Genomic DNA, 72,089 nt, shown 5'->3' with positions numbered 1-72,089 from the left:
CGAACGCTTGCGGATGTTTGAGGGTCCGCTTTGAAGATGCCCTTACTCCCTTATCATATACAATCTCTCTCCTGATTTATAGTGCTCAATTTAAAAATCTCACCAATCGAGATAAATGATGAGTGGTGGAATAACTTCTGTAGTTTGTAAAAATTACTCAATTAATGCAGTCCCTTTTCAAAAAATAAGTTTATCAGTGCATTAATTGCAATGCATGCACGTGTCATCAATAGATGACCAAAAACTTTCACATTCATTGATAATTTTTTCTTAATCTTGCATGCAACGATTTAATGCTTCTTAAAATCTGGAGTACACAGTACATGATATAAATGACCACATGCTCCTCACCAAAATATACATAAAAATAAAAATAAAAATAAAAATAAAAGCAGTATCATGGAAAACCGCGCCGGCCACTTGACTCTCCTTGGACGGTCTGCTGCATTGCATGTGACCTCTGGCCAACTTGCAGTTAAAGCAAAGCCTAGTCTGTTCACACGGAACGAGGAGGCAGACACGCACAACCACTTGCTAGGAAGCTGCTTAGACCTCCACTAATGCAAAGGTGCTTAGATAAGGTACTAAGTATATTAAATGCTTTAGCAACTCAAGTTCCCAATGCAAAGGTGTTAATCTTTTGGGTGCTAAACTTCATCCATTTAATTAGTTGTAGACTCAGAATTATGCTTTCACCTAGGTACACGCGCTTAGCATCGTTTCTTCCTGGGTTCACCATACTACCCTCTCTCTCTTCTTAATTAGCATTGCCACATCAGATTTTTTGCTTAGTTGGCATCCTTAGCACCTGTACAAGGTGGAGCATTGGGAGGGGCCTTACCGCCCAAAGACCGCCTCCAAATCTCCAGAGCTAAGAAAATATACTCCCTATACTTCGAGGAATAAGACGTGCATGTATGCGAAATTTAGCTTTAATCATAAATTAAACCAATAAAAAGTGTGTTATATGTGAAGAAATTACACAGTTGAATTTGCACTAAAAAATAATTCAGTATAATTTTTAAGTTCCAAAAACATGTATTATCAATCTAGTATATGCTTAAAGTTGCATTTAGAGATGCCCGCATACCTTATTCGTTGAAATGGACGAGAATAATCATTTTTGTAAAACCTATCAACAAGCATACTCTAGACAAGGGCAAGTGTTATGAGAAATCGTGCAGGCCACTTGACTCTCCAATTGGGCCGACAAGGACAAGTGGCCAACTTGCACTCAAAGCAGCCTAGCTAACGTTCAATATAGAGTACGTACTGAGTAGGGCGTTTCGGTGCCCAGGCTCATTTGCATCCGGTTAGAAAAAAATCATAAAAAATTCAAAAAATTTCAATTTTTTTTCATGATAGACAATTTGATGTGTGAGACCCGCTCCAAATTTCATGTCATTTGGACATCTGAGCAGCTCTCAGCAAAAGAGATAAATCGGGTCAAAACAGTACATGAACAGTAAACATTTTTACAGACCCTCAATTTGTCTTTTTTGCTGAGAGGTGCTCACACGTCCAAATACCTTGAAATTTGGAGCGGGTCTCACGCATCAAGTTGTCTACCACACAAAAAAAATGGAATTTTTAATTTTTTCTAGTATTTGTTTTGATTTTTTTCGTCAGCACGGGTGCAGATGAGCTCGGGTATAGAGATGGATTTTCGGTACGTACTCCCTTTGTTTTCATTTACTTCATATATTAGCTTTGTTTTGAATGAAACTATCTAAACTTTGATCAACTTTCTAAAAAAATTAACATTCACAACACAAATCAATATTATTAGAATTATCATTCAATATATTTACATTTTTCATTTACTTCGTATATTAGCTTTGTTTTGGATAAAACATCTAAACTTTGATCAAGTTTCTAAAAAAATTAACATTCACAACACAAATCAATATTATTAGAATTATCATTCAATATATTTACATACCGTTCTTTTATTTTGAGAGTTTAGATTGTTTTTGATAAAATTGGTCAAACTTCATAAAAATTGACAGAGGTCAAAACTAATATGCAGAGTGAATGAAAACGGAGGTACATACGTACATGTATGTCATTTAACCTCCGAGTGGGGAGCAAAGTTATGTTGTTGAATTGATATTTGATTTTTTTCAACAATATATCTTTTATGATATTTTTCGTGTGTATTATTAGTGAGATTTATGAAACTAGAAAGCCGTGTAATTGTGAAAGAAGTACTACCTCCATCCTGGTTTATTAGTCTTCTTCTTATTTTGTGTCAAACGTTGACCATAAATTTAACTAATAAAATTTCAATGCATGTCACCAACAATTATATCATCGAAAACTATATTCAAAAACGAATCCAACACGTTACATTTTTTACACATTTATTAGTTAAATCTATGGTCAAAATTCGACACAAAATATGTAGAGGACTAATAAACTAGGACGGAGGTAGTATCGCACAACCTACTAAGAATAATAATCAACTGCTGCTAATGCACGGGGTGCTTAAATGAGATGCTAAGCACATTAAAGACTTGAGCAACTAAAGCCCCCAATGCATAGATGCTTAGCTTGTTGTAGCCAAGCTCCCTTCATTGAATGATTTAGCAACTAATGTCCTCCATGCAGTGGTGGGCTTCTTTCATTTAATTGTTTTTCCTAGGTTCACTCGCTTGGCATTATTTCTTTCTGGGGTCGCCACACTCATATCCCCCCTCTTACTTACTTTGTCACATCAGCTTTTTCGCCTACATGGCTACCTTAGCACCTATGCAAAGTGGAGCATTGAGAAGGGTCTAAGGTCTAATTATTGAGCACTTTCAGACTTTGTCTCACAGTTGGTGTAATAAGCTACTACTTTTTGATCTTCAATGCCTTTGGTTGGCGCTTTTAGCGAAGAGTCCGGATTCCCGAAGGACCCCATCGCTACATTAAGAGCAACTCTAGCATATCCGTGTGCACCCGCCCTTCTGTCTCCTCTCCAGCCACAGTTCTCCGGCGATTTTGCTCCCTCAAGCCAGCTTGCGATGCTGAGAGCTTCGGCCGTTATCGCCCGCATCTTCTCCACCAAGATTGGACCTCAGGGGTGCCCATTTCTTGCCGCACGTGGGCAGTAGCCGCCATCGCCACGCCACAAGGCAGAAAACAAACTATTTTTGCCAAGCACAAGAAGCATGCCCAAAAGATATTGAGAGGGCATTTGGTGTTTTGCCAGCTTGGTTTTGCCATTGTTCGAGGTCCTGCTCGCTTCTGGGATAACAAATCCCTCTCAAATACCATGACTGTATGTTTAATTCTACTCAACATGTGTTGGAAATATGCCCTAGAGGCAATAATATTTGTATTATTATATTTATGTGTTCATACTCAACATAGACAGCCCCAAGCCCGACAAAGGAGGAGGGTTGTGATAGGCTTGGCGAGCCAACGTAAAAACTCAGCTACTCTTATGGAGATGAAACCCAGAAGATTTTTGTTGGGGCGTAACCCTCTTAGCGATGTGCCACATCGGAACACGGGTGTGGTGTCAAACGGGCAAGGGTTGGGCCGTCACCCCCAGGTGGCGCGCTGTATCTTGATCTGGATACGGTGGCAATTGAGCGAGGATCGGGTCGTCCCATCCTTAGTGGCGCGCTACATCGCTGCCCGGATGTAGTGGAAAATGAGAAAGGGTCTTCGCATTTGACTCGACAAGTGTGAAGGGTAAGGAAGCTAGCTGAGCCTAGGAGGATTCGCTTAGATATCTGGAACATAGGGTCTCTAATAGGGAAACTTCGAGGGCTAGTTGATGCAGCGGTGAGGAGAGGTGTTGATATCCTTTGCATCCAAGAAGCCAAATGGAGGGGACAGAAGGCAAAGGAGGTGGAGGGTACCGACTTCAAGCTATGGTACACGGGGATGGTTGCAAACAGAAATGGCGTAGGCATCTTGACCAACAAGAGCCTCAAGTATGGAGTGTTAGACGTGAAGAGATGTGGGGACCGAATTATCCTGGTCAAGCTGGTAGTTGGGGACTTAGTTTTCAATGTTATCGGTGTGTATGCCCCGCAAGTAGGCCATAATGAGAATACCAAGAGGGAGTTCTGTTGGGGAACGTAGTAATTTCAAAAAAATTCCTACGCACACATAGGATCATGGTGATGCATAGCAACGAGAGGGGAGAGTGTTGTCCACGTACCCTCGTAGACCGAAAGCGGAAGCATTAGCAGAACGCGGTTGATGTAGTCGTACGTCTTCACGATCCGACCGATCCAAGTACCGAACGTACGGCACCTCCGAGTTCAGCACACGTTCAGCTCGATGACGTCCCGCGAACTCCGATCCAGCAGAGCTTCACGGGAGAGTTCCGTCAGCACGATGACGTGGTGACGGTGATGATGATGCTACCGACGCAGAGCTTCACCTAAGCACCGCAACGATATGATCGAGGTGGAATATGGTGGAGCGGGGCACCGCACATGGCTAAGAGATCAAGAGATCAATTGTTGTGTCTATGGGGTGCCCCTCTCCCCCGTATATAAAGGAGTGGAGGAGGGGGAGGGCCGGCCCTCTCTATGGCGCGACCTAGGGGAGTCCTACTCCCACCGGGAGTAGGATTCCCCCTTTCCTAGTAGAACTAGGAGCCCTTCCAAGTAGTAGGAGTAGGAGAGAAGGACAGGGAAAAGAGAAGAGAAGGAAGGAGGGGGCGCCGCCCCTCCCCCTAGTCCAATTCGGACCAAGCCTTGGGGGGGGGGGGAGGGGGGGCGCAGCCTCCCCTCTCTCTTTCCCCTAAAGCCCAATAAGGCCCATATACTCCCCGGCGAATTCCCGTAACTCTCCGGTACTCCAAAAATACTCGAATCACTCGGAACCTTTCCGATGTCCGAATATAGTCATCCAATATATCGATCTTTATGTCTCAACCATTTCGAGACTCCTCGTCATGTCCCCGATCTCATCCGGGACTCTGAACTACCTTCGGTACATCAAAACACATAAACTCATAATACCGATCGTCACCGAACTTTAAGCGTGCGGACCCTACGGGTTTGAGAACTATGTAGACATGACCGAGACACGTCTCCGGTCAATAACCAATAGCGGAACCTGGATGCTCATATTGGCTCCCACATATTCTATGAAGATCTTTATCGGTCAAACCGCATAACAACATATGTTGTTCCCTTTGTCATCGGTATGTTACTAGCCCGAGATTCGATCGTCGGTATCTCAATACCTAGTTCAATCTCATTACCGGCAAGTCTCTTTACTCGTTCCGTAATACATCATCTCGCAACTAACTCATTAGTTACAATGCTTGCAAGGCTTATAGTGATGTGCATTACCGAGTGGGCCCAGAGATACCTCTCCGACAATCGGAGTGACAAATCCTAATCTTGAAATACGCCAACCCAACAAGTACCTTCGGAGACACCTGTAGAGCATCTTTATAATCACCCAGTTACGTTGTGACGTTTGGTAGCACACAAAGTGTTCCTCCGGTAAACAGGAGTTGCATAATCTCATAGTCATAGGAACATGTATAAGTCATGAAGAAAGCAATAGCAACATACTAAACGATCAAGTGCTAAGCTAACGGAATGGGTCAAGTCAATCACATCATTCTCCTAATGATGTGATCCCGTTAATCAAATGACAACTCATGTCCATGGCTAGGAAACTCAACCATCTTTGATCAACGAGCTAGTCAAGTAGAGGCATACTAGTGACACTGTGTTTGTCTATGTATTCACACATGTATTATGTTCCCCGTTAATAAAATTATAGCATGAATAATAAACATTTATCATGATATAAGGAAATAAATAATAACTTTATTATTGCCTCTAGGGCATATTTCCTTCAGTCTCCCACTTGCACTAGAGTCAATAATCTAGATCACATCGCCATGTGATTTAACATCAATAGTTCACATCACCATGTGATTAACACCCATAGTTCACATCGTCATGTGACCAACACCCAAAGGGTTTACTAGAGTCAGCAATCTAGTTCACATTGCCATGTGATTAACACCCAAAGAGTACAAAGGTGTGATCATGTTTTGCTTGTGAGAGAAGTTTAGTCAACGGGTCTGCCAAATTCAGATCCGTATGTATTTTGCAAATTTCTATGTCAACAATGCTCTGCACGGAGCTACTCTAGCTAATTGCTCCCACTTTCAATATGTATCTAGACTGAGATTTAGAGTCATCCGGATCAGTGCCAAAACTTGCATCGACGTAACCCTTTACGATGAACTTTTTGTCACCTCCATAACTGAGAAACATATCCTTATTCCACTAAGGATAATTTTGACCAATGTCCAGTGATCTACTCCTAGATCACTATTGTACTCCCTTGCCAAACTCAGGGCAGGGTATACAATAGGTCTGGTACATAGCATGACATACTTTATAGAACCTATAGCTGAGGCATAGGGAATGACTTTCATTCTCTCTCTATCTTCTGTCGTGGTCGGGTTTTGAGTCTTACTCAACTTCACACCTTGCAACACAGGCAAGAACTCTTTCTTTGACTATTCCATTTTGAACTACTTCAAAAACTTGTCAAGGTATGTACTCATTGAAAAAATTTATCAAGCGTCTATCTCTATAGATCTTGATGCTCAATATGTAAGCAGCTTCACCGAGGTCTTTCTTTGAAAAACTCCTTCCAAACACTCCTTTATGCTTTACATAAATTCTACATCATTTCCGATCGACAATATGTCATTCACATATATTTATCAGAAAGGCTGTAGTGCTCCCACTCACTTTCTTGTAAATACAGGCTTCACCACAAGTCTGTATAAAAGTATATGCTTTGATCAACTCATCAAAGCGTATATTCCAACTCCGAGGTGCTTGCACCAGTCCATAGATGGATCGCTGGAGCTTGCACATTTTGTTAGCACCTTTAGGATCGGCAAAACCTTCTGGTTGCATCCTATACAACTCTTCTTTAAGAAATCCATTAAGGAATGTAGTTTTGACATCCATTTGCCAGATTTCATAAAATGTGGCAATTTGCTAACATGATCCGGACAGACTTAAGCATCGCTACGAGTGAGAAAATCTCATCGTAGTCAACACCTTGAACTTTGTCAAAAACCTTTTTCGACAATTCTAGCTTTGTAGATAGTAACACTACTATCAGCGTCCGTCTTCCTCTTGAAGATCCATTTATTTTCTATGGCTTGCTGATCATCGGGCAAGTCAACCAAAGTCCACACTTTGTTCTCATACATGGATCCCATCTCAGATTTCATGGCCTCAAGCCATTTCGCGGAATCTGGGCTCATCATCGCTTCCTCATAGTTCGTAGCTTCGTCATGGTCTATACCTCCAGAACAGGATTACCGTAAAACTCTGGTGCGGATCTCACTCTGGTTGACCTACGAGGTTCGGTAGTAACTTGATCTGAAGTTACATGATCATCATCATTAGCTTCCTCACTAATTGGTGTAGGAGTCACATGAGCAGATTTCTGTGATGAACTACTTTCCAATAAGGGAGCAGGTATAGTTACCTCATCAAGTTCTACTTTCCTTCCACTCACTTCTTTTGAGAGAAACTCCTTCTATAGAAAGGATCCATTCTTAGCAATGAATGTCTTGCCTTCGGACCTGTGATAGAAGGTGTACCCAACATTTTCTTTTGGGTATCCTATGAAGACACACTTCTCCGATTTGGGTTCGAGCTTATCAGGTTGAAACTTTTTCACATAATCATCGTATCCCCAAACTTTAAGAAACGACAGCTTAGGTTTCTTGCTAAACCATAGCTCATACGGTGTCGTCTCAACGGATTAGACGGTGCCCTATTTAATGTGAATGCAGCTGTCTCTAATGCATAACCCCAGAACGATAGTGGTAAATCGGTAAGAGACATCATAGATTGCACTATATCCAATAAAGTACGGTTATGACGTTCGGACACACCATTATGCTGTGGTGTTCCAAGTGGCATGAGTTTGTGAAACTATTCCACATTGTTTTAATTGAAGGCCAAACTTGTAACTCAAATATTCGTCTCCGCGATCAAATCGCAGAAAAACTTTTATTTTCTTGTTACAATGATTCTCCACTTCACTCTGAAATTCTTTGAACTTTTCAACTGTTTCAGTTTCATTAAGTAGATATACCCATATCTGCTCAAATCATCTGTGAAGGTAAGGAAATAACGATACCCGCCGCGAGCCTCAACACTCATCGGACCGCATACATTGGTATGTATTATTTCCAATAAGTTAGTAGCTCGCTCCATTGTTCCGGAGAACGGAGTCTTAGTCATCTTGCCCATGAGGCATGGTTCGCAAGCATCAACTGATTCATAATCAAGTGATTCCAAAAGCCCATCAGCATGGATTTTCTTCATGCGCTTTACACCAATATGACCTAAACGGCAGTGCCACAAATAAGTTGCACTATCATTATTATCTTTGCATCTTTTGGCTTCAATATTATGAATATGTGTATCACTACGATCGAGATCCAACAAACCATTTTCATTGGGTGTATGACCATAGAAGGTTTTATTCATGTAAACAGAACAACAATTATTCTCTAACTTAAATGAATAACCGTATTGCAATAAACATGATCAAATCATATTCATGCTCAACGCAAACACCAAATAACACTTATTTAGGTTCAACACTAATCCCGAAAGTATAGGGAGTGTGCCATGATGATCATATCAATCTTTGAACTACTTCCAACACACATCGTCACTTCACCCTTAACTAGTCTCTGTTCATTTTGCAACTCCCGTTTCGAGTAACTAATCTTAGCAACTGAACTAGTATCAAATACTAAGGGGTTGCTATAAACACTAGTAAAGTACACATCAATAACATGTATATCAAATATACCTTTTTTCACTATGCCATCCTTCTTATCCGCCAAGTATCTAGGGTAGTTCCACTTCTAGTGACCAGTCCCTTTGCAGTAGAAGCACTTAGTCTCAGGCTTAGGTCCAGACTTGGGCTTCTTCACTTGAGCAGCAACTCGCTTGCCGTTCTTCTTGAAGTTCCCCCTCTTCCCTTTGCCCTTTTCTTGAAACTAGTGGTCCGGTCAACCATCAACACTTGATGTTTTTCTTGATTTCTACCTTCGTCGATTTCAGCATCACGAAGAGCTTGGGAATCATTTCCATTATCCCTTGCATATTATAGTTCATCACGAAGTTCTAGTAACTTGGTGATAGTGACTAGAGAACTCTGCCAATCACTATCTTATCTGGAAGATTAACTCCCACTTGATTCAAGTGATTGTAGTACTCAGACATTCTGAGTACATGCTCACTAGCTGAGCAATTCTCCTCCATCTTGTAGGCAAAGTACTGTCAGAGGTCTCATACCTCTTGACACGGGCATGAGTATGAAATACTAATTTCAACTCTTGGAACATCTCATATGCTCCGTAGCGTTTCAAAAAAACGTCTTTGAAGCCCCGATTCTAAGCCGTAAAGCATGGTGCACTAAACTATCAAGTAGTCATCATATCGAGCTTGCCAAACGTTCATAACGTCTGAAGTTGCTCCTGCAATCGGTCTGTCACCTAGTGGTGCATCAAGGACATAATTCTTCTGTGCAGCAATGAGGATAATCCTCAGATCACGGATCCAATCCGTATCATTGCTACTAACATCTTTCAACTTAGTTTTCTCTAGGAACATATCAAAAATAAAACAGGGGAGCTAAACGCGAGCAATTGATCTACAACATAGATATGCTAATACTACCAGGACTAAGTTCATGATAACTTGAAGTTCAATTAATCATATTACTTAAAAACTCCCACTTAGATAGACATCCCTCTAATCATCTAAGTGATCACGTGATCCAAATGAACTAAACCATGTCCGATCATCACGTGAGATGGAGTAGTTTTCAATGGTGAACATCACTATGTTGATCATATCTTCTATACGATTCACGCTCGACCTTTCGGTCTCCAGTGTTCCGAGGCCATATCTGCATAAGCTAGGCTCGTCAAGTTTAACCCGAGTATTCTGCGTGTGCAAAACTGGCTTGCACCCGTTGTAGATGAACGTAGAGCTTATCACACCCGATCATCACGTGGTGTCTCGGCACGACGAACTTTGGCAACGGTGCATACTCAGGGAGAACACTTTTATCTTGAAATTTAGTGAGAGATCATCTTATAATGCTACTGTCAATCAAAGCAAAATAAGATGCATAAAAGATAAACATCGCATGCAATCAATATAAGTGATATGATATGGCCATCATCATCTTGTGCTTGTGATCTCCATCTCCGAAGCACCGTCATGATCACCATCGTCACCGGCGCGACACCTTGATCTCCATCGTAGCACCGTTGTCGTCTCACCAACTATTGCTTCTACGAGTACCGCTACCGCTTAGTGATAAAGTAAAGCAATTACAGAGCGATTGCATTGCATACAATAAAGCGACAACCATATGGCTCCTGCCAGTTGCCGATAACTCGGTTACAAAACATGATCATCTCATACAATAAAATATAGCATCATGCCTTGACCATATCACATCACAACATGCCCTGCAAAAACAAGTTAGACGTCCTCTACTTTGTTGTTGCAAGTTTTACGTGGCTGCTACGGGCTGAGCAAGAACCGTTCTTACCTACACATCAAAACCACAACGATAGTTCGTCAAGTTAGTGCTGTTTTAACCTTCACAAGGACCGGGCGTAGCCACACTCCGTTCAACTAAAGTTGGAGAAACAGACACCCGCCAGCCACCTGTGTGCAAAGCACGTTGGTAGAACCAGTCTCGCGGAAGCGTACGCGTAATGTCGGTCCGGGCCGCTTCATCCAAAAATACCGCCGGACCAAAGTATGACATGCTGGTAAGCAGTATGACTTGTATCGCCCACAACTCACTTGTGTTCTACTCGTGCATATAACATCTACGCATAAACCCGGCTCGGATGCCACTGTTGGGGAACGTAGTAATTTCAAAAAAATTCCTATGCACACACAGGATCATGGTGATGCATAGCAACGAGAGGGGAGAGTGTTGTCCACGTACCCTCGTAGACCGAAAGCGGAAGCATTAGCAGAACACGGTTGATGTAGTCGTACGTCTTCACGATCCGACCGATCCAAGTACCGAACGTACGGCACCTCCGAGTTCAGCACACGTTCAGCTCGATGACGTCCCGCGAACTCCGATCCAGCAGAGCTTCACGGGAGAGTTCCGTCAGCACGACGGCGTGGTGATGGTGATGATGATGCTACCGACACAGAGCTTCGCCTAAGCGCCGCTATGATATGATCGAGGTGGAATATGGTGGAGGGGGCACCGCACACGGCTAAGAGATCAAGAGATCAATTGTTGTGTCTATGGGGTGCCCCTCTCCCATGTATATAAAGGAGAGGAGGAGGGGGAGGGCCGGCCCTCTCTATGGTGCGCCCTAGGGGCCGGGAGTAGGATTCCCCCTTTCCTAGTAGAACTAGGAGCCCTTCCAAGTAGTAGGAGTAGGAGAGAAGGAAAGGGAAAAGAGAAGAGAAGGAAGGAGGGGGCGCCGCCCCTCCCCCTAGTCCAATTGGGACCAAGCCTTGGGGGGGGGGGGGGCGCAGCCTCCCCTCTCTCTTTCCCCTAAAGCCCAATAAGGCCCATATACTCCCCGGCGAATTCCCGTAACTCTCCGGTACTCCGAAAAATACTCGAATCACTCGAAACCTTTCCGATGTTCGAATATAGTCGTCCAATATATCGATCTTTACGTCTCGACCATTTCGAGACTCCTCGTCATGTCCCCGATGTCGGTGTCAAAACCGGCGGATCTCGGGTAGGGGGTCCCGAACTGTGCGTCTAAGGTGGATGGTAACAGGAGGCGGGGGACACGATGTTTACCCAGGTTCGGGCCCTCTCGATGCAGGTAATACCCTACTTCCTGCTTGATTGATCTTGATGATATGAGTGTTACAAGAGTTGATCTACCACGAGATCGTAGAGGCTAAACCCTAGAAGCTAGCCTATGGTACGATTGTTGTTGTCCTACGGACTAAAACCCTCCGGTTTATATAGACACCAGAGGGGGCTAGGGTTACACAGAGTCGGTTACAAGGGAGGAGATCTACATATCCGTATTGCTAAGCTTGCCTTCCACACCAAGGAGAGTCCCATCCGGACACGGGACGAAGTCTTCAATCTTGTATCTTCATAGTCCAACAGTCCGGTCAAAGGATATAGTCCGGCTGTCCGAGGACCCCCTAGTCCAGGACTCCCTCAGTAGCCCCTGAACCAGGCTTCAATGATGATGAGTCCGGCGCGTAGATTGCCTTCGGCATTGCAAGGCGGGTTCCTCCTCCGAATACTCCACAGAAGTTTTTGAACACAAGGATAGTGTCCGGCTCTGCAAAAAAAATTTCACATACCACCGTAGAGAGAATAATATTTCCACAAATCTAATCTGCTGACAGCGTGACGTCCTGCCATGGTCTGGTCATGACGAACCATTTTTCCGAGCCTGCCACTGCACGTGTTACGAGGCAGTTTTTATTGGCACGTCCTGTCGAAGCAGAGATCGTGTCCCCTTTTTCACGGGATTCTCATCAATACGGGTATGGGTAACCCAATCGTGCCTGTTGGTAGGACTCCTCGATTTTAGGCAAGTCCCAAACGTCCACGCGGAGGACGCTTGATATTCATCCTCTTTATAAAGGGGCCTAGGCCTGTCCCCTTCTTCTCGCGCTCAATCGAATCCTTCCCCCACCTCGAGTTCCAACACCCAAGGCTCGGGCTAGGCGCTTCGGACCTACAATCATGTCCGGATCCAACCTTCAAGGTCGGTGGATGCCCTCCTCTGTCACAGAGGAGGACATCAAGAAGCTAAGAGAAGCTAGGTATTTGACCGGCGAAATCTTGCACAGGCTGCCTGCTCGAGGGCAGGTCATTCCCTCTCCCGAACCTGGCGAGAGTGTCGTATTCGTCTCCCACTTCCTCCGGGGGCTAGGTTTTAGTCTGGATCCCTTTGTTAGAGGGCTCATGTTCTACTACGGGCTCAATTTCCATGATCTGGCTCCGGATTCCATCCTTCACATCTCGTCGTTCATCATCATGTGTGAAGCCTTCCTCCGCATTACCCCACACTTCGGCTTATTGCTCAAGACCTTCAATGTGGAGCCGAAGATGATTGAGGGGCGACACGCAGAGTGCGGAGGTGCCGTAATAAGAAAAGGCGCCGATGTTCCATGGCCAAAGGGTTCCTTCCCGGAGGTGTCCAGTTTATGTCAACGGGAGTGGTTTTATATCATAGCTCCCCGGGGTACTAAGTGGGTAGCCGCCCCTGCCTTCCGCTCGGGCCCCCTGCCACAACTGGCGTCATGGGTCAACAAGGGGCTGGACTAGGGGCCAGTAAATGATGTGCCAACATTGCAGAGTCGCATCCGAGATCTCCTAGAGAGAGATGCCAGCCTTGTTAAGGTAATGCAAGTCATGCTAGTTCGTCGAGCCCTGCCTTGCAAACGTCGACCTCTCCGTATGTGGGAGTTCAACCCGGAAGGACCGCGAATTATTCAACACTTCTTCGGCGTGACGCTCGGAGAGATGTACAGATCGTTCTTCGGATCACAAATAGAGTGTCCGGACACCTCCGAGGATGTGGGTCTGAACTGCAATCGTCCAGACACTCAAGTAAGTAATTCCGCGGCCGAACACGTTGTCTTTTAATTTATCACAACATCATTCTGAAAAGTCGCCTTTTGACCAGGACTGGATAAAAAGGCGAAGATGATCAGGTGTCCGGCCCCCCTTCCCGAGGGCTCACCGGATCCTATACTAGCCAGGATGCTTGAGCTTGTGCCTTATCAAGCGCCTTCAGGGGAAGATAAAGGGAGGAACAAAGAAGCCGAAAGTGAGCCTCAATCACTATTCATCCAAACCGGGGGAATTAGTGCCTCCGCGAAGGAGGATAACCAGGGGGAAGAATCTAAAATTCCCTCGCCCCAGGGAAGGAAGAGGACCGCCTTTGAAGACTTGGAAGTAACGGTCTCCAAGCGAGGGAAAAAACCTTTGTCAGAGGGTCCTACCCCGGAGGGCATCCTTACCGCACAGTACCCGCGAGGGGACCAGCCCTCTACCGAGCTGTAAGTAAACGAAAGTACTTTATAGTAAATATATCCTGCTTCATCTCTGAGAATGATAATCGAGACATATGTCTTGCAGTCCGGATCGTAGCCCTTCTCGACAAAGTTCGTCTTTGGGGGATCTTCTTCCGGAGATGATGGAGAGCGAAACGCCTCCCCATGCCTCCCCGCCTCATGAAGCGGATGACCCTGAGGTGTCGTCACGGAGGGTTTCTCCTGATCCGTCAAGGCCAGAAGGTAACCCTTTGGCCACCCGAAGTCCGGAGTATCCGGTTCCTAAAGAGAGCAACAGAAAGAGTCCGGGACCGTCCGGTGCACGACCAGACGCACAGATGAATCTTCTGGAGCGAGCGGCTATCTCAGAAGCGCATCGTACGCTAATGGGTACGGTGGTTGAGAGGATTTCATCCGCCGAAAGCGGGTTGCATGAAGCTTTTATGAGCCTGCTGAGAGGCTTTGAGGTACGCAAAGTAATATATATTTCGACGGTACCACACACGCTAGGTGTGCCCTATGCAGATAGTAGCCCCTGAGACTCTGGTTGCTGTCGAACAAGACGGCAACTAGAGGATCATAGTCCCAGGTAATAACCGCACTGCCTTTACGTGCAGGCGGCCGAGGGTCCGGTGGCTAGCCGGACAGGTGAATTTGCCGAACTGAAGCGACAACTTGATGCGGCAGATGCCGACATCGTGCTTGTAAACAAGTGGCTTGACGAGGCATAGGGTATGTATTCTCCTATGATCAACACATATTAAGAGGAGCATTATGCTAGTATCTATAATATGCTGCGAATGCAGATGGAGCTGTCGCAGTGGAGACCCTTTGGGCGGAACTTGCCCGGGCCAAGGAACAAGCCAGGAAGAGTGATGCGGCCGCCCTAAAGGCGGTCGAAGAGCTAAGGGCCGAACAGGCTGCGCATTGCCAGAGCAAAGAGAAAACAACCAAGATGGCTGTTGAGCTGAAAGATGCCGTCGGCGATATGAGCTTCTTGAAAAGGAGAGCCAAGCGAAGGCGGCGGACCTGAAGGAGGTCATGGAAGCGGCCAAAGAAACCCGCTCGCAAGTCAGAGCGGCGAAGGAGGAACTCCGTCAAGCCAGAGATATCATGGCTGGGAAGCCCTTTTTGTTGCGGACGAGGTTTGGAGACCCGAAGTATGCCCCTCTGGATAAATTATGGAGTTCTGCAGACGCGTACCTGGATTTAGCAGCGAGTGCCGCTGATGCGACCAAGTTTTTCAAAGATCAGGAAGATCATGTAGTGGAAAGGTTGTTCTGGTCACAGTCCAGCACTCCAACGCGTCCGCTGCTGTTAAATGAACAAATGGCTGAGTGGGCCGAGCTCCATAGGTTGTCCGGACTTGCTATGAGGTCAGTCGTGGATCACCTTTGGCCGGAGGGACCGAGGCCGAATAGTTATTTTGGTCTAGTGCAACAATTCCTTGGCGCTGTGCCGCAAATTGACGCTATAAAGAGGTCGGCGTGCATAGAGGGTGCGCGGATGGCTCTTGCCCATGTTAAGACATACTAGGCGGAGATGGAGGCCACCGCTATTGCAACCCAAGGCCCGGCCGCAGGCTAGGTCCTGGCCGAGCATTATTTTGAAGAAGTCCTAGAAGGCGCTTGTGTAATAGAGGCTCAGTGCTCGAAGAGTATCATGTTCAAGTGACATGTATCCCGATTGTAAAAACAATGCTATTAAATTATAAAGGCTGTGTTTATACTTTTGCCTGAAAGTATTATGATGCCTCCTATGCGGCCGTCTATGTATATATGTATATAACCTGAAAGTTTGCAGTCGTCGGCTTCAGCCCCCATGCATATAGTGCGGGGGTGTTCGCAAAAACGCGTAGTCACACTTGATCCAACGTCTTGGTCCGTTAAGGAGGTGATAGCGCAGCGAACGAGGCAATCAGACTATATTGCTTTAACACTTTCACTTAGCCATAGGAGTTTGACGGTGGGACTACTATATAGCCCCTGGTACCTCCGCACTCATCCGAATACGGGGCGCGTACATACCTGACCGGGAAACGGCCCTTCGTTAATGCGGAGGAATCCCGAAGATTCCGTTAAGTCATCGAGTGGTTGACCAGTCTTGCGCTTTATCATGACAGTCAGTTTTCGGCTTTCTCTACTGAGGTGCTCGTCCGGATGAACCAGGGCACAATCATAGTAGTTCTCCAGGGGCCACCTTAGCCGATAGAGCGGAACGTAAGGTAGCAAAACGCGGGAGCCGGGCAAACCCAACATTTGACCAAAGACATGATTCGGAGCTGATGCATATAAGGCCAAACTCGCGATGCCGAACACTCCCTAAGGTATTCGGTCTTTACAACATATACTGGGCTGAATAACGCCCTTGATAATGATCCGTGAGTGTCCAGGTACGTGCATCATTCTGACGTGGCGAAATGCCAATAACGTCAGCATCGCTCTCGGTTATGCTGAGTATCCAGAGGATGTGAAGCAACAAGAGATAGTAAAAAAGGTTTACGCAGGGTCTTAATCTAAAAAGAAACCTTTGAGCGGGGCCCTGCTGCACGTCTGCGCCTGTGTCTCCATTGTGCCATATCCTGGAAGGGTGTAGCACGATTACCATCTGTAAAAGAGAAGAACTTAGGTGAAAGTTGTCATGCAAAAATTTGGTTATTCTCAATAAACCAATAAAAATCAAGATAAGTAAGGTCGAGCCGAACTGTAGTCCTTTTACATGCGGGAAGCCCCTGGTACCGCCTATGAGGGTAAATCCATCGAACCAATCCTAGGTATATCTAAGCTGTTACAGCTAATGATGCGCCGGACTCGTCTAGCCGTGTCCGCGGTCTTGACGACCGATCATTTATTCTGGTTGGAGAGGCCGTTTAGTGTTCGGCTGCTAAAGCCGCCACACGTTCTTCCGCGCGTAAGGCACACTCGATATTTCCGCTAATTGTGATGATGCCACGTGGACCGGGCATCTTAAGCTTAAGAGAAGCGCAATGCGGTACTTCATTAAAACGAGCAAAAGCTGCTCTTCCGAGCAGTGCTTGATAGCCACTTCGGAATGGAGCGATGTCGAAGGTTAATTTTTCTCTTCGGAAGTTGTCGGGAGAACCGAATACAACCTCTAGTACTAGAGAGCCCGTACAGCGGGCCTCTGGGCCTGGTATTACTCCCTTAAAGGTGGTATTACTATGGCTGATTCTTGTCGGGTCTATCCCCATTTTGCGGACTGTGTCCTGATATATCAGATTAAGACTACTGCCGCCGTCCATAAGGACTTGTGTGAGATGGTATCCGTTGATTATTGGGTCTAACACCAAGGCAGCCAATCCTCCGTGTCGGATACTTATCAGGTGATCCCTACGATCGAAAGTGATCCGGCAGGCCGACCAGGGGTTGAACTTAGGGGTGACGGGCTCTACGGCGCGTGTGTCTCGGAGTGCCTATTTGCTTCTCCTCTTCGTCACGTGAATCATGTTCACTATTTTGACCTCTGGTGGGAATTTTTTCTGTCCCCCAGTGCTTTGCTGGCGAGGCTCATCCTCGTCTTCACTTGGTGTCTCCCTCCCCTTATGTTCGGCGTTTAGCTTACCGGCCTGCTTGAAGACCCAGCATTCTCTGTGGGTGTGATTTGCAGGTTTATCGGGGGTGCCATGAATCTGTCAGAATTTGTCTAGAATCTTGTTTAGGCTGGACGGTCCATCTCTGCTGCCTTTGAAAGGATTTTTCCGCTGACCGGGTCGAGAGCCCCTGAATCCGGCGTTTACCGCCGTGTTGTCTGGGCTGTCTTCGTTATTTCGGCGCTTGCTTTTACTGCGTCGTGGTTTTCCATTGCCATCCCTGACTTCGGATGTGCCTGGGTCGCTGGTGCTACTACGGGCTAGCCAGCTATCTTCGCCTGCGCAAAAGTGGGTCATGCGGCTTGTTAGGGCTGCCATTGTTCTCGGTTTTTCTTGGTCGAGGTGTCTGGCGAGCCATTCGTCTCGGACGCTGTGTTTGAAAGCTGCTAAGGCTTCGGCGTCCGGGCAGTCGACGATTTGGTTCTTCTTAGTGAGAAATCTGTTCCAAAGCTTTCGGGCTGACTCTCCGGGCTGTTGAATTATATGACTTAAATCGTCTGCATCCGGAGGTCGGACATAGGTCCCTTGAAAATTAGCCCTAAAAGCATCCTCAAGCTCCTCCCAACTTCCAATTGAATTTTTGAGGAGGCTCTTCAGCCAGTGCCGAGCTGGTCCTTTCAACTTGAGGGGCAAATACTTGATGGCGTGGAGATTGTCTCCGCGAGCCATATGGATATGGAGGATAAAGTCCTCAATCCAGACCCCAGGGTCTGTCGTTCCGTCGTACGCCTCTATGTTCACGGGTTTGAATCCTTCTGGAAATTCGTGATCCAGCACCTCATCGGTGAAACATAGGGGGTGTGCGGCACCCCTTTATTTGGATGTGTCATGGCGTTCTGACGGTTGTAGTTTTCGGTTTTGGTTGTGCTCTGGAGCGCGCTTCCTAGATCCGTAGATGGATCTGGTCATGCCGGCCTTCTGATGCAAGTCCTCACGTGAATCGTGTGCTGACTTATGTGCGGCCTTGTTAGCCGCTCTATCACGGCCACGAGGTGGTCGATCCGACCGGTCGGCCGTTTTGTTTTCCGGCTGTGTGGGCTCTAAGGCCTCATCATCGAATTCAGGCAACAGCTTGCGCTTTGGATAGCTCTTTGTGTGGTAACTACCACCATACTTTTCTTCAGTGTCGAGCACTTTGTTCCATCTACTGTTCAGCATATTCTGCACGGCCTTAAGCCTTTGCTTCTGCTTCTCCAGACTCCTCGCGGTGGCAATAAGCCTTCTGCGGAGGTTCTCTTGTTCCAAGTGCCCTTCCGGGATGATGTGTGCATCGTCGTCCGGACTATTTTCCTCTCCGGAGAGGGGTGGATTAGCTTTATCCTCGTCGTCGCCCTGATCGGACAGCGGTTCCGTACTATGTTCGCCGTTCGCTGGTTCGTCCTGCTCTGTCGCTGGGTCCGTGTGGTCGTCGTTTCCTCTGGAGTCGACCGAGGTGTTATTTTCTCTTGCGCGCCGAGGCGGGATTTGGAACGGCGCCTACACCGTCGCTTTGGTTGCTTCTCGAGGGAGCTATCCTTCGCTGCATCCTTCCGTTCCTCGTCATTGTTTTCTTTGGGTGTATCCACCATGTAAATGTCATATGATGAGGTGGCAGTCCAGCGCCCTGTGGGCGGTGGTTCCTGTTCGTCTCCTGCATCGTCGTCCATAGCGTCGATGTCTTCGGAGTCGAAATCGAGCATGTTGGTTAAATCGTCGACAGTGGCTACTAAGTGGGTGGTGGGTGGGTTGTGAATTTCTTTGTCGTCCGCATCCCATTCTAGCCGGACATAGTTCGGCCAAGGGTCTCCTGACAAGGAGAGAGACTTCAACGAGTTTAGTACGTCGCCAAAAGGCGAGTGCTGAAAGATATCCGCGGAGGTAAACTCCATGATCGGTGCCCAATCGGATTTGATGGGCACGGACGCAGGCGGCTCGGAGTCTGTGGCCGGGGACGAATCCAACGGTTCGGCAACACGGGTCTCGTAGGAGGTGAAGTCGGTATTCGGCTTTATCGCCACCGAGTGTACGGCCTCCGTGGCGGGGTCCATCCACCCGTCCTCGAATGGCGCAGTTTGTTCCGGATAGAGGGCCTGAGTAGTTGCAGGTGTGATCTCCCGAACACTGTCCGATGGCAGAACTAAGTCATGCCCGTCGTGATTGTGCGGCGCACCTGACATGGGCTCGAATCCGTCGAAGATCAAGTCTCCGCGGATGTCGGTAGTATAGTTCAAGTTTCCAAACCTGACCTGATGGCCAGGGGCGTAGCTATCGATCTGCTCCAGATGGCCAAGCGAGTTGGCCCGCAGTACGAAGCCGCCGAGTTCGAAGATCTGTCCTGGGAGGAAAACCTCACCCTGGATCGCATCGTTGCCGATGATCGAAGGAGCCATCTAGCCTTACGGTGACGGCACAGTGGAACTCTCAATGAAAGCACCAATGTCGGTGTCAAAACCAGCGGATCTCGGGTAGGGGGTCCCGAACTGTGCGTCTAAGGCGGATGGTAACAGGAGGCAGGGGACATGATGTTTACCCAGGTTCGGGCCCTCTCGATGGAGGTAATACAAAAGTAGGGTATCTCGCAACTAACTCATTAGTTACAGTGCTTGCAAGGCTTATAGTGATGTGCATTACCGAGTGGGCCTAGAGATACCTCTTCGACAATCGGAGTGACAAATCCTAATCTCGAAATACGCCAACCCAACAAGTACCTTCGGAGACACCTGTAGAGCACATTTATAATCACCCAGTGACGTTGTGACGTTTGGTAGCACACAAAGTGTTCCTCCGGTAAACGGGAGTTGCATAATCTCATAGTCATAGGAACATGTATAAGTTATGAAGAAAGCAATAGCAACATACTAAACGTTCAAGTGATAAGCTAACGGAATGGGTCAAGTCAATCACATCATTCTCCTAATGATGTGATCCCATTAATCAAATGACAACTCATGTCCATGGATAGGAAACTCAACCATCTTTGATCAACGAGCTAGTCAAGTAGAGGCATACTAGTGACACTATGTTTGTCTATGTATTCACACATGTATTATGTTTCCCGTTAATACAATTTTAGTATGAATAATAAACATTTATCATGATATAAGGAAATAAATAATAACTTTATTATTGCCTCTAGGGCATATTTCCTTCAAGTTCTGGCAAGGCCTGGAAGACATGGTTAGGAGTGTACCGATTGACGAGAAGCTCTTCATAAGAGGAGACCTCAATGGCCACGTGGATACATCTAACACAGGTTTTGAAGGGCTGCATGGAGGCTTTGGCTATGGCATCAGGAACCAAGAAGGAGAAGATGTCTTAAGATTTGCTCTAGCCAATAACATGATTGTAGCTAACACCCTTTTTAGAAAGAGAGAATCACATCTGATGACTTTTAGTAGTGGCCAACACTCTAATCAGATTGATTTTATCCTCTTGAGAAGAGAAGATAGGCATGTGTGCCTAGATTGTAAGGTGATACCTAGAGAGAGTGTTGTACCTCCGCATAAGCTAGTGGTTGCTGACTTCCACTTTTGGATTCTTGTCCAGTGATAACGCACAAGTATAGGGGATCGCAACAGTTTTCGAGGGTAGAGTATTCAACCCAAATTTACTTATTCGACACAAGGGGAGCCAAAGAATATTTGTAAGTATTAGCAGCTGAGTTGTCAATTCAACCACACCTGGTGATTAATTATCTGCAGCAAAGTGATCAGTAGCAAAGTAGTATGATAGTTTTGATAGTAGTAGCAACAACAATAGTAATGGTAACAGTGATAGCAATGATTTTGTAGCAAGTGCAACAGTAACAATAGCAGTAGTAACTTAGCAGAACAATATGAGAGAAATTCATAGGCATTGGATCGGTGAATTCGTTGGATGATATTCATCATATAAAAATCATAACCTAGGGCGATACGGCACTTGCTCCAGTTCATAAATATAATGTAGGCATGTATTCCGTAAATAGTCATACGTGCTTATGGAAAAGAACTTGCATGACATCTTTTGTCCTACCCTCCTGTGGCAGCGGGGTTCTATTGGAAACTAAGGGATATTAAGGCCTCCTTTTAATAAAGAACCGGAACAAAGCATTAACACAAGGTGAATACATGAACTCCTCAAACTACGGTCATCACCGGGAAGTATCCCGACTATTGTCACTCCGGGGTTGCCGGATCATAACACGTAGTAGGTGACTATAACTTGCAAGATTGGATCTAGAACATAGATATAATGGTGATAACATAAACGGTTCAGATCTGAAATCATGGCACCCGAGCCCAAAGTGATAAGCATTAAGCATGGCAAAGTCATAGCAACATCAATCTCAGAACTTAATGGATACTAGGGATTAAGCCCTAACAAAACTAACTCGATTACATGATGAATCTCATCCAACTTCTCACCGACCAGCAATCCTACGAAGGAATTACTCACTCCCGGTGGGGAGCATCATGGAATTGGCGATGGAGAAGGGTTGGTGATGACGAAGATCGAAGATCCCCCCTCCGAAGCCCCAAATGGACTCTAGATCTGGCCTCCCGATGAAGAACAGGAGGTGGCGGCGGCTTCGTCTCGTGAAACGCGATAATAATTGCTCCCTGATTTTTTATGGAAATATATGATTTTATAGCGTCGGTTTCAGGGTTTGCAGGGCCACCAGGTGGGGACAACCCACCTGGGCGCGCCAGGAGGGGGGGGGGGGGCGGCGCCCTAGTGGGTTGTGCCCACCCAGGTGCCCCCTTCGGTGGTTCTTGGCTCCATAAATTCTCTATATTTGTATAAAAATTCCTCGCAAAGTTTCGTTCCAATCCGAGAACTATTATTTCTGCACAAAAACAACACCATGGTAGTTCTGCTGAAAACAGCGTCAGTCCGGGTTAGTTTCATTCAAATCATGCAAATTAGAGTCCAAAACTGTAGCGACCCGACCTCAGATGGTCAAGTCTCTGTGTTTCAGTGTCATCCCTGGATCGGTAATGCTGACACACACAGTACCCGAAGGATTTATAACAGAGTAGCAATCACACACTTATTACATCCAATGTCTCAAAAAAGAACTTATTACAATAAATATGGCTTAAGGCCATCTACTACGATAACAGCGGAAGGCTTGGAAGATAAAGTGAGTCCATCTAATACGTTGCAGCCCGAAAACGGGTCAGCACATGGAATATGCTGGCAATGTAACTTAGTAGAGCAATGAACAGATAAAAGCTATCACTACATGCATATATGGCTGGTGGAGGCTCTATGGTTATATGTTTTTGCGAAAAGCCAATTTTTCCCTACAACAAAGGAATAGATTTTATTTAACTATCATGGTAGTTGAAACATCATTGAGAAGGTACCTCCAACTCAATCCCAATTAAAAGTAATTATCAACCCAACATATTAAAATAGAGTGATGAGATACATTTGATAATCCAAGTACTAGATACTCAAGATTGTCCATAACCGGGGACACGGCTAACCATGATTAGATTGTACACTCTGTAGAGGTTTGCGCACTTTTCCCCACAAGACTCGATCTCCTCCGTTGGATTTCTCGCACTACATGGTGTTTGAGAAACGGATGACCAAGACACAGTCTTTCAGAAGCATTAACTCTAACCCCGGGTAGACAGTACCAACCTACATCCCTCTACATCTGCTAGCCTACCACTGGAAGAGGTCATGCAACATACTCAACTACGCTAGAGCCCATAATAGCTTGTGGCTGCACACGGAAGTTTCTAGCATGAAAAATCTCACGATCCCTTTGAGCCTGGGTGGCGGACCGTAGGATGATCACACGGATACCCCGGGATCTCCTAGGACAACACTGGATTCCCCAGGTGCCCAAACAAGCAATCCACCCAGATGTGTATTAAAGTAGCCACCTTAAGTCGAACCATTAATTAACAATCTCACATCTGTCATGGATTCACTCAACCCAATCCACGTCTATGACCATAGCGTGGCAGTATAAGCATAACGTAGAAGTAACTCCCAATGGTTTGATTATAAAATAGGTAATAGGTTCTACCCCATCAACTACTTCCCAATACCCACAAGTTAATCACATCCTAATCATGCAGTGTTTGAGGATTGGAACTAATGCATAAAAACTGGGTATGAAAGGAGTATGATCAATATCTTACTTGCCTTGCTGACGAGCTGCAAAACCTAGTGACTCGTAGTAGCACGCTTCACACTCCGGGAATTCTATCGCAAACAAACAATAACATACATACGCAATCAAGCAAAGATGCACGGGCAAAACTCAAATAACAAGATCTAACCAGAAAGTTCAACTTAGGATCTCCGGTTTGCAAAAAGAATCAAATCAAACGGAGCAACGAAACACAAACTGCGAAAGAAACAAGATCTGTTTACTAATCTGGACTAAAGTCAAATTTTACAGTACCAAAATCTTGTTCAAGTTGGTTAAACAGAAAGAGGGCTTCGATACGAAGATCTAGGCACTTCAATCGCCTGATTCCGATAAACGAGCGAAAAGATATGCTAAAACGAAAATCGGATCAGAAATCGCGATCGGAAATAATCGCGGAAAATCCGAGAAAAAGAAAAACTGACGAACAGACTAACGAACGAACGTTCGCTGTCTGTGACTAAGGAGTGAACGGCGTTTGTTTAAACGAACAAACGGACGAACTTCCGCAAAATAAAAAAACCGTCGGAAAAACCGATCTATCGAAAATAAACCGAAGAAAAATAAAAAAACCTGGGTTATCCGTAGAAAACCGACCGGTCAACGGCGAGGTCCGGCGAGATCCGGCGTGGCGGGCGGGCGGCGGCGCGCGACAGCGGCAGGCGACGGCGGCGGCTAGGGCTGACACGGCGGGGCGGCTGGGTGGGCTGCGGGGGTGCGGAGCGGCGGCTTATAAAGGGGCCGGCCCGAGGTCTCCTGGCCGGGTACGGCCCGAAGTCGGTTTCTTTTTTTTTTAAAATAATTTCGGCGTGCATAAAAAGAAAGAAAAAGAGTACTAAACGGACTCCAAAAATTCCGAAATAAATTTTCCCTGTCCTCTAAAAATAAGCCAGACAAGGTGAACATTTATTTGAGCCTATAGTGCAATTTTGGAAAACGCGTACTTTTCCTATGCAAATAAATTACAATAAAATCTGAATAAAATCAAATACTTGATTTTAATATTTCCCTCCAATATTTCATTTATTTTGGAGAAGTCATATTATCTCCTCTCATATATTTTAATATGAAATATTTTCGGAGAGAAAAATAATTAAAACAAAGGATCCTCGTTTCGATATTTGATGAAAATTCAAATATGAAAACGGTGAAATCCCCAACTCTCTCCGTGGGTCCTTGAGTTGCTTAGAATTTCGAGGATCGCAAATCGAAATGCAATAAAGTATGATATGCATGAATGATCTATGTATAACATTCCAAATTGGAAATTTGGGATGTTACAAACCTACCCCCTTAAGATGAATCTCGCCCTCGAGATTCGGATTGGCTAGAAAATAGGTGTGGGTGGTCTTTGAGAAGATCATCCTCTCGTTCCCAGGTGGCTTCATCCTCGGTATGGTGGCTCCATTGAACTTTACAAAACTTGATAACCTTGCTGCGAGTAACTCGGCTGGCAAACTCAAGAATCTTGACAGGTTTCTCCTCATATGTCAAATCACTGTCCAACTGAATCGCTTCCAGGGGCACTGTATCTCTCAGAGGTATATCGGCCATCTCTGCATGGCACTTCTTCAACTGGGAAACGTGAAACACATCATGTACTCATGACAGTCCTTCAGGTAACTCCAACTTGTAGGCAACTTCTCCCATGCGTTCCAAGACACGGTAAGGTCCTACAAACCTCGGGGCTAACTTTCCCTTAACCCCAAAATGCTTAACTCCTCGAAGAGGTGATACTCGTAGATACACTCTATCTCCGATTTCATAGACTACCTCCTTGCGTTTTGAATCTGCATAACTCTTCTGTTGGGACTGGGCTACCCTCAGTCTCTCTCGAATTAGCTTAACCTTCTCTTCAGATTCCTTAATCAAATCCGGTCCAAACAGCTGGCAGTCTCCAACTTCATCCCACATCAGCGGTGTTCGACATCTCCTTCCATACAGGGCTTCGAACGGTGCTATCTTCAAACTAGCCTGGTAGCTATTGTTGTATGAGAACTCCGTGTATAGTAAATTGTCATCCCAACTAGATCCATAATCCAACGCACAAGCTCTCAACATGTCCTCCAGAATTTGATTGACTCTCTCGGTCTGTCCATCTGTCTGCGGGTGAAAAGCTGTACTGAACTCTAGCCTGGTTCCCAAAGTCTGGTGTAACTGATGCCAAAACTTTGAAGCAAACTGTGCTCCTATATCCGATACGATGGTCCTCTGTGACGCCCCCGATTCGACCGTACACTAATCATACACGCAAATGTGTACGATCAAGATCAGGGACTCACGGGAAGATATCACAACACAACTCTAGACACAAAATGAAATAATACAAGCTTCATATTACAAGCCAGGGGCCTCGAGGGCTCGAATACAAGCTCGATACACAAGAGTCAGCGGAAGCAACAATATCTGAGTACAGACATAAGTTAGACAAGGATTCCTTAAGAAGGCTAGCACAAAAGCAACACGATCGAAGAGGCAAGGCCTCCTGCCTGGGACCTCCTAACTACTCCTGGTCTTCGGTGGCCTCCATTTAGTAGTATCCGTCGGCGGTGGCATCTGGCTCCAGGGATCCACCATCTGGTTGCAACAACCAGAAAGAAGAAAGAAGGGGAGAAAAGGGGGGGGGGCAAAGCAACCGTGAGTACTCATCCAAAGTACTCGCAAGCATCAGATCTAAACTAAGTATGCATTGGTATCAAATGAAAGGGTTGTATCTGTTGACTGAACTGCAGAATGCGAGAATAGGCGGGGGGGGGGGGGAGTCCTAGCCTATCAAAGACTAGCATCTTCAATCAGCTCCAAGCATCTTGTAGCATGTAGAAGAGTAAAGAATAGCAGTTTAATTATCAAGCATGTTGTAGCAATAAAGCCCAGAGATCCTTCCTCGACTCCCTGCGAGAAAGCAATCCCGGACCCACATATCTTAAGTATCCATTTCTAGTTGTATTAGATCAAGATATAAGTCTGAACGTCCATTACCGTGGACACGGTATTCGAATAAAGATCTTCCCTGCAAGGGTGCACCACGTTTTCCAACACGCTCGATCACTTTGGCCGGACACACCTTTCTAGGATCAATGCCCGGCCTCGGAAGATCAACACGTCGTAGCCCTACCTAGGCTCAGCAGAGAGGCCCCCGCCGGTCTACATCCTAAGCACTCCGGGGTCTGGGCCCATCGCCCGTAGCACTCCGGGTCGTTACATGCAGGGCGGACCTAGGCACCACCTCTAGGGTGCCGACCTAGCCGTGCCGCAATGCTGAACTGGACGTCTGACAAAGCTTCGGCTGATACTGCGACGTCGAGGCCCATAACTATTCTCGCGTGGTGGTTAGTGCATAAAGGCCAAAGGCCAACTCAGAACAAATACCCAAACCATAGTGTATTATTAGCTTGCGGAGACGAGCAGAGACTCACGATAATGTGACCCCGTCGCCCCGGGCAAGCCCAGCCCACTCGAGGGCTGCCTGACTTCCCGGCCGTGCCTCGTAACCATCTTGCGGGTGCTCTCCAGGCCCGCCCGACTTTCCCAAAGGTCTCAAGTAATGTCAAGGAAACCGTGTGTCCAAACATCAAGGGGAAAACCCGAGGAATCACCCCCGGAGGATTCCACTCAATGTAATCATCAAGGTGAACGTAAGAGGGACCACCCTCGAGGTGTTGAACGACAGAGCCGCATCGGGAATGGTGAAAGAGGAAATCACCCTCGATGACCACGACCAAATAGCTACACTACAGAATTATCATCAGGAGTGCGTTATGAGGGATCACCCTCGGCACTCGATAGTAGCTCTACAGAGTCGAGAAACAAAAGGGGCGTGATGTGCGGTGTCGGGCTCTGGTCGTCGATCATGTAGCTCGAGTCGTCGATGATGAAGCAGGGGCAATAAGGACAAGGTGGAGGTCACTGATGGATCACTATCCAACCTATACTAAGCAGTTTAGGAGAAGCAGGTAGGTAACAATAGCAGGTACAAAAGCAGGCTATGCATCAGAATAGGAGCAATCAAATACAGTAGCAAAATCTAATGCAAGCATGAGAGAATGGAATGGGCGATATCGGGATGATCAAAGGGGGGGGGGCTTGCCTGGTTGCTCAGACAAGAAGAAGGGGTCGTCGTCGACGTAGTCGATCACAGCGGCATCAGCGGCAGTCTCGGGGTCTACCGTAGAAAAGAGGGGGAAGAAACAGTAAATACAGAGCAAACAGATGCATGACAAGACAATAAGCAGTGCTAGAGGTGTTCTATCGCGGTGCTACGCGGTACCGTGGAAGGGGGGAAACATCCGGGAAAGTTTTCCCAAAGTTTGCATTTTTCGGACAGATGAAATGGAGGGGGAAAGTTGCATGTTCGCTATGCTAGGGATGTGTGGCGGATAAATGGATCACGTATTCGGATTCGTCTCATCGATCTGAGCAACTTTGATGTAGAAAGTTTTTCGACCCGAGCTACGGTTTAATTCCTATGATTTTCCGAATTTTAAAGACATTCTGCAATTTAAATTTAAAACGAAAATAAGTTTACTGCATCAGCATGACGTCATCATGACGTCAGCAGGGTCAACAGTCAACTCTGACCGGGTTGACTCGTTAAAGGGGCAGTGGGGCCCAATTGTCATTGTCTAGTTTAATTAAGCAGGTTTAATTGTCATGATTAATAAGTTAAATAACTCGTTAATTAATTAATTAATTAATTAATATTTAATTATTTTAACTAATTTTAATTTCGTTTTCTTGTTTTTTTGTTAACTACTGGGGCGTGGGCCCCATCTGTCATAGGCCCAGTGGCTTAGCGGGTGCACGGGTGCGGGCGTGCGTGCACCCGAAGAGGGGCGAACCCGGGCACGGGGGAGGCCATGGCCTTGACGAGGCAGCAGAGGCACTGGCGCGGCGCGGCCTAGGGCCTGGCGCGCGGCCAGGGGGCGCGGCCGGCCGCGGGAGCTGCGGCAGGTGAGCGGGGCGTGTGGCCGGCGAGGGCGTTCGCCGGTGGCGGGCGCGGCTTGCGGTCACAGCGGGCGGCGCCAGCAACGGTAGACGCGAGTGGGGGGGAGGCGCTTGCGGGCGCGCGCGGGGAAGGCCGGAGCAGACGGTGGGGAGCTGTGCGCGCGACGAGGCGGGCTCGGTCGGAGCGTGGGGCGGCAGCAGGCCGGGGCACGCGGGACGCGCGGGCGAGGTGCGGGCGTGGCCACCGGGCAGTGAGCGTGAACGGCGGCGACGGTGATGCGTAGGGGGCAGAGAGAGGAGGGCGGATGGGGCTCACCCCCGTTGTAGTCGAACGGGTCGGCGAGGCTCGACGGAGCCGACGAGGGAGAGGTGAGGAGGCGAGGCGACGCGGAGCGGGGCGGCGCTCGGCGAGGTGGCGCCGGGGAAGGGCAGCGGCCTCAGGGGCGCGGAGCGGCGCGGGATCTAGCTCCTCTTCCCCGATCCAGATGGGGGAAGGGGAAAGAGGCGTGGGAGAGATCAAGGGGAGTGGGGGAGATCGTGCGGGGGAGTGGGGGTTGTGGGGTGGACGAGGGGATAGGGCTAGGGTTCGGTGTGGATCGGGAGAGGGTTAAGAGGAGGCGGCTGGGCCGGCCAGCTGGGTTGGGCCGGTTGGCCGAGGCCCCGGTGGGCAGGGGGCTTGCGGCCCCTTCTTTGTTTGATTTCTCCTTTTCTTTATTTACTTTTGCCGTTTGATTTAATTTTGAAAATTGAAACCGAAAGTGATTGAATCAACGCAAGGTTAACAACAGTAAATGCGGTGACATGGCATCATAGCTTGGGATTACTGTAGCATAACTATCCGGGCGTTACAATTCTCCTCCACTACAAGAAATCTCGTCCCGAGATTTAGGAGGTAGAAGGAAACAAAGCGGGGTATTCATCATGCAAGCGATCCTCGCGTTCCCAAGTGGCTTCGTCTTCAGAGTGATGCGACCACTGGACCTTGAGGAACTTGATCGCCTTCTGACGTGTGCGGCGTTCAGCTTGGTCGAGAATGCGGACCGGATGCTCTTTATTGGAGAGGTCCTGTTGCAACTCGAGCACTTCATGATCCACTGCTCGGATTGGATCCTTGAAGCAGCGGCGGAGTTGTGACACGTGGAACACATCGTGAACCTGCAAAAGGTTCGACGATAGTTCCAACTGGTATGCCACTTTTCCACGCCTTTCGAGAATAGTGAAAGGATCAATATAGCGAGGAGCTAGCTTGCCCTTGACCCCGAAGCGGTGTGCACCCTTCATTGGTGTGACTCGAAGATAAGCCTTTTCGCCAGGTTGATAGACCATGTCTTTATGATGACGGTCATAATTACTCTTTTGACGTGACTGAGCAGTCTTGAGATTCTCGCGAATGACGCGGACTTGTTCTTCGGCGTGTTGGATAATATCCGGACCGAAGAGTGGACGTTCCCCAATTTCTGACCAGTTCAGAGGGGTTCGGCACTTTCGTCCATATAACACTTTGAAGGGAGCCATCTTCAGACTAGCTTGAAAGCTATTGTTGTAGGAGAACTCAGCATACGGGAGAGATTCCTCCCATTTCTTGCCAAAGGAAATGACACAAGCTCGAAGCATGTCTTCGAGAACTTGATTGACGCGTTCAACTTGTCCCTGAGACTGAGGGTGAAAAGCAGTGCTGAAAGACAGATGAGTTCCCATAGCTTCTTGGAAACTTGCCCAGAATCTTGAAGTGAATAAGCTGCCACGGTCTGAGCTGATAACCAAGGGAATACCATGGAGTGAAACAATTCTGGACATATACAGAGTTGCCAGCTGACTAGCAGTGATCGTTTCTTTGACGGCCAGAAAGTGTGCAACTTTGGAAAGCCGGTCAATGACGACAAGAATGGCATCATTACCTTTCTGCGATTTGGGAAATCCAGTGACGAAGTCCATTTCAACATGGTCCCATTTCCATTCCGGAATAGAGATAGGTTGCAGAGTTCTAGCAGGCCTTTGATGTTCTGCCTTGATACGACGGCAAACGTCACATTCAGCAACATAACAAGCAATGTCTTGCTTCATATTTGACCACCAGAATCTCTGACGAATGTCTTGGTACATCTTGGTACTACCGGGATGTATAGACAATGGAGTGTCATGAGCTTCTTCCATAACCTTCCTTAGTCATATCCAGGTTTTTCTCCTTACACGACACCACTAGGCGGCCTTTGAAGTTCAAAGTGCCAGCATCAGCAACAGTGAAGAATGAGGGCTTTCCTTCTGCGAGGTAGCGTTTAATCTTCTCAACTTGAGAGTCATATCCCTGCATTCTCTTGATGGAGTCCAAGAGATCTGGTTCGACAGCTAGGGTATTGATAGAACCCTGGGAAACAACTCGGAGGTTCATCTTGCGAAACTCCTTAGGAGGGGGAGCGAGTGCACCCGGAGGAACAATATGGAGGTTCAGCTTTCTGAATTCTTCAACAAGCGAAGGCTGAACTTTTCGAACCTCGAGGTGATTGCAATATGACTTGCGGCTCAAAGCATCAGCCATTACATTAGCCTTGCCTGGTGTATAAGAAATGCCCATGTCAAAGTCTGCTACGATCTCCATCCATCTCTGCTGACGGAGGTTCAAATCTGGCTGAGTAAACATGTACTTCAGACTTTGGTGGTCGGTGAAGATCTCGCAACGATTACCAAGAAGGTAATGTCGCCACTGTTTCAGTGCATGTATGACAGCAGCAAGCTCGAGGTCATGAACTGGGTAGTTCTCTTCGTGAGGGCGCAACTGACGAGAGGCATAAGCAATCACTCTGCGCTCTTGCATTAGGACACAGCCTAATCCTTGTCGTGAAGCGTCGCAGTAAATGACGAAATCCTTCTTAGTATCGGGAGGAGCAAGCACTGGGGCAGAAGTCAGCTTGTCTTTGAGTGCTTGGAAACTTTCCTGACACTTTTCTGTCCAATCGAACTTGACGCCCTTGTGAAGCAAACCAGTCACGGGCTTAACAATCTTTGAGAAGTTCTCGACAAATCGACGGCAATAGCTGGCGAGTCCGAGAAAACTTCTGACTTGTTTGACATTCTTCGGAGGAGTCCAATCGAGAATAGCCTGAACTCGTTCGGGGTTGACGGCAATACCATCCTTGGAGATGACAGGCCCAAGATAGGTCACTTCAGGAAGCCAGAATTCACACTTGGAATACTTAGCATATAGTTGATGTTCTCGAAGCTTTTCCAGAACAAGTCGAAGGTGTTCAACATGTTCTTCTTTATTCTTGGAATATACAAGGATATCATCCAGATAGACCACGACAAACTTGTCGAGGTATTCCATGAATATATAGTTCATCAATCGGGAGAACGTTGCTGGAGCATTGGTTAAGCCGAAAGACATGACGGTGTACTCGTATGAACCATAGCGAGTTACGAAGGCGGTTTTGGGAATATCTTCTTCACGAACACGTATCTGGTGGTAACCCAACCTCAAATCAATTAATACTGAGGAACCAGCAAGTTGATCATACAGATCGTTGATTTTGGGAAGTAGATACTTGTTCTGAATTGTTGGCTGGTTGATAGGTCGGTAATCTTGGACCAAGCGATTCGTACCATCTTTCTTCTTGACAAAGAGAGAAGGTGCTCCCCAAGCAGAGGAACTAGGACGAATGAATCCCTTGTGAAGAGATTTGTCGATTTCCTCCTTAAGCTCAATGAGTTCATGCGGCGGCATCTTGTATGGCCGCTTGGCAATAGGAGTAGTGCCCGGCTTCAAGTCTATGATGAATTCGACAGCTCTAGTAGGGGGTATTCCTGGAAGTTCTTCTAGAAAGACATCTTCAAAATCATGAACGACTGGAATGTTCTCTATTCCCTCAAGAGGTGAAGCATTCAATGCATTCAAAACATATATCTGATTCTCGGCATCCTGGATCATCTGAGTTGAGTAGTTGATCAACTGACCAGAAGGGTGAGTGAGCTGGACTGTCTTGGCGGCACAATCGATCTTAGCATTATGGGCTGTCAACCAGTCCATACCAAGAATGATGTCTATGTTGGAAGGTCTGAGTACAATGAGAGAAGCCGGAAAAAGTAGACCTCCAATCTCGATTTGGTTACGAGGGCTTATCATTGTGGTTTGCCACTTGGATCCCGGAGATTGAACCGCTAAAGGAGTTGGTAATTTTTCCATATATAACTCATGTGACTGAGCAAATTGTTGGGACATAAAAGCATGCGATGCTCCTGAATCAAAGAGAACGGAAGCTGGCACTGAATTAATGCGAAGGGTACCCATCACGATTGTTGGGGACTCACGAGCTTCTTCAATTTTGACATGGGTGACTTGACCACCAGTCATAGCAGGCGGTCTGGCACTACAATTTCTGATAGGGTGGTTTCGACGGCCCTTCCCATGGCCAACAAGAGGATGTGAAGCATTTTGGGGTTAACCCTGGCGGCAGTTGATAGCAAGGTGCCCTGGCTGTCCACACTTGCGGCATAAACCATCATTATGTGGAGGACCTACAACATTGGACTGTCCACCCTGATATGTTAGCTGTCTCGGTGGCGGAGGCAGACGAGGTGCAACATAAGACGGCCTTGGTGTTGGAGCAGGTCGGTGATGAACATTGTGTGGGATCTAGACTCGACGTTTCTGAGCAGGCTGACTCGAGGATGGGCCAACATCTCGAGTACGCTTGAGCGACTCCTGGTACTCAGTCAGACCAGTTTCAGTTCGGAAAGCTTGGCTGACAAGCGTCGCAAAGTCCGCGCAATCATGAGGAACAAGTGTGAGCTTTATATCGGGACACAGTCCTTCACGGAATTTCTCCTGCTTGCGAGCATCAGTGCAGACGTCATCTGCAGCATAGCGAGATAATTCAAGGAATTTCCTCTGTTATTCATCCACAGTCATTGTGCCCTGTGAGAGTTTGCGGAACTCCTTCTTCTTCTGGTCCATCTGACCTTGAGGAATGTGCCGTGCACGAAAGGCTAACTGAAATTCCTGCCAAGTGGTTATAGTCTCTGCAGGCAGCATACCCCTGTGGCTTTCCCACCATTGAGCAGCTGAACCCTTCAGGTGAAATGTCGCAAAGGTGACATAACTGGCAGGGGCAACATTAGCTGACTCCATCTCAAACAGGATGTCACGAAGCCAATCATCAGCATCCATAGGATTGGTGGAGTTGCGGAAAATGGACGGGTTGAGGCGCACAAATTCTGGCAGTGTTATTGGGGCAGGCTGTTGATGAGCATTCTGGTTTGGAAACTGAGCCATTACCCAGTCATAAACTGACGATTCAGCTCAAACTGCTGCATCATTGCGGCAATATAGGGTGGAGGTGGAGGATCGTCAGCCATCCTGCTAAGAAACATCAGGGAGCAGTTTAACAAGAGGTTGGAGCAGGTGTATGGAGTCATTCATGATGTAACTTGAACAATGAGCAAAGGCGCAGTATGTACAAAGCAGTAGTCATTAAAGACATACATATACATATACAGAGCCATTTACACGTTGTTAGTATGAGTTCGGACAAGAGAATCATCCTAGACATACTAGGCGGCACGCTGCACGCGATGGAAGGATACAACAACGGGACATAGCAAAGGCTACATCAACGTCGGAGAAAACCACTAGAGCGAGGAATCTGCAGGGGACGACGCAGGGTGCCCTCGATAAAAGGATCCTGCGGCCCATGAACAATGTGAAGCAGATCCTGGCTCCCAATTCAAGAAAGGCGTAATACAAATCTCCGGATGGATGTGATCACGAGAACCTAGGATAGAGTTAGCAAAATCATTTAACCCGAATAGAAGAGAGATCAGAGTCCCAGAGTATAGACGAGGAGTAAAAGATCCTAATACCACCCAATTGGCGACGTGAGCCCGTCAGCCACACAGCAATGTTAGTAAATCAGTTTTTCAAAGACTAGACTCAACTTCGGCCAAGGAGTTGGAAAGGGGGATCCTACAGGCAGTCGGCTCTGATACCAACTTGTGACGCCCCCGATTCGACCGTACACTAATCATACACGCAAATGTGTACGATCAAGATCAGGGACTCACGGGAAGATATCACAACACAACTCTAGACACAAATAAAATAATACAAGCTTCATATTACAAGCCAGGGGCCTCGAGGGCTCGAATACAAGCTCGATACACAAGAGTCAGCGGAAGCAACAATATCTGAGTACAGACATAAGTTAAACAAGGCTGCCTTAAGAAGGCTAGCACAAAAGCAACAACGATCGAAGAGGCAAGGCCTCCTGCCTGGGACCTCCTAACTACTCCTGGTCTTCGGTGGCCTCCATGTAGTAGTATCCGTCGGCGGTGGCATCTGGCTCCAAGGGATCCACCATCTGGTTGCAACAACCAGAAAGAAGAAAGAAGGGGGAAAAGGGGGAGCAAAGCAACCGTGAGTACTCATCCAAAGTACTCGCAAGCATCAGATCTAAACTAAGTATGCATTGGTATCAAATGGAAGGGTTGTATCTGTGGACTGAACTGCAGAATGCCAGAATAGAGGGGGGAAGGCCTAGCCTATCGAAGACTAGCATCTTCAAGCAGCTCCAAGCATCTTGCAGCATGTAGAAGAGTAAAGAATAGCAGTTTAATTAACAAACATGTTGTAGCAATAAAGCCCAGAGATCCTTCCTCGACTCCCTGCGAGAAAGCAATCCCGGAGCCACATATCTTAAGTATCCATTTCTAGTTGTATTAGATCAAGATATAAGTCTGAACGTCCATTACCGTGGACACGGTATTCGAATAAAGATCTTCCCTGCAGGGGTGCACCACGTTTTCCAACACGCTCGATCACTCTGGCCGGACACACCTTTCTGGGATCAATGCCCGGCCTCGGAAGATCAACACGTCGTAGCCCTACCTAGGCTCAGCAGAGAGGTCCCCGCCGGTCTACATCCTAAGCACTCCGGGGTCTGGGCCCATCGCCCGTAGCACTCCGGGTCGTTACGTGCAGGGCGGATCCAGGCTCCACCACTAGGGTCCGGCCCAGCCGTGCGCAATGCTGAACTGGACGTCTGACAAAGCTTCGGCTGATACTGCGACGTCGAGGCCCATAACTATTCTCGCGTGGTGGTTAGTGCGTAAAGGCCAAAGGCCAACTCAGAACAAATACCCAAACCATAGTGTATTATTAGCTTGCGGAGACGAGCAGAGACTCACGATAATGTGACCCCGTCGCCCCGTCTCGAGGAAATACGGCAAGGGCAAGCCCAGCCCACTCGAGGGCTGCCTGACTTCCCGGCCGTGCCTCGTAACCATCTTGCGGGTGCTCTCCGGGCCCGCCCGACTTTCCCAAGGTCTCAAGTAATGTCAAGGTAACCGTGTGTCCAAACATCAAGGGGAAAACCCGAGGAATCACCCCCGGAGGATTCCACTCAATGTAATCATCAAGGTGAACGTAAGAGGGACCACCCTCGAGGTTCACACTTGAGGTGTTGAACGACAGAGCCGTATCGGGAATGGTGAAAGAGGAAATCACCCTCGATGACCACGACCAAATAGCTACACTACAGAATTATCATCAGGAGTGCGTTATGAGGGATCACCCTCGGCACTCGATAGTAGCTCTGCAGAGTCGAGCAACAAAAGGGGCGTGATGTGATGTGAGGTGTCGGGCTCTGGTCGTCGATCATGTGATCGAGTCGTCGATGATGAAGCAGGGGCAACAAGGACAAGGTGGGGGTCACTGATGGATCACTAACCAACCTATACTAAGCAGTTTAGGAGAAGCAGGTAGGTAACAATAGCAGGTACAAAAGCAGGCTATGCATCAGAATAGGAGCAATCAAATACAGTAGCAAAATCTAATGCAAGCATGAGAGAATGGAATGGGCGATATCGGGATGATCAAGGGGGGGGCTTGCCTGGTTGCTCAGACAAGAAGAAGGGGTCGTCGTCGACAGTAGTCGATCATAGCGGCATCAGCGGCAGTCTCGGGGTCTACCGTAGAAAAGAGGCGGAAGAAACAGTAAATACAAAGCAAACAGATGCATGACAAGACAATAAGCGGTGCTAGAGGTGTTCTACCGCGGTGCTACGCGGTACCGTGGAAGGGGGGAAACATCCGGGAAAGTTTTCCCGAAGTTTGCATTTTTCGGACAGATGAAACGGAGGGGGAAAGTTGCATGTTCGCTATGCTAGGGATGTGTGGCGGACGAACGGATCGCGTATTCGGATTCGTCTCGTCGATCTGAGGAACTTTGATGTGGAAAGTTTTTTGATCCGAGCTACAGTTTAATTCCTATGATTTTTCGAAGTTTTAAAGACATTTTGCAATTTAAATTTAAAACAAAAATAAGTTTACTGCATCAGCATGACGTCATCATGATGTCAGCAGGGTCAACAGTCAACTCTGACCGGGTTGACTGGTCAAAGGGGCAGTGGGGCCCAATTGTCATTGTCTAGTTTAATTAAGCAGGTTTAATTGTCATGATTAATTAAGTTAAATAACTCGTTAATTAATTAATTAATTAATATTTAATTATTTTAACTAATTTTAATTCCGTTTTCTTGTTTTTCTGTTAACTACTGGGGTGTGGGCCCCATCTATCATAGGCCCAGTGGCTTAGCGGGCGCACGGGTGCGGGCGTGCGTGCACCCGAAGAGGGGCGAACCCGGGGATGGGGGAGGCCATGGCCTCAACGAGGCAGCAAAAGCACCGGCGCGGCGCGGCCTAGGGCTTGGCGCGCGGCCAGGGGGCGCGGGAGCTGCGGCAGGTGAGCGGGGCGCGTGGTCGGCGAGGGCGTTCACCGGCGGCGGGCGCGGCTTGCGGTCGCAGTGGGCGGCGCCAGCAACGGCAGACGCGAGTGGGGGGGGGAGGCGCTTGCGGGCGCGCGCGGGGAAGGCCGGAGCGACCGGGAGCACGGCCGGAGCAGACGGTGGGGAGCTGTGCGCGCGACGAGGCGGGCTCGGTCGGAGCGCGGGGAGGCAGCAGGCCGGGACACGTGGGACGCGCGGGCGAGGTGCGGGCGTGGCCACCGGGCAGTGAGAGTGAACGGTGGCGACGGCGATGCGTAGGGGGCAGAGAGAGGAGGGCGGATGGGGCTCACCCCCGTTGTAGTCGAACGGGTCGGCGAGGCTCAACGGAGCCGACGAGGGAGAGGTGAGGAGGCGAGGCGACGCGGAGCGGGGCGACGCTCGGCAAGGTGGCGCTTGCGTGGTGGCGCCGGGGAAGGGCAGCGGCGTCAGGGGCGCGGAGCGGCGCGGGATCTGGCTCCTCTTCCCTGATCCAGATGGGGGAACGAGAGAGAGGCGTGGGAGAGATCGAGGGGAGTGGGGGAGATCGGGCGGGGGAGTGGGGGTTGTGGGGTGGACGAGGGGATAGGGCTAGGGTTCGCGGGAGAGGGTTAAGGGGAGGCGGCTGGGCCGGCCAGCTGGGTTGGGCCGGTTGGCCGAGGCCCCGGTGGGTAAGGGGCTTGCGGCCCCTTCTTTTTTTTTGATTTCTCCTTTTCTTTTATTTACTTTTGCCGTTTGATTTAATTTTGAAAATTGAAACCGAAAGTGATTGAATCAACGCAAGGTTAACAACAGTAAATGCGGTGACATGGCATCATAGCTTGGGATTACTGTAGCATAACTATCCGGGCATTACATCCTCGGAACTCGGTGCAGACATACGATCCTGGTCATGTATATCTTGGCCAACTTCGCACTCGTATAAGTGGTTTTCACTGGGATAAAGTGGGATACTTTGGTCAAGCGATCCACTACTACCCAGATAGAATCATATCCTGATCGGGTCCTGGGCAATCCGGTGATAAAATCCATGCTAAGTTTATCCGAGTTCCATTCGTGTATCGGCATAGGTTGTAGTAATCCTGCTGGCTTCTGATTTTCTGCCTTTACTCTTTGACATACATCACATACGGCGACATACTCGGCAATATCCTTCTTCATTCCGGTCCACCAGAAACGCTCCTTCAAATCCAAATACATCTTGGTGTTCCCGGGGTGTATCGAGTATGGCGAGTCGTGAGCCTCCTGAAGTATCAACTTCCTGATTTCCGCATTATTGGGCACATAAATGCGGTCCTCAAACCATAGGGTGTCGTGCTCATCCTCACGAAAACCTTTGGCCTTTCCTTTGCTCATTCTCTCCTTTATCTCGGCGATCTCCTTATCATCCTTCTGCGCTTCTCGAATCTTTCCCAACAATGTAGACTGAACTTCCATTGCTGCAACAAAACCTCTAGGGACTATCTCCAAACGTAGTTCCCTGAGATCCTCGGCTAAATCCTTTGGCGTCCCTCCGCTTACGAGGGTGTTTGCATAACTCTTTCGGCTCAAAGCGTCTGCTACGACATTGGCCTTTCCTGGATGATAATGCAGCTTCATGTCATAATCCTTTATAAGCTCCAACCATCTCCTCTGCCTGAGGTTCAGTTCCTTCTGTGTGAAAATGTACTTCAACCTCTTATGATCCGTATACACATCACAACGGTTTCCAATAAGGTAATGTCTCCAAGTCTTGAGCGCATGCACTACGACTGCTAACTCTAAATTATGAGTAGCATAGTTCAGCTCATGCGGTCGAAGCTGTCGGGATGCATATGAAACAGCTCTTCCATCCTGCATAAGTACACCTCCAAGTCCTGAGCGTGAAGCATCGCAATACACTTGGAAGTACTTGCGTATATCCGGCAGAATCAGCACTGGGGCTATAGTCAAATGTTTCTTCAACTCCTGAAAACTTGCCTCACATTCTTCTGTCCGTTTGAATTTGGTATCTTTCTTCAATAACTCCGTCATGGGTTTCGCAACCTTGGAAAAATTCTGAATGAATCTTCGATAGTATCCCGCGAGTCCAAGGAAACTACGAATCTCGCTAACTGAGGTGGGTGCCAACCACTCAGTGACTGACTGAACCTTGGTGGGGTCTACTGCTATACCTTCTCCTGATATAACATGTCCAAGGAATCCAACTTCCTTCAACCAGAACTCACATTTGCTGAACTTGGCATACAACTGATGTTTCCTGAGTTTCTCGAGAACTAAACGCAAATGCTCCTTGTGCTCCTATTCATTCTTCGAGTATACCATTATATCATCAATGAACACCACAACGAACTTATCCAAAAATTCCATGAACACCTTATTCATCATACTCATGAAATAGGCAGGGGCGTTAGTCAGTCCAAATGACATGACCGTATACTCATATAACCCGTACCTTGTGGTGAATGCTGTTTTTGGTATATCCTTCTCTCGAATCTTCAGCTGGTGATATCCTGATCGCAGATCGATCTTCGAAAACACTTTAGCTCCTTGCAGCTGGTCAAACAAATCATTGATCATCGGCAATGGGTATTTGCTCTTGATCGTCACTTCATTCAACGCACGGTGATCAACAACCATCCTTAAGGATCCATCCTTCTTCTCAACCAAGAGCACTGGTGCTCCCCATGGTGATGGACTTCTTCGAATGTAACCTTTCTCCAATAACTCCTTAATTTGCTTCTTGATCTCTTCTAGATCATTTGCGGGCATCCGGTACGGTCTCTTCGATATCGGTCCGGTGCCTGGCAACAGCTCTATCAAAAATTCAATATCTCGATCTGGTGGCATGCCTGGCAACTCCTCTGGAAATACATTCGGGTAATCCTTCACTACAGGCACTTCCTCCTGAACAACTCCCGTGAGATAATTTAATTGGGTCCTCCTTGACGCATACCTGGATACATACTTGATCCTTTTTCCCTCCGGGGTAGTGAGCAGAATTGACTTACTAGCACAATCAATGCTTCCTCCATACTTCAACATCCAGTCCATGCCTAATATCACATCCAATCCTTGTGACTCCAAAATTATTAGGTCTGACGGAAAAACATGGTTACCAATGGTTAAGAGTATCCGGTCGCACCATCGGCTGGCCATATACTCTACCCCAGGTGAACTTACTAACAGGGGTGTCCTAAGGGCTAGGGTTGGCAACTCAAACTTGTCCACAAATCCCCTTGATATGTATGAATGCGATGCACCAGTATCAAAAAGAACAAGAGCGGTAAAAGACTTAACCAAAAACTTACCGATAACTGCATCGGGCTGCTTCTCAACCTCCTCCACGTTCACGTGGTTCACTTGTCCCCAATTGAAAGGGTTGGGCTTCTTCCCAGCGCTTCCATTGCCATTGTCGTTCTTTAATTCCGGAAAATTGTTGGCGTAGTGTCCAGTCTTCCCGCACTTGAAACAAGTAATGTGACTTTGATCCTTCTTGGCGGGTGTGGTTGGGTTAGAACGGTTCTGATTGCTGCCTGCTCCATTCCCGTTTCCATTCTTGGGGCCATTGTGGTTGTGAGAACTTCCTCCATTGTGGTTGTGGCCTCCATGATTATGGACAAGTCCTCCCGAATTAGGGGTGAAACGAGGGTTCTATTGAGATCCAGAATTGTACTTTCCTTGTCCATACTTCCTCTTACGGCTCTCAATCTGCTGCTACTTCCCTTCAATCATAAGAGCCTTGTCTACCAACTCCTAGAAATTGTTGAATGTTGCCACCATCAACTGCATGCTCATCTCATCATTCAGACCTTCCATAAACTTCTCCTACTTCGCGGCATCTGTGGCCACATCATCAGGGGCATAACGAGATAGCTTACTAAACTCATCCACGTACTGAGCTACAATACGGTTCCCCTGGCGTAAGTTTCGAAACTCACGCTTCTTCATGCTCATAGCTCCAGTTGAGACATGGGCTGTGCGGAATGTTTGCTGAAACTGATCCCATGTAACGTTGGCTATGGAAAAGTGGCTGCGTAATTCTCCCACCATGAGGCTGCTGGTCCATCCAACTGATATGCGGTGAAACGCACCTTCTCTGCATCTGTGCAAACTGCGGTGGTCAACTCCCTCCCAATCCTGCGTAGCCAGTCATCCGCAACTATTGGATCGGTGCTACTGGAAAACACTAGCGGCTGTAACCTCAAAAAGCGGGCTAAGTTGTCAACCGGAGGCGGGTTGTTGTTGTTGTTGTTGTTGTTGTTGTTGTTGTTGTTCGTTGTCGTTGTCGTTGTCGTTGTCGTTGTCGTTGTCGTTGTCGTTGTCGTTGTCGTTGTCGTTGTCGTTGTCGTTGTCGTTGTCGTTGTCGTTGTTGTTGTTGTTGTTGTTGTTGTTGTTGTTGTTGTTGTTGTTGTTGTTGTTGTTGTTGTTGTTGTTGTTGTTGTTGTTGTTGTTGTTGTTGTTGTTGTTGTTGTTGTTGTTGTTGTTGTTGTTGTTGTTGTTGTTGTTGTTGTTGTTGTTGTTGTCGTCGTCGTCGTCGTCGTCGTCGTCGTCGTCGTCGTCGTCGTCGTCGTCGTCGTCGTCGTTGTTGTTGTTGTTGTTGTTGTTGTTGTTGTTGTTGTTGTTGTTGTTGTTGTTGTTGTTGTTGTTGTTGTTGTTGTTGTTGTTGTTGTTGTTGTTGTTGTTGTTGTTGTTGTTGTTGTTGTTGTTGTTGTTGTTGTTGTTGCCTTGGTTCTGGACTAATATCTGCATCAAGGCATTCTGCTGCTGGATCAACTGGGTGATCTCCGGTGGGAAGACAAATCCGGTGTCACGTCTCGGAGGCATCTGATGGATTTAGAGGGGAGAGATTAGAATAGAAATGAGGTCTAGTGAGAAAGCACTACCCATATGCACATGAGACAAACACAATCATATCACACCAAATCAATCAAGCAAGGGCATACAAACGGTCTAGAACTATCGTTAAAAGTGCTTAGACTACTACTATATACATGGGGGAATACTACTAATCATATGGTGGTCTACTAGAAATTTTGATCGGTGGAAGACTCCATGATGTCTGCTCCAGCTTCGTCTTCAAAGTCATCATCACTGTCGTCGGGGTCGAAGTCGGTGTCGTCGATGATGATGTAGTTCTCCGGGCAAGTGGAATCATCGTCATCTCCTCCTGGCGCGGGGTCTCCCATGAATACTCTGATCTTCTTTATCAGGTCGTCGTTCTTCTCTAATAGTGTCGCGATTTCCTCCTCATATACATCGCGTGTAGACTTGAGTTCCTCTTCTAGGTCGGTGATCCTTGTCATCGCCTTCTTCAAGTTTATCAAGTCTGCACACATCTGGTTCTCCTGGCGTCGAATGTGCTGGTTTAACTCTTGGATGAAAGCTGCAATGGACCTGTCCTTCCTGGTGCTGATCATCTCCCATTGCTCATCTCGGCGCCCGCATATCTGGTAGATAGTATCTTTGAGATCCTTGTGGTAAACTTCGCCGATGCGTCCCATGGCGATGTGAGCTGCCATGCTCTTGCCTAGACTCCAGGTAGGGGCATCAAAGGAAAACTCTATGGGCTCAGTGACTGGCGTGAAAGTCCTTCCTGCAATTCGAACTTGAATCATCCAGCGCTCCTCGTCTGGTAAGGTGGCGTTGAAGGTCCCGGTGAAGCTTGGTATTCCTATGTTCAGGTATCTAGTAACTTCCTATAAGTGTCGTCCAAAAGGTGTATCTTCATCCGGTTGAGCAAACTTGTTCCTTGAGTCCGCCATCCTAAAGAGTAGAAAATGGAGAGGAGTCAGAAATGAGTAGAGAAGAGTGACCTATGGCTTGTCTTAGTGGTCGTGTCCTACATTCAGCGTGTGCTCTGATACCATCTTGTAGCGACCCGACCTCAGATGGTCAAGTCTCTGTGTTTTAGTGTCATCCCGGGATCGGTAATGCTGTCACACACAGTACTCGAAGGATTTATAACAGAGTAGCAATCACACACTTATTACATCGAATGTCTCAAAAGAGAACTTATTACAATAAATATGGCTTAAGGCCATCTACTACTATAACAACGGAAGGCTTGGAAGATAAAGTGAGTCCATCAACTCCAACGGCATAGCTGAGTGCATGACAACGACCTATCGCACCTTTACTCGTCGTCTGAAAAGTCTGCAACATAATACGTTGCAGCCCGAAAACGGGCCAGCACATGGAATATGCTGGCAATGTAACACAGTAGAGCAATGAATAGATAAAAGCTATCACTACATGCATATATGGCTGGTGGAGGCTCTATGGTCATATGTTTTTGCGAAAAGCCAATTTTTCCCTACAACAAAGGAATAGATTTTATTTAACTATCATGGTAGTTGAAACATCATTGAGAAGGTACCTCCAACTCAATCCCAATTAAAAGTAATTATCAACCCAACATATTAAAATAGAGTGATGAGATACATTTGATAATCCAAGTACTAGATACTCAAGATTGTCCATAACGGGGGACACGGCTAACCATGATTAGATTGTACACTCTGCAGAGGTTTGCGCACTTTTCCCCACAAGACTCGATCTCCTCCGTTGGATTTCTCGCACTACATGGTGTTTGAGAAATGGATGACCGAGACACAGTCTTTCAGAAGCATTAACTCTAACCCCGGGTAGACAGTACCAACCTACATCCCTCTACATCTGCTAGCCTACCACTGGAAGAGGTCATGTAAAATACTCAACTATGCTAGAGCCCATAATAGCTTGTGGCTGCACACGGAAGTTTCTAGCATGAAAAATCTCACGATCCCTTTGAGCCTGGGTGGCGGACCGTAGGATGATCACACGGATACCCCGGGATCTCCTAGGACAACACTGGATTCCCCAGGTGCCCAAACAAGCAATCCACCCAGATGTGTATTAAAGTAGCCACCTTAAGTTGAACCATTAATTAACAATCTCACATCTGTCGTGGATTCGCTCAACCAAATCCACATCTACGAGCATAGCATGGCAATATAAGCATAACGTAGAAGTAACTCCCAAGGGTTTGATAATAAAACAGGTAATAGGTTCTACCTCATCAACTACTTCCCAATACCCACAAGTTAATCACATCCTAATCATGCAGTGTTTGAGGATTGGAACTAATGCATAAAAACTGGGTATGAAAGGAGTATGATCAATGTGTTACTTGCCTTGCTGACGACCCGCAAAACCTAGTGACTCGTAGTAGCACGCTTCGCACTCCTGGAATTCTATCGCAAACAAACAATAACATACATACGCAATCAAGCAAAGATGAACGGGAAAAACTCAAATAACAAGATCTAACCAGAAAGTTCAACTTAAGATCTCCGGTTTGCAAAAAGAATCAAATCAAACGGAGCAATGAAACACAAACTGCGAAAGAAACAAGATCCGTTTACTAATCTGGACTAAAGTCAAATTTTACAGTACCAAAATCTTGTTGAAGTTGGTTAAATAGAAAGAGGGCTTCGATACAAAGATCTAGGCACTTGAATCGCCTGATTCCGATAAACGAGCGAAAAGATACGCTAAAACGAAAATCGGATCAGAAATCGCGATCGGAAATAATCGCGAAAAATCCGAGAAAAAGAAAAAACTGACGAACAGGCTAACAAACGAACGTTCGCTGTCTGTGACTAACGAGTGAACGGCGTTCGTTTAAATGAACGAATGGACGAACGTCCGCAAAATAAACAAACCGTCGGAAAAAACCGATCTATCGAAAATAAACCGAAGAAAAATAAAAAAACCGGGGTTATCCCTAGAAAACCGACCGGTCAACAGCGGTCAACGGCGAGGTCAGGCGAGATCCGGCGTGGCGGCGGCGGCGGCGGCGCGCGGCGGTGGCGGCCAGGGCTGACGGGGCGGCTAGGTGGGCTGCGGGGGTGCGGAGCGGCGGCTTATAAAGGGGCCGGCCCGAGGTCTCCTGGCCGGGTACGGCCCGAAGTCGTTTTATTTAAATAATTTCGGCATGCAGAAAAAGAAAGAAAAATAGTACTAAACGGACTCCAAAAATTTCGAAATAAATTTTCCCCGTCCTCTAAAAATATGCCGGACAAGGCGAACATTTATTTGGGCCTATAATGCAATTTTGGAAAACGCGTATTTTTCCTATGCAAATAAAATAGCAATAAAATCCGAATAAAATCAAATATTTGATTTTAATATTTTTCCTCCAATATTTCATTTATTTTGCAGAAGTCATATTATCTTCTCTCATATATTTTAATATGAAATATTTTCAGAGAGAAAAATAATTAAAACAAAAGATCCTCGTTTCGATATTTGATAAAAATTCAAATATGAAAACGGTGAAATCCCCAACTCTCTCCGTGGGTCCTTGAGTTGCTTAGAATTTCGAGGATCGCAAATCAAAATGCAATAAAGTATGATATGCATGAATGATCTATGTATAACATTCCAAATTGGAAATTTGGGATGTTACAAAAACAAGAGGAAAAGCGTTATGAAAAGTAGATACGACGGAGACGTGCCAACTCCCCCAAGCTTAAACCTTTGCTTGATAAACTAAAAGTTAAAAAGAAAAAACTTTTACGAACTCTTTTGCTCTTGTTTACATAAATAAGCTTAAATAACACCCAGGTTTTCAGCCAATATTATAAGTTACCATGTCGACAATAACTCTTAAAAATTAAATTAACTCATATCAATGACATAATCAACTAGTGAGCAATAATAAGATATCTCAAATAGCAACACGTTGTGAAAACAACCATGATATAATATGACAATAGCGGTATCTCACTAGCCCTTTCTGAGACCGCAAAACATAAATGCAGAGCACCTCCAAAGTTCAAGCAACGACTAAACATTGTAATTCATGGTAGAAAAGATCCAGTCATGATGCACCCAACATTAGCTACACACAATGCAAGAGGATGAAAATAGTGCTATCAGGTTCTGGTGCTTATTTTAGAAGGTGATGACACAGCATAAAAAATAAATAGATAGTCCCTTCGCAGAGGGAAGCAGTGATTTGCAGAGGTGCCAGAGCTCAAGTTTTTAAAACAGAGGTAAATGAAATGTTGAGAAATGCACCCTTCTTGTTTACTTCACGACCATCAGTTATTGGTATCTTCCATGCTAAACACATTAGTGGCGGTTCCCAAGCGATAAAAGTAAAGGTTTACTCCCCCTCCACCAACAGTCACACTCCACAGCTTGTCCGAAACAACGGGTGCCGTCCATACCAACAACAGTCCCAGGAGTTTTGTTTAATTTATTGCAATTTGAATTCGGGACTAGGAATCCCTATTACCGCCCCTCTCGTGCAAGGACGAGTGAATAATCACTCATCATGAGAATAACCCGCTTAGCATGGAAGATACTGACTACCTCCTGTCGCTCTATGAACAATCCAGGAACACAAAAATGATATTTATTTGAAGTTTTTAGAGGTATGATGGACTCATCTGGAATAACTTGGGTTTCAGGTTTTTGATGCACAAGCAGAATTCCCGCTTAGTACAGGTGAAGGCTAGCAAATAAGTTGAGAAGCGGCCAGCTAGAGGGCGAAAACGGTCATGAACATGCATTATGCATAAGTAACATTGGATACTAGCATGAGTAGGATATGAACACCATGAACATAAATATCATAGAGGCTATGTTGGTTTTGATTCAACTACATGCATGAACATGTGCCAAGTCAAGCCACTCGAACATTCAGAGGAGGATACCATATCATCATACTACATCACAATCATTTTAACGCAATGTTGACATCCAAGATAAATCATTATCCACTCCTAGCTAGTTAAGAATGGCATGAGAAACTATAATCTCTAATTGTCATTGCAAACATGTTTGATCATAATAGGATGAATCATGGATACTAGGTTAAACATATTTACAAAAATAGAACAAGTCGAGTTCATACCCGTTTCTCTCTGCCACAGCCAGTTCATCAAATATCATCATTATTGCCTTTCATTTGCATGACCGAATGATATGAAAATAATAATAGTGCAAGAGTGCCGTGGACTAAGCTGGAATCTGCAAACATTTTATTCAAAAGGAGAAGACAATGTATTATGGGCTCTTTGTTAGATCAACAATAATGCATATGAGAGCCACTCAACATTTTCATCGTGGTCTTCTCCTCGGTATGACTCAATAGAAAGAGAAAGAAATTCAGAGAAACACACTAAAATGTTTTTTTGGAGTTTTTTGTTTTCTGCAAGAAAGCAATTTAAGGAAAGAAAAACAAAAACGAGAAAAACTATTTACACGGGAGAGCTCCCAACAAGCAAAAGAAGAACAAGGAAATCTTTTTGGGTTTTCTTTCTAATACTACAACAATTCAAACTAGGAAGAAAAAATGAAAAGAAAGAGGAAATATATTTTTGGATTTTCTCAAAGTTTTTCAAGCACACAAGAAGAAAGCGAGAAAATAAATCTAGCATGGATAATACAATGAAAGAGTGTGGACACCAACAACTGGAATGAAATGTGTGAACATGAATGAAATGTCGGTGGAAATACGTACTCCCCAAAGGTTAGGCTTTTGGCCTAACTTGGTAATCAGTCCGTAGGCTGCATAATAGTCGGAGTGATAGCTCACGAAAGCTCTCGGTGCAGATGCCTCAGCCCGCCGTGCAGCCACAACTGCCGTGTTATGAGCTCGGGCCTCGCTCTCCAGAACAAAGTATCTTCCCTGACTGTGAACATCAAAGAGAGCAGGTGCAGGCAAATACGTGCCCACAACGGAAATTTTATTAAACAACAAGTTGTAAGTGAAGTCGTGGGGTTCACCACTAAGGATCTTATGATGTTTCATAGCATCAAAGTCCAAGTACTGCGTGGGTAAATTAGGGTCATAAGGCAAAGGTGAAACACCCAGCTCTCTTGCTAAGCGTGTGGCATAAATTCCACCATAAAAATATCCACTACCAGCGTTGTGTTGCAATGCTACAATCGCTCCAAGGTTATAACTTTTGTCACCGGTGAGAGCGGTGCATATGAGGCTCAAGTCTGGAGCACAAAGTGTACTACAATCTTGTTTACCTACAATACATTTTCCATTAAATAATGCAAAGTACTGGATTGAGGGAAAATGAATGCTCTTTATTCTACCCTGCGTCACTCCCCTAGTCTCACCATAGCAAAGACTAGTCAAGAATATCTCAAACTCAGATCTTGGTGGTTCGTCAAGCGAACCCCAGAATGGGATTTTGCCGTAGTAGGCAAATCTTTCTAGAGATATGGTAAATGGATTTTTAGTACAGTTTAAACGACACCCTAGACTCCCGGAGATGGAATTTAAATTCTTTGGTAAATGATTCGGTGATGTTGAGGTGTTGGTTGCACTTATCTGAAACGTAGGGACCGAGTTCGGCATTGTGAACATACTGCTCAAATTCTTCCTTAATGCCTACAGGCACCATATAATCGTTGCATGGCCATAAGCATGTTTTGGTGGCGGCATCTCGTATCGAACTTTCACTTGGTTCAACATAAGACCGACGAGCGGAGCTGCTACTAGAAGATGCCTCCGAGGATCTCCTCCTCGAAGAACTCCTTCCAAAGAGGTTCATCATATTCACGTACATTTTTCTGAAAAAATTTGGGCCACAAAAATTTGTTAACAAAACTTCACAAGATTGAAAGCGACAACTCATAGGGATGCATAGAGGCCATAGCAAGCATTCAAACTACTTAGAACTCTAAGAATTCAACATGCAAGCTCATCTACAGCAGCACCAAGAGCAACTAATTATACAAAATACAAACCACTAAAGAAAAAACTAATTGGACCAACGGAGGAGTCACATACCAAGCAACAATCCCCCGAAACAGTTTCGAAAACGGAGCTTCGAGCAAAGAGATCGAAATCCGCGGGTTCGGGAGCAAGAACATGAGAGAGAGAGAGAGCAATGGTGATTTATTTTTCTGGAGGTAGGTGGTGATGTGGGATGAAGAGATAAGTGAGGGAGCCCATGTGAGGACCACAACCCACCAGGGCGCGCGTGGGGGTCCTGGCGCGCCCAAGTGGGTTGTGCCCACCTGGTGCACCTCCCTCTTATGTTATTTGCACAAAAAATTCTTAAATATTCAGAAAAAAATCGTATTAAATTTTTAGAGCATTATGAGAACTTTTATTTTTGGGTCATTTTTTATTGCACGGGAAATTCAGAAAACAGACAAAACATGGCATTTTATTTTATTTAACTAATAAAAAACAAAAAACAAAAGGTAGTGCTCACTAAATTAATCAACTTCATACCTCTCAAAAATGATCAATTAATAAGGTTGATCAAGTCTTATTAACAACCACTTTCGATTAGCATGAATCCGAAGAAATTTCGTAAATCACTAAGTCACCTCAACGGGGATATGAATGTCTCCAACAATAAGCATTTCATATTTTTTTAACAGTAGGTAGAGGTAGTTGAAAACTTCCAATAGTGATTGTCGGAGATTTTTCAATAACATTAATGCCATTCACTTGGAATTGTTTCTTCAGAAAGTGCACCGTATGCTCATTACCATTGATATGGAAAGTGACCTTGCTTTTATTGCAATCAATAACAGCCCCTGCAGTATTCAACAAGGGTCTACCAAGGATAATCAACATGTTGTCGTCCTCGGGCATCTCAAGTATAACAAAGTCAGCCAAAATAGTAATATTAGCAACAACAACGGGCACATCCTCACAAATACCGATAGGTATGGCAGTTGATTTGTCAGCCATTTGCAAAGATATTTCAGTAGGTGTGAGTTTATTCAAATCAAGTCTTTTATATAAAGAGAAAGGCATAACACTAACACCAGCTCCCAAATCACATAAATCAGTTTTCACATATTTTCTTTTGATGGAGCAAGGTATAGTTGGTATTCCCGGATCTCCGAGTTTTTTAGGTACTCCATCTTTAAAAGTATAATTATCTAGCATGGTGGAGATTTTAGCTTCCGGTATTTTTCTCTTATTGGTGATGATGTCTTCCATGTACTTTGCATAAGGAGGCATTTTTAAGATATCAGTCAAGCGAGTATGCAAAAAACACTGGCCCCCAGCATTCCAGCAAAGCGTTTAAATTCTTCATCATCTTTCTATTTAGTTGACTTAGGTGGAAAGGGTATAGGTTTTTGAACCCATGGTTCTCTTTCCTTACCGTGTTTTCTAGCAACAAAGTCTCTTTTATCATATCTTTTATTCTTGGGTTGTGGGTTATCAAGATCAACTGCTGGTTCTATCTCAACATCATTGTGTGGTTCTTTATTATTTGTTTGAGTATCTTCCCGAACCTCATCATTATCTTTTTCATTATCAGAAGGTGAGCGTTCACTACCAGATTGAGTTTCAGCATCAGAGATAGAAACTTCATTATCATTATCAGGAGGTTTTTCTACTTCAGGTTCACTAGAGGCATGCAAAGTCCTATCATTTTTCTTCTTCTTTTTCTTTTTAGAAGGACTAGGTGCATCAGTGTTAACTCTTTGAGAGTCTTGTTCAATTCTTCTTGGGTGTCCCTCAGGATAAAGTGGTTCCTGAGTCATCCTACCTCCTCTAGTCATTACTCTAACAGCATGATCATTGATATTATTATTAATTTCATCTAACAACTCTCTTTGAGATTTAACAACTTGTTCTAACTGAGTTTGAACCATAGAAGCATACTTCCCCACACCTCTAACATCATTTGAGATTCCAAATAACAAGTCACTCAAGCGAGCAATCATATCAGAATTGTATTTCAATTGTTTCATAACATTTGCATTGAAGTGATATTGCTTTCTAATGTAATTTTCAAACTCATAAAGGCATTGGCTAGGATGCACATTGTGAGGATTACACTACTAGGAAAAAGCTTATAGACAATCAATTACCAGTAGCGCGCTATATTGACCCACGCTACTGCTATTTACTAGTAGCGCGTGGCCAAAAATAACAAGCTATTAGTAAATATTCTCGACCGAGCCCCGCAGACCAAACCGTAGTAATAGCGTGGGTTTTAAACCCACGCTACTACTAAATGGATAGTTGTAGCGCCTGTCATACACCCTGCGCTACCGTTAGCCCAATCCCATGCCGGACCACACACCCCCGATCCATTCCCACAGCCCACCAACCGTCCCACACCCCACCCACCCCCGATCCAGATCCTCCGATCCCACCTCGTCTCCTCTCCTCTGCCGGCCTCCCTTCCACCTCCTCTCATCTCCTCTGCCGCCGGGATCCCCTCCCCGTTCTTCTCCCTCTCTCCGATCCATGGCGGGATCCTCTGCCGTGTACACGTCCTGCAGGCCGCACGCGCGCGCAGCCTTCCTTCAACCCGGCCGACCAGGCCCATCACGGCTGCCAGCCCGGGCTGCTCCCCGCCATGGCGTGGAGGCGGGGCGGCGCGGCGACCCCGAGGGTGAGCCTAGTGGCTGTTGACGTATAATGTGCTATCTAGTCTCTTCCATCAGATCGGTCTTGTGGTTGCATTGGCTAGAGCATGCACTTCTATATGGTATCGGAGCCAAGAGGTCTTAAGTTCAAGACCCGGCTGGCGCAATTAAATTGCAGCCCACTTTCGGTCCACGTTTAGGCCTGAGGAAGCCACACGTGAGGGGGAGTGTTGACGTATAATGTGCTATCTAGTCTCTTCCATCAGATCGGTCTTTTGGTTGCATTGGCTAAAGCATGCACTTCTACAGTGGCGGCACGGACGACGACGTAGGAGGCGGTGTACGAGGTGGTGCTGCGGCAGGCCACGCTGGTGGAGGACCTGCAGGGGCGCGGGGCGGGAGGCTGAGGCGGGCAGGCGCCGGTGGCGGGACGAGCAGCTGGAGCAGGAGGGCAACGCCCAGCTCGGCATACAGGTAGGGCGGGAGGCTGAGGCGGGCAGGCGCCGGTGGCGGGACGAGCAGCTGGAGCAGGAGGGCAACGCCCAGCTCGGCATACAGGTAGTAGAATTTTGCCATGGAATAATTAATGATCCCTCAGGAATATGGAAAACATGTAGTGGGATTGGTGACGAATTACCGTATTTAGTCAATATCATGCACTCGGGGATGTCAGCAAGGGAGATGTAGTTTCATATGGGCAGCACAACAGCCACAACGGTGTTGTCGTTCTCCACCATGACTCTGTTCTGTTCCTCACGTGTACATCGCTAGGACATGGACGATGTTTGGCTGCAACCCCTACTATGGCTAGCATAAGAGAATATCCAGAAACAATCAATCACACAAATAAGATGAGAGTGTATCAGGCATGTACTCTTGATTGCAGATTGGCGTCTGCCTGCACAAGCTGCTTTTGCGCTGACGGGATTGGGGTCGTGATGGTACCTTCAATTTGGGATCTTGTTGTAGCAGGAGAGCGGAGCAGGTTAGTAACTTCACCAGTTGCACGTTGATCCGTGTGTATTCATCGATCTCAGATGGTGTTGCTGCCATCGCAGAGATTGGTGATTGAAATGCTTGAACATCTCATATAGGAGGTCACTGGGGTAAATGTAGTTGAGTTTCCCAAGAGGGCCAACACGTGCCTGTCGCTGCCAATTTGGTTGACAACATCCTGCCAATTGCAATATAAACAAGAAAGATCAGCGGCTAGATCCCCCAAAATCAATTCTCATACCTCGCCATGACCTTCTCCGTGGCGGACTGCCGCAGCCTCATCGAGTTCCTTCACGCCTGGGAGCACCATTGCGGCGTCTTCGTGGCAGTCCACGACTCTCGGCCGGCCCCGCCGCGTGACCCCCTCGGCGACCACTCCAGGTCAGCGGCTCCTTGGAACCTCCCCTTGCTCCTGCTACCCCTCCCCCATGTGCATTCCCCGGCTCACGTGCATTCTGGTCCATAAATTTTTAGGGTAGTACAGAATGGAAAAGTGTGTACAAGTTGGGGTACAAACTTCATTTTCTTTTGAAGCTTATGAATTAATTGATTGCTGAACTTTGTAGTTAAGAAATTGCTAGCTCTCTCCCTGCAAAAGAAAAGGAAGTAGCTAGCTCTACGCTAAGCGTGTATTGAGATCTTCCGACAATGCTAGGCTTTCGATGTTTCCTCTTTAAATTAAGGGTGCAATTCTTGCTTGTGATCATTACAATTACTTACCATAATTTCTTTTTCAACCAGCAAAATGTAGGGAAAATCCCTTCGGTAGTTTTCAATTTATCATAAACTAGTGGGTACATAAAAAAGGAGCAAAGACTCAGTTAGGTTACATAAGGAGCCATGAAAATTAACTAAAAAAGTAAAAACAGAGGAGAGGGTCCAGTGAGCAGCTGGGTCCCTAGCAACCAAAAGAAAAAAGAGCAAAACAGAGACCAATTACTTACTGTTAATTGTCTTATCTTGTGGTGTACGTCATGCAATTTTCTGTTCAGCAAACTGCTTGACCAATATTAATTATTTAGTAGGCTATATTAGTAATTTGATTTTTCTTGTTTTGTGCAGTTTGAAGAAATTCATGGTTATTTACAGTTTTGAGTTGATTTATTCCATTTGAAATGAGGTATGTACTAACCTTCTTCTTGGCTGTATCATATATCTTTGTCGTTTTGGTCAAACTAGCATAAACCTTAATTCTTAATGCTGATGTGTTTCCACCCAACTCATACAGTAAGCCATGATAGTTACTTGATTTGCATTGGCTTAACTTTCGAGGACAGACGTTTCCCTTTCACACTAGTAGCGATTGATTTGCTCGATCCAGGAGGCATGCATTATGCAAAATGTCTTTATTAGAGAAGTAGTGGAAATCAGTAAACATTATTATTCTTATGCCTTATCTGAATAGCTTGAGAAATTCATATATTTATCTGTGGTTAATCCTTCCTTATTTAAAATATTTATTCGTTAAATGTTGGTGGGCAGGGCATATATACTTGATTGGGTATACGGAATCTTACTAGCTTCTAAATCCGCTGAGCTGTACTGATGATGGTGTGTTTGCTACTCACACATTTTATCCAAAGGATCCTTATGTCAAAAAGATGGCCACTTCTAGGTTGCTGGTATGTATTTTACCACCATATGTGTATGCTTGTGCTTACCCCCATCTGCCTCGGCACATTCATTCCAAATTTGACCAAATACTAAAGATGGTGCACTTGCGGGTGCTACGTGTCATTGCATCTTGGCCAATCTCAGGGAAATAATCAGTAAAGGCAGCAGTGTTTAGTCGTCCGCCACAGTGAATCGGCGGCAATATTAATTAGTATAACTCGGCCCATCGTTCTTGCTAATGAAGACTATTACCAACATTAATTATCCTTTCCCGTGTCTCAAAACTATCAACCTGACTCATAGAATGATCTTTTTCTTTAGGATCATATTTTTTCTTGTTATTATACATTACAATGAGTTCATTGTATTCAGTTTCTTTACAACTTCATGCACCTGAGCTATTTGCAGAAGGAGGGGAGCTGGCCTTCTTCACGTCTCGGGGAAGTGTCTTCCTTGGATTCAACAAGGAGGGGACCCGGCCTTCTTCACGTATTGTGCAACAAGTATGGACAAGCCTCTGGTTGTTACTATTGATTCATGTGCATGTGCTAAAAAGAAAGAAAATACTCTACTGGATTTGAACGAGGACACGAACTAATAAGTGTTTACTTCCCCAACGTGGGCGCAGGGGTGATCGATGCGGACTACCACAACCAGGTGGGTGTCGTGCTCTTCAACCACTCGGAGGCGGACTTCGCGGTGAAGCTCGGAGACTGCATCGCGCAGATGATCGTCCAGGTGATTGCGACGCCGGAGGTTGCCGAGGTGGAGGACCTCAATGCCACCGCCAGGAGGGAGGGAGGGTTCGGGTCCACCGGCGTTTGAACTCCGAGCCTTGGTAGATACATCTAGAGAAGTGGTTTGGTTGTTTGCATCTGATGTTAAATGGGATCTCGTGATCCCTTGGAGTTGAGATGTTCAATGTTGCAGCCATGAACGCTGGAAGTGCTAAACTGGTTCTGTGACCTTAGTTTATTTTGCATTGGACGTGTGTTGATTTCCATCCATGAATACTGCATCTGAATTTGATTTTTTTAATTTCTAATTACTTAGATGTAGCGTGGGGTGGAAATGGAGCGCTACTAGTACATATCATAGTAGTAGCGTAGGGGGAAATGGAGCGCTACTAGTACTTATAATAGTAGTAGCGTAGGTGGAAAATGGAGCGCTACTAGTACTTACGATAGCTGTAGCGCAGGGTAAAAAACGCGCTACTGCTAAAATTTAGCTGTAGCGTCGTAGCAGTAGCGCGGGAACCCACACTACTGGTATGTAAAAAACCTACGCTACTGGTAATGTTTTCCCTAGTAGTGTTATCATTATCATTGAATTTCATTAGAGAATTTAACCCTACCACCTTAGGTGGTGGTGGTGTATCAAGCCCATGTATTTCTTCAATGTGAGATAAAATTTTGACATCATCAGCTTTAATACCTTTTTCTATCATAGATTTCTTTGCCTCTTGCATATCTTCAGGACTGAGATAAAGATACCCCTCTTCTTCGGAGTGGGTTCAAGTGGTGGTTCAGGAAGAGTCCAATCATCATAATTTTTCAATATGTTATTCAATAATTCTTTAGCCTACCCAACAGTTCGTTACCTGAAAACACATCCAACCCAACTATCTAGGAAATCCCTAGAAGCATCAGTTAGTCCATTATAGAAGATATCAAGTGTTTCATTTTTCTTAAGAGGAAGATCTGGCAAAGCATTAAGCGATTGGAGAAGCCTCCCCCAAGCTTGTGGGAGACTCTCTTCTTCAATTTGCACAAAGTTAAATATTTCCTGTAACGCAGCTTGTTTCTTATGAGCAGGGATTTTTTTCCAGAGAAGTAATAAATCATGTCCTGGGGACTACGGACACAACCAGGAGCAAGAGTATTGTACCAAGCTTTAGAATCATCCTTTAATGAGAACGGAAATAATTTGAGAATATAATAATAGTGAATTTTCTCATCATGAGCAAAAAGGGTGGCTATGTCATTCAACCTAGTAAGATGTGCCACAACAGTTTCAGTTTCATAACCATGGAAATGATCAGATTCAACCAAAGTAATCAACTCTGGGTCGACAGATAATTCATAATCCTTATCGTCAACAAAGATAGGTGAAGTAGCAAACTGAGGATCACATTTCATTTTAGCATTCAAAGTCTTTTCTTTATACTTGCATAATAATTTTTCTAGATCATCTCTATCCTTACAAGCAAGAATATCCCTAGTTGCCTCCTCATCCATAACATAACCTTCCGGTACCTTTGGAAATTCGTATCTAGGAGGGCTAGTTCTAATAGGTGTTTCAAGATTTCCAGTTCCAAGCTCTTCATCAGTTTCAACATTCTCAAAAGCTTTAGTTCTAGCAAGTTGTTCATCAAGAAATTCACCTAGTGGCACATTATCATCAAGCAAGGTACTAGCATCATCATAAATATCATTCATAGCAGAAGTGGCATTATCAATAACTTGTGACATTAATAGCATGTGGTGGTGTTGCAAGTTTACTTATAACAGAAGGTGAATCAAGTGCAGAGCTAGATGGTAGTTCCTTACCTCCCCTCGTCTTAGAGGGAAAAATCTTAGTCCTAGCATCCTTCAGATTCTTCATAGTGACAATTTGATAATAGTACCAAGTGACTCCACAAATATAGCTATGCTCCCCGGCAACGGTGCAAGGAAAAGGTCTTGATAACCCACAAGTATAGGAGATCGCAACAGTTTTCGAGGGTAGAGTATTCAATCCAAATTTATTGATTCGACACAAGGGGAGCCAAAGAATATTTGTAAGTATTAGCAGCTGGGTTGTCAATTCAACCACACCTGAAGATTAATTATCTGCAGCAAAGTGACCAGTAGCAAAGTAGTATGATAGTTTTGATAGTAGTAGCAATAGCAATAGTAACGGTAAAAGTGATAGCAATGGTTTTGTAGCAAGTGCAATAGTAACAATAGCAGTAGTAACGTAGCAAGAACAATATGAGAGAAATTCGTAGGCATTGGATCGGTGCATTCGTTGGATGATATTCATCATATAACAGTCATAATCTAGGGCGATACGGCACTAGTCCAATTCATAAATATAATGTAGGCATGTATTCCGTAAATAGTCATACGTGCTTATGGAAAGAACTTGCATGACATCTTTTGTCCTACCCTCTCGTGGCAGCGGGGTCCTATTGGAAACTAAGGGATATTAAGGCCTCCTTTTAAAGAGAACCAGAACAAAGCATTAACACACGGTGAATACATGAACTCCTCAAAGTACGGTCATCATCGGGAAGTATCCCGACTATTGTCACTCCGGGGTTGCCGGTCATAACATGTAGTAGGTGACTATAACTTGCAAGATCGGATCTAGAACATAGATATGAAATAACATAAACGGTTCAGATCTGAAATCATGGCACCCGGGCCCGAAGTGACAAGCATTAAGCATGGCAAAGTCATAGCAACATCAATCTCAGAACACAATGGATACTAGGGATCAAGTCCTAACAAAACTAACTCGATTACATGATGAATCTCATCCAACTCTTCACCGACCAGCGAGCCTACGAAGGAATTACTCACTCCCGGTGGGGAGCATCATGGAATTGGCGATGGAGAAGGGTTGGTGATGACGAAGATCGAAGATCCCCTCTCCGGAGCCCCAAACGGACTCCAGATCTGGCCTCCCGATGAAGAACAGGAGGTGGCGGCGGCTTCGTCTCGTGAAACGCGGTAATAATTTCTCCATGATATTTTTTTGGAAATATATGATTTTATAGCTTCGGTTTCAGGGTCTGCGGGGCCACCAGGTGGGGAGAACCCAGCTGGGCGCGCCAGGAGGGGGGGCGCCCTGGTGGGCTGTGCCCACCCAGGTGCCCCCCCTCTAGTGGTTCTTGGATCCAGAAATTCTCTTTATTTGTATAAAAATTCCTAGCAAATTTACGTTCCAATCCAGGAACTTTTATTTCTGCACAAAAACAACACCATGGTAGTTCTGCTGAAAACAACGTCAGTCCGGGTTAGTTTCATTCAAATCATGCAAATTAGAGTCCAAAACAAGAGGAAAAGCGTTAGGAAAAGTAGATACGACGGAGACGTATCATCCAGTGGGATAAGCGTGCCAAAGTCGCTAGAACAAAGTGGTGGAAACTCAAGGGGGAGGTAGCTCATGCGTTCTAGGAGAGAGTGATTAAGGAGGGCCCTTGGGATAATGGAGGGGATGCGGACAATTTTTGGGCTCTCGTCTCGAATGCGTTTTCTAGTGTTTGATTATTTACACCGATCTTAAAGTATAAAAGAGACACAGGTTAGCTAGAAACCTCGTTCGCTGAAACGCGGCTCAAGAGATACAGAGCATTAAGAGTATCACCCGGCCTCTGCATAACTAGGATGCACGTAAAAAAGCCGACAATTCGGCAACAGTAGTCCTATAGACCGAGACTATGCCTATGTCGAAATGGATGGTGGACCGATCCGGAGATTACGCTGCCACCCATATTGGGTAAAAACCTCCATAGCCACTTGCTCCAACCGCGTACAGACCACCTTGAACAACGGTTGGTACTCCGCTTGTTGTAGCATAGACCATGTAGGAAGCAAGTGCGTACAACGGAAAATAACCTACAGCGGAGAGGCATTTTTGTCATTAAAAACCAAATCATTTCTATATAGCCAAAGCGACCATAGTAAGGCATACGCTCCCACCCTTATTAGCGTTTTCAACCTATTTGAAATACCGTCCAGCCAATGACCAAAAACATTGGCAACACTTGTGGGCGGATACAAATTTGACGCTATTTAGATGATTGACCATGTAGAACACACAAACTTACATTGGAAAAAGAGATGTTTGATTCTCTCGTCATGAGTACAAAAACAACACTTCTTACTTCCTTGCCAGTTGCGTCGTGCGATATTGTCTTTGGTTAGCACTACTCCCCTACGAAAATACCATGTGAAGATTTTAACTTTAAGTGGAATTTTCGCCTTCCGATTCTTTTTGTTATTACTCACTGGTACCTTGGAATGCGTGAGTGCACGGTACATAGAGTCTACTGTGAAAGACCTTGATGTAGTAAGATTCCAGTGAAACAGGTCCCAACCTTGTGTCAGCATAATCGAATCCAAACGAGATAAGAGATTATGCCATGACATAAGTCGGGTGCCAATAAATCCCGCCTGAATGAAAGATTCGGCGGGTATGAGTTGAGCACCTGCGCAATAGTATTATTCTTATCGCGAGCAATGTTGTACAAGGCTGGATATTGCCTAACCAGATGTCTTTCCAGAAACAAATCTCTGACCCGTCCTTTATCGCGAAAGACCCAAAGCGAAAGAGATGTTTCTTTGCCGCCATTAGGCCAGCCCAAAATTGCGAGTCTCCGGGTTTCCAATATGCCTGAGACAATGCCTTTTGGCCCAGATACTTATTGCGCAACCTGGTTTACCAAATACCATCCTCAGTAAGAAGTTTGAACAACCATTTACTAAGTAGGGCCTCATTCTTGACCTGTAGGTCATGAATTCCAAGGCCACCTTGGTCTTTCGGCCTACAATATTTGAAGGTTCTAGATTACTGATGGCGAAGATTCATATTAGGGCTACTGATGTGCCCCTTATCTCTTAATTTTAATTAAATTTTCCATACACCAATTGCATTTAAATTTGAATTTCTATATATTGATGGATAAGATTCATACGACCCCTTTGATGTTTTTGACATGATTACTATTGTCTCTCTACAAGTTACCATGGCAACTTACTGATAACAACTTAGAATTATTTTCTCTCTACAATTTTCCATGGTAGCTTTCCGCTACCATGGCCCCTTATCTCTGACATTTTTCTTTTTCTACAACTGCCATGCCAAAATTTGAAGATGTTTCACATAACAAATATCATTTGACAGTTCATAATTTGTTAAAAAAATTCCATGGGAAAAAATCTTTAAAATCTTTGCAACACATCGAATCGATTTTTTACCATGTAGCCTACACAACAATATTTTTGCCATGGGAAAAATCCTATGGCTTTTTCCATGTCACAAACAAATTTTTTTGCAATGGAAAAAACCTTACAATTTCTGCCATTTCACCAACATAATTTTTGCCATGGCGAAAATCCTGTAACTTTGTGTCACTAACACAATTTTTTGCCATGGAAAAAATCATTACCAAATTTTCCATATCACCATATATCATGTTGTCAACACCTCTTGATGTTTCCCATGGTAAAACACAAAACTTTTTCAAAAACAAAATCCTAGACGACAAGTGCAAATCTTTTTCAGTTATGTTTTCCATGATATATATAATATTTTCCATCAAAGATTGCCATGGTCCATGGCAATTTTTTTTCATGTGTATATGTTTTTTTTACCATGGAATTTTTTACATATTCTATGAAAAATTCATCGAGTATACCATGGCAAAATTTTAATTGTGTCATGGCAATTTTTTCCATGATTTTTACTTTTTCTTGGCAGCGTGTAAGTAAAAGGCATGTAATTTTGTTTGTCAAAAGATGGCAAACATAAGAAAATTGGTTCTATTGATATGGTATTGCTTATAATTTATTTATACATGTCCAATGGCAAATTTTGTAGAAATATCTTTGTTTTATCCTATATGTCCATTTTTTTCATAATATCATAGCATTTTTTCACACTCGATTATCATGAAATGTGTTTGAACATCATGGCAAATTATGAAATTCATGTAATATAACTTTTATTTTTCATAAATATAAGGTAGCTTTGTTCATTAAAGCATGAATTTCCTAGATTATTTCTAGGCAGTGTTTTTTGTGATTTCCATATTATTTGCAGGGAGTGGTTTTTTCGGTCAAGTGCATTTTTAGGCCTTGAGATAGGAGTAGATTTAGGGCCTACAACATTGTCTTTTTTTAGTTCTTCGAGGCAATATCGTTTTTGGGACCACCGCTAGAGGCGAGTTGGCAACATTTCGCTGCGGGGGGGGGGGGGGGGCGATGAGATCTTAGCAAACTAAATCGATCATTCTCTCCCCTCTCCTAGATCGAATGAAGTGTTTGACTTGCCTCGTCCCCTCACCGAACGTTCGGGAGTTATTAGGGTCCCCGAAAAATACGGACAACCAAGATCTACCTATCTGGCGACCTCTATCGCAATACCTACAAGCTTATGATGTGTCTTGATCTCACACCAACGCACACCATCTATGTAGTGGACTCATCAAGCTATCTAATGAAAAGCCCATAGCACCAACTGATCACTACCAGGGAAAAGCCTATACACAGAACTTTAGCAGTAGCGCATGTTAAAAAAGGGCGCTACTGCTAGACAGTAGTAGCGCGCGCGAAATAACCGCGCTGCAGATACATATATAGCAGTAGCGCGTACCGATGTAAAAGCGCTACTACTAAAATTCCCACCACTAAGCCGATCGGCGACACATAGTAGTAGCGCTCTTTTAGAAACAGCGCTACCGCTAATTTTGTTGTTGCAGCGCGTTTATGTGTAAGGCGCTACTACTAACGAAAATAAAATAAAATGAAAAAACAAGTAGAAAAGTAAATGAACATTAAAGAAATATAAAAAGGAGAAAGGAAAAAAATAAAATGTAAAGAAAAATAAATGAAAAAATGGAAAAAGGAGAAAGGAATAGCAGTAGCGCGTTTCAGGAAACGCGCTGTAGCTAACTTAGCTATAGCGCGTTTTCAGGAACGCGCTACCGTTACGTTTCACTTAAACAGCGATTTCCTTCCCCCCGAACACCACTTCTACCCCAAATCCCTCACCCTCACCGCCGTCTCCCCAATTCGCCGTCGCCCCACTTCGCCGCCGTCTCCTGCCGGCGTGGACGCCCGCAACCCCACCGTCTCCCCCCGAGGCCGCCGTCATCCTCACCGCCGCCGCCCGAGGCCGCCCTCAGCCTCACCGCTGCTGCCCGAGGCCGCTCTCGATCTCACCATCGCCGCCCTCGACCTCACCGCCGCCCGAGCCCGCCCAGGACCGCCGCTGCCCATGCCCGAGCCCGCCCTCTCCGCCCCTGCCTCCGTCGCCGAGCACCTCCCCGCCACCGTCTCTCCCCTCTCTCTAAGTCCCCCACCCCTCCCCCCACTCCTCTCTCTCTCTGAATTTTAGAGCAAAAATTAGTAGAGCAAAAGTTAGTTTATAGCAAAAAAATTAGTTTAGAGGAAAAGATGTTAAGTAGTAGATGTTAGAGCAAAAATTAGTTTAGAGCAAAAAATTTGGTTTACAGCAAAAGTTAGTTAGGGCAGTAGGGTTTAATTAGGGTAGATGCTGCTTGTAGTATATAGTGATACTAGTAGATGTTAATTAGGTTAGGGCAGTAGTGGTACTAGTAGATGTTAATTAGATGTTTTTTAGTTAGGGTAGTAGAGTTTTGCTAGGTTAATTAGGTTAGTAGTGCTGCTAGTAGTAGTGGTACAGTAGGATAATTAGGTGAAGTTAAATGAATAACCTAAATGAATGAAATTAGTAGTTAACTAATTTTTTTCCTTTCATCATTATAGAGCACTAAAGTTAACTGAATTTTGTTCTATTAGTAGTTAAATGAATTTTCTTCTACACTTTGTTTTTGAATTAGCTTGTGAAATTTGGACATGTATATTTGGAGATGTGGTTGCTCGTGTATATTTGGACATGTGTTGCGGTGTCGAAGATGGATATTTGAACACTGTTTCCAGGGAATGAAGCTGAGTGGCCTATGTTTTGCCGGAATGTTGATTCATTTCCGTTCCAGCAAATTTTAGGTTCTCGATTTGTCCACTTTTTAGCAAAGGTCATGCCGAAATTTTCCGTGAATTTCAGCATGACTTGTGCTACAAACTAGGACATATCGAGTGCCCGGGATTTGCCGCACCGGGAAGGAGTCAACGTTCCTGCAAAACATAGGCCTTTTTTATGTCATTATTCATTTTATTAGGTCTAGAATTAATTGACTAGATTTAATCATAGGAAACATGGCTAGCAACGATGAAGGACTGGGTTCTGGTGATTGCGACGACGTCTACCTGGCGGCAGACGAATTTTTGAGCCTTGCTGACGATCAACCGATGTTGTTGCTGGGCCCACCGGTCGCATCGGGGACTGAGACCGACACGCAGACCGGTGCTGAGACTGAGACCGGCGCTGAGACTCAGACCGGCATTGAGACCGGCGCTGAGACTGAGACCGGTGTTGCCTCGGGGAGCGGAGCCGGTGTAGAACCAAAAGCAAAGAGGCATCGGCTTCCTAACAAACTCAAGACTACTAGACTAGTGGTCACGGAGGTGGACGACGACAATTTTGAGCCAAACACGCCCGAGGAAGCGCGCGTGCTACGGCAATCAAATAGGCTGCATCATACGGACAACCGCCACCATCAACGATGAGAAACTACAGAAGATAGATAATATGAGGCCCTCCCTCCTAAAGAAGCTGCACCAGATATTCTTGTTCCCGGGCCGGAATGAAAAGGATTATAAAGATCCAGATAAGGACCATGCAATGAAGAAGATAAACAAACACGCCATGACCAAGTTTAGCGAAGCATTGGCCGCCTGGAAAACAAGGGTGAAAGCAAGGATCATCGAAAAAAAGGAACCCTACTCCGAGATTGTAACGGATAATCCGACAATCACGACAGAGCACTTTGAAATATTCAAGGCGGCTTGCGAGGCCGAAGCTGTGAAAAAAAGTCGAAATACATGAAGGGGCTTCAACACAGGAACATTGGGTGCCACCACCTCGGAAGCCGTGGTTACGGCGGGAAGAGATCCATATGGGCCAAGGAGGACGTGGAAGCCGCGAGTCTGGGCATCCCAGACCCCTTGGCAGAGTTCACCGTCCCGCAGGAGCGTGACGTCCTCAGGGCCCGGCACCGTTGGGACCCAGTGAAGAAGGTTTTCGAGACGAACGCGGTCACGACGGAGTTCATGAGACTGCTGGTAATTTTAGTTTCTGATCAATTTGACTGCATGTTAGTCATATTTGTAAACGATCCTTGTGCCTTTTGCAGAGAGAGCAGCACGGGATTGCGGCCGAAAGCGACTCGCCGTCTGAGGTGTTGGCGAGGCCCAAGTGGGACACTCCATTCAACCGGGCGTTGAACATATTGAAACGACTCCCGATGGAGACTCGACCGTCGTATGGACGCGTGCACGGTGTCAGAGACGGAGCCACGTGGAAGAAGTACTACCGTGAGACCACGGAGGAGAGAAAGGAAAGACGGAGGTTAACTGAAGAAAACATCGACAAGAAGGTTGAGATTGCGGTTGAGAAGAAATCATCTCAGACAGTTGCAACAGCGGTAGCTGCCGCAAAACATGTGCTTGTAGATATGTCTACTTCCTTGGTTCCAGCCATTTTCAATTGGACCAGGGAAAATCCAGAAAAAATGCAGCATACTTTCCCCTTGCTGACTTCTTGGGGAGCAGCTCGACTAGCGTGTTGGGGAACGTAGTAAATTCAAAAAAATTCCTACGCACACGCAAGATCATGGTGATGCATAGCAACGAGAGGGGAGAGTGTGTCCATGTACCCTCGTAGACCGAAAGCGGAAGCGTTAGCACAACGCGGTTGATGTAGTCGTACGTCTTCACGATCCGACGGATCAAGTACCGAATGTACGGCACCTCCGAGTTTAGCACACGTTCAGCTCGATGACGTCCCTCGAACTCCGATCCAGCCGAGCTTTGAGGGAGAGTTCCGTCAGCACGACAGCATGGTGACGATGATGATGTTCTACCGACGCAGGGCTTCGCCTAAGCACCGCTACGACATTATCGAGGTGGACTATGGTGGAGGGGGGCACCGCACATGGCTAAGAGATCAATGATCAATTGTTGTGTCTATGGGGTGCCCCTGCCCCCGTATATAAAGGAGCAAGGGGGGGTAGAGGCGGCCGGCCAGGAGGAGGCGCGCCAGGAGGAGTCCTACTCCCACCGGGAGTAGGACTCCCTCCCTTCCTAGTTGGAGTAGGAGAAGGGGGAAGAAGGAGGGAGAGAGGAAGGAAAGGGGGGCGCCGCCCCCCCTCCTTGTCCAATTTGGACTAGAGGGGGAGGGGGCGCGCGGCCTGCCCTGGCTGCTCCTCCTCTTCTCCACTAAGGCCCATGTAGGCCCATTAAACCCCCGGGGTGGTTCCGGTAACCCCCGGTTCTCCGGTACAATCCCGATTTCACCCGGAACACTTCTGATATCCAAATATAGGCTTCCAATGTATCAATCATTATTTCTCGACCATTTTGAGACTCCTCGTCATGTCCGTGATCACATCCGGGACTCCAAACTATCTTCGGTACATCAAAACACATAAACTCATAATATAACCATCATCGAACTTTAAGCGTGCGGACCCTACGGGTTCGAGAACTATGTAGACATGACCGAGACACGTCTCCGTTCAATAACCAATAGCGGAACCTGGATGCTCATATTGGCTCCCACATATTCTACAAAGAACTTTGTCGGTCAAACCGCATAACAACATACGTTGTTCCCTTTGTCATCGGTATGTTACTTGCCCGAGATTCGATCGTCGGTATCTCAATACCTAGTTCAATCTCGTTACCGGCAAGTCTCTTTACTCGTTCTGTAATACATCATTCTGCAACTAACTCATTAGTTGCAATGCTTGCAAGGCTTATAGTGATGTGCATTACCGAGTGGGCCCAGAGATACCTCTCCGACAATCGGAGTGACAAATCCTAATCTCGAAATACGCCAACCCAACAAGTACCTTTGGAGACACCTGTAGAGCACCTTTATAATCACCCAGTTACGTTGTGTCATTTGGTAGCACACAAAGCGTTCCTCCGGTAAACGGGAGTTGCATAATCTCATAGTCATAGGAACATGTATAAGTCATGAAGAAAGCAATAGCAGAATACTAAACGATCGGGTGCTAAGCTAACGGAATGGGTCAAGTCAATCACATCATTCTCCTAATGATGTGATCCCGTGAATCAAATGACAACTCATGTCAATGGCTAGGAAACATAACCATCTTTGATCAACGAGCTAGTCAAGTAGAGGCATACTAGTGACACTCTGTTTGTCTATGTATTCACACAAGTATTATGTTTCCGGTTAATACAATTCTAGCATGAATAATAAATATTTATCATGATATAAGGAAATAAATAATAACTTTATTATTGCCTCTAGGGCATATTTCCTTCAGTCTCCCACTTGCACTAGAGTCAATAATCTACAGTAATGATTCTAACACCCATGGAGCCTTGGTGCTGATCATGTTTTGCTCGTGGAAGAGGCTTAGCCAACGGATCTGCAACATTCAGATCCGTATGTATCTTGCAAATTTCTATGTCTCCCACCTGGACTAGATCCCGGATGGAGTTGAAGCGTCTCTTGATGTGCTTGGTTCTCTTATGAAATCTGGATTCCTTTGCCAAGGCAATTGCACCAGTATTGTCACAAAAGATTTTCATTGCACCCGATGCACTAGGTATGACACCTAGATCGGATATGAACTCCTTCATCCAGACTCCTTCATTTGCTGCTTCTCAAGCAGCTATGTACTCCGCTTCACACGTAGATCCCGCCACAACGCTTTGTTTAGAACTGCACCAACTGACAGCTCCACCATTCAATGTAAACACGTATCCGGTTTGCGATTTAGAATCGTTCGGATCAGTGTCAAAGCTCGCATCAACGTAACCATTTACGACTAGCTCTTTGTCACCTCCATAAACGAGAAACATATCCTTAGTCCTTTTCAAGTATTTCAGGATGTTCTTGACCGCTGTCCAGTGATCCACTCCTGGATTACTTTGGTACCTCCCTGCCAAACTTATAGCAAGGCACACATCAGGTCTGGTACACAACATTGCATGCATGATAGAGCCTATGGCTGAAGCATAGGGAACATCTTCCATCTTCTCTCTATCTTCTGCAGTGGTCGGGCATTGAGTCTTACTCAACTTCACACCTTGTAACACAGGCAAGAACCCTTGCTTTGCTTGATCCATTTTGAACTTCTTCAAAACTTTGTCAAGGTATGTGCTTTGTGAAAGTCCAATTAAGCGTCTTGATCTATCTCTATAGATCTTGATGCCCAATATGTAAGCAGCTTCACCGAGGTCCTTCATTGAAAAACTCTTATTCAAATATCCCTTTATGCTATCCAGAAATTCTATATCATTTCCAATCAGCAATATGTCATCCACATATAATATCAGAAATGCTACAGAGCTCCCACTCACTTTCTTGTAAATACAAGCTTCTCCAAAAGTCTGTATAAAACCAAATGCTTTGATCACACTATCAAAGCGTTTATTCCAACTCCGAGAGGCTTGCACCAGTCCATAAATGGATCACTGGAGCTTGCACACTTTGTTAGCTCCCTTTGGATCGATAAAACCTTCAGGTTGCATCATATACAACTCTTCTTGAAATCCATTCAGGAATGCAGTCTTTACATCCATTTGCCAAATTTCATAATCATAAAATGCGGCAATTGCTAACATGATTCGGACAGACTTGAGCATCGCTACGGGTGAGAAGGTCTCATCGTAGTCAATCCCTTGAACTTGTCGAAAACCTTTCGCAACAAGTCAAGCTTTATAGATAGTAACATTACCGTCAGCGTCAGTCTTCTTCTTGAAGATCCATTTATTCTCAATTGCTTGTCGATCATTGGGCAAGTCAACCAAAGTCCATACTTTGTTCTCATACATGGATCCCATCTCAGATTTCATGGCCTCTAGCCATTTTGCGGAATCTAGGCTCATCATCGCTTCCTCATAGTTCGTAGGTTCGTCATGATCTAGTAACATGACCTCCAGAACAGGATTACCGTACCACTCTGGTGCGGATCTCACTCTGGTTGACCTATGAGGTTCAGTAGTAACTTGATCTGAAACTTCATGATCATCATCATTAGCTTCCTCTCTAATTGGTGTAGATGTCACAGGAACCGGTTTCTATGATGAACTACATTCCAATAAGGGAGCAGTTACAGTTACCTCATCAAGTTCTACTTTCCTCCCACTCACTTCTTTCGAGAGAAACTCCTTCTCTAGAAAGGATCCAAATTTAGCAACAAAATTCTTGCCTTCAGATCTGTGATAGAAGGTGTACCCAACAGTTTCCTTTAGGTATCCTATGAAGACACATTTCTCCGATTTGGGTTCGAGCTTATCAGGTTGAAGCTTTTTCACATAAGCATCGCATCCCCAAACTTTAAGAAATGACAACTTTGGTTTCTTGCCAAACCACAATTCATAAGGCGTTGTCTCAACGGATTTCGATGGTGCCCTATTTAACGTGAATGCAGCCGTCTCTAAAGCATAACCCCAAAATGATAGCGGTAAATCAGTAAGAGACATCATAGATCGCACCATATCTAGTAAAGTACGATTACGACGTTCGGACACACCATTACGCTGTGGTGTTCCGGGTGGCGTGAGTTGCGAAACTATTCCGCATTGTTTCAAATGAAGACCAAACTCGTAACTCAAATATTCTCCTCCACGATTAGATCATAGAAACTTTATTTTCTTGTTACGATGATTTTCAACTTCACTCTGAAATTCTTTGAACTTTTCAAATGTTTCAGATTTATGTTTCATTAAGTAGATATACCCATATCTGCTTAAATCATCTGTGAAGGTGAGAAAATAACGATACCCGCCGCAAGCCTCAACATTCATCGGACCACATACATGTGTATGTATGATTTCCAACAAATCTGTTGCTCGCTCCATAGTTCCGGAGAACGGCGTTTTAGTCATCTTGCCCATGAGGCACGGTTCGCAAGTACCAAGTGATTCATAATCAAGTGGTTCCAAAAGTCCATCAGTAGGGAGTTTCTTCATGCGCTTTACACCAATATGACCTAAACGGTAGTGCCACAAATAAGTTCCACTATCATTATCAACTCTACATCTTTTGGCTTCAATATTATGAATATGTGTATCACTACTACCGAGATTCAATAAAAATAGACCACTCTTCAAGGGTGCATGACCATAAAAGATATTACTCATATAAATAGAACAGCCATTATTCTCTGATTTAAATGAATAACCATCTCGCATCAAACAAGATCCAGATATAATGTTCATGCTCAACGCTGGCACCAAATAACAATTATTCAGGTCTAAAACTAATCCCGTAGGTAGATGTAGAGGTAGCGTGCCGACCGCGATCACATCGACTTTGGAACCATTTCCCACATGGATCGTCACCTCGTCCTTAGCCAATCTTCGCTTAATCCGTAGTCCCTGTTTCGAGTTGCAAATATTAGCAACAGAACCAGTATCAAATACCCAGGTGCTACTGCGAGCATTAGTAAGGTACACATCAATAACATGTATATCACATATACCATTGTTCACCTTGCCATCCTTCTTATCCACCAAATACTTGGGGCAGTTCCGCTTCCAGTGACCAGTCTGTTTGCAGTAGAAGCACTTAGTTCAGGCTTAGGTCCAGACTTGGGTTTCTTCTCCTGAGCAGCAACTTGTTTGTTGTTCTTCTTGAAGTTCCCCTTCTTCTTCCCTTTGCCGCTCGGATGCCACTGTTGGGGAACATAGTAAATTCAAAAAAATTTCTACGCACACGCAAGATCATGGTGATGCATAGCAACGAGAGGGGAGAGTGTGTCCACGTACCCTCGTAGACCGAAAGCGGAAGCGTTAGCACAACGCGGTTGATGTAGTCGTACGTCTTCACGATCCGACCGAACAAGTACCGAACGCACGGCACCTCCGAGTTCAGCACACGTTCAGCTCGATGACGTCCCTCAAACTCCGATCCAGCCGAGCTTTGAGGGTGAGTTCCGTCAGCACGACGGCGTGGTGACGATAATGATGTTCTACCGACGCAGGGCTTCGCCTAAGCACCGATACGATATTATCGAGGTGGACTATGGTGGTGGGGGGCACCGCACACGGCTAAGAATCAATGATCAATTGTTGTGTCTATGGGGTGCCCCCTGCCCCCGTATATAAAGGAGAAAGGGGGGGAGAGGCGGCCGGCCAGGAGGAGGCGCGCCAGGAGGAGTCCTACTCCCACCGGGAGTAGGACTCCCTCCCTTCCTAGTTGGAGTAGGAGAAGGGGGAAGGAGGGGGGAGAGAGGAAGGAAAGGGGGCGCCGCCCTCCCTCCTTGTCCAATTCGGACTAGAGGGGGAGGGGGCGCGCGGCCTGCCCTGGCCGCCCCTCCTCTTCTCCACTAAGGCCCATGTAGGCCCATTAAACCCCCGGGGGGTTCCGGTAACCCCCGGTTCTCTAGTAAAATCCCGATTTCACCCGGAACACTTCCGATATCCAAATATAGGCTTCCAATATATCAATGTTTATGTCTCGACCTTTTCGAGACTCCTCGTCATGTCCGTGATCACATCCTGGACTCCGAACTATCTTCGGTACATCAAAACACATAAACTCATAATATAACCGTCATCGAACTTTAAGCGTGCGGACCCTACGTGTTCGAGAACTATGTAGACATGACCGAGACACGTCTCCGGTCAATAACCAATAGCGGAACCTGGATGCTCATATTGGCTCCCACATATTCTACGAAGATCTTTATCGGTCAAACCGCATAACAACATACGTTGTTCCCTTTGTCATTGGTATGTTACTTGCCCGAGATTCGATCGTCGGTATCTCAATACCTAGTTCAATCTCGTTACCGGCAAGTCTCTTTACTCGTTCTGTAATACATCATTCCGCAACTAACTCATTAGTTGCAATGCTTGCAAGGCTTATAGTGATGTGCATTACCGAGTGGGCCCAGAGATACCTCTCTGACAATCGGAGTGACAAATCCTAATCTCGAAATACGCCAACCCAACAAGTACCTTTGGAGACACCTGTAGAGCACCTTTATAATCACCCAGTTACGTTGTGACGTTTGGTAGCACACAAAGTGTTCCTCCGGTAAATGGGAGTTGCATAATCTCATAGTCATAGGAACATGTATAAGTCATGAAGAAAGCAATAGCAGAATACTAAACGATCGAGTGCTAAGCTAACGGAATGGGTCAAGTCAATCAAATCATTCTCCTAATGATGTGATCCCGTTGATCAAATGACAACTCATGTCAATGGCTAGGAAACATAACCATCTTTGATCAATGAGCTAGTCAAAGTAGAGGCATACTAGTGACACTCTGTTTGTCTATGTATTCACACAAGTATTATGTTTCCGTATAATACAATTCTAGCATGAATAATAAACATTTATCATGATATAAGGAAATAAATAATAACTTTATTATTGCCTCTAGGGCATATTTCCTTCATAGCGTTGCACCAGCACCTACAGCTGCACCTGCTCCCGCACCAGCTCCCGCACCTACTCCGGCACCGGACGTGCTCGGCGGTGCTTCGTCTTTGGTTGAGCTCGACGCCCTCACGATATCTGTCACACCGGCCCCTTCAATAAATGTATAATCTCCCGTTTTCGTTGCCTTTCGGATGTTTCACGTCGCAGACTTTTCTTTGCAGGCCGACGAAACCCGGTGCACCATATTGTACACCATCGGCGACCAGAAGGTAGACGTGGGGAAGACGGCGATAATGAAGCCGAAGGAACCATTGTTCCACAGCCGGCCGATCCCCCCGAACGTCTTCAAGGTTTCCGTGGACAGTGTCAAACCGGGCCACGAGAATTTGGCTCCTCTAGTACTAGTGGGGGATGACGACG

The sequence above is a fragment of the Triticum aestivum genome, chromosome 5D (assembly GCF_018294505.1).
Source record: "Triticum aestivum cultivar Chinese Spring chromosome 5D, IWGSC CS RefSeq v2.1, whole genome shotgun sequence".
Taxonomy (NCBI): domain Eukaryota; kingdom Viridiplantae; phylum Streptophyta; class Magnoliopsida; order Poales; family Poaceae; genus Triticum; species Triticum aestivum.
Note: the sequence above shows the minus strand (reverse complement) of the source record.